A 72,089-nucleotide genomic window follows, 5' to 3' on the forward strand; every position below is an offset into this window, starting at 1 on the left:
AAGTTCCTCAGGAGAAAATAGACTGGATTTTAGTGATGTCTGAAGTACTTCAACATTAGGTGCTTAATAGAGGCACTCAAAACTACCATCTTCATGAATCAATGGAATCTCTTACCTCTGTCAGGTTCCCAGAGAGATTCAAGGATAAATTTATGGAACACCCATAGATACTAGTGCAAGACCACATATATATCTACAACCCACTATTTTAGGAGAAGCCTCTTATTCCACCAACCAGTAAAGGCAAAAAGGCAGCTCTCTCCTTGAAAATTATGTTCAATTCCAGACTATCTTTTCAAAGTGTTGGTATTTCTACCAGTCAGGATGTGGTAAAGGATGGGACCTCCCAGTTTAGCCAAGTCCACCAATTAGCTGTGCTCCGGGAAAGAAAGTTTGACACATTGTCCTGGACTCAATTGAGGGGAGGCCACATTAGACCTTCCATCACAAGATCTCTTACTGAGACTCCCAACTCCAGCTCATGCTTAAGTTTAGTCCTTGACCAACATCTCATCTGCAGTAGCTCTGGTCTCCTGCCCCAACCACATACCTCCCACATACATAATTTTCTGAGAGAAATAGATCACAACAGATTTCATATCAATTTTTAATTTCTCATCACCATGTAACAAATGAAAAGACCCTTGGCCAATGTGGTTGAATGGAGTCTCTTATTGTCTTTCAGACTGGGGTCCAGGTCCTTCTCATTCCATTTATTCCTCTGCATATGCCACATGGATTTCTTTCACACAAGTCCTTAGGATGTCACTTCCCTATTTGAGTCTCATTCTGTCTCTGGAAAATTTTCCTTGGTTATAATTGCTCAGTGTTAGCTGAAAATAACAATATGCATCATAATTATGTAGAAAAGCTAAGAACTAAAATTCTTTCTCATAACCTTCCATATTCAGATATAGATACATGCTCTAAGCCAAGATCCCCAATAGGCAGCCCTCATCCATATATCGCCTGCACTGTGCTTCGTTTGACCCACACATTTGTTTATAAGTTGACTTGGTAGCCCATATTTGGATCAGAAGATTTTTATCCAAATATCCAACCTTTCATGAAAAATCAGAAGATCTGGCAAAGCTTGGCCCATATTCTGACATTCCCACATGACACATCCAGAGCTAAGTGGCAATGCCTCCTTTAGATGCTGCTTCCTGTCTCCAATTCAATCCAATAATAACCACTTTCCATTTTCTCTCTAACTCACAAACCCAGTGTGAACTGCCATTTATCATTTATACTTGTGCTGCTGATTTTCTTAGAATACAGAAATATGTCTTTGCATTCATGCCTACATCAAAGGTAGAAAAATGAAACATAGGATTCCTCATAGATTTTGTAAAAAATGAGATAAGAGTATATACTTTGGTGGAAGTAAAAAATCATCCCTACGGGTTTATTCTCTCTCTCTCTCCCTCTTTCTCTCTCTCTCTGTCTTTTAATGTTTATTTTTGAGAGAAAGAGAGAGAGTGAGAGAGAGAGAGAGAGAGCAAGTGGGGGAGGGGTAGAGAGAACACAGAATCCGAAGCAGGCTCCAGGCTCTGAGCTGTCAGCACAGAGCCCAATGTGGAGCTCGACGCCACAAACTGGGAGATCATGACCGGAGCTGAAGTTGGACGCTTAACCAACTAAGCCACCCAGGCATCCCTATCTCTATAGGTTTAATATAAAGCATGTTTTAAGTTGAAGGCATTCAACTTAAGACATTATTAGAAAACAAACCTCTATACGAACTATGACATCTACAAGGAAAAATCAAGTGTGATGAAATAGAAATAAATAATAATAAAAGGAACTGAGGTTTCAGGGTTTGTTTGGGGTTATAATAATGCTGCTATGATATACATTTACAAAGCGGACTGTCTTCATTCGTATACCTCATCATACAGCTCCCTACACCCTAAACTCCCACCTTTATTCCCATCCTACCACACTGACTTTTCAGTTTGTGACTTCTTCTCTAAAAGAATAAACCTAGAGGCACCTGGGTGGCTCAGTCAGTTAAGCATCCAACTCTTGATTTCATCTCAGGTCATGATCTCACAGTCCTGAGTTCTGTGCTCCGCTCAGAGTTGGGCTCTATACTGACAGTGTGGATCCTGCTTGGGATTCTTCCCCTCTCTCTGCCCCTCCCCCACTTGCAGTGTCTCTCTCTCTCTCTCTCTCTCTTTCAAAATAAATAAATAAAATCTTTAAATTAATTGATCAACTGATCTATAAAATGAAGTGACACCCAACTACCTCCTATCAACCCCATGGACCCACCATACTTCTCATCTAAAGATACCATAACAACGTGGTATTTTTCAGGTTACTAATGATTACAAATCATGGAGAAGTCACATGTGTATATTTTCAGATGCCTGGAAAAGCTCAGTGACTTAATGGTGAAGGAAAACCTGAGGCATTTATACAACTGGATACTTCAAATAGGTTGGTGGTGAATTTTATCTCCTGTCTTAGACAAGTGAAGAACCATATGGAAATAAGGACTGAAATATGCTTCAAACAAATTTCAGACTTGATACAGAGTATAGACAAAGGCTGGTTGATATGGCAGCAACACATTTCTAACATTTGGGCTAATGATAGGGAAATAAATCCTTTAAGCACTGATTAGGCAATAAGGAGGAGGAGGAAGAGGCAGTGGCAGTGTAGGCGGCCTGGGAGAAAGTCAAAAAATGTTTTGGGCAGATCAGCATGTAGTCACACACAGTGTTGGGATGCCAGCAGGTCATGCTCAGAACAGTCTGCCCTGGAATCAACTATGAGCCGGGGCTGCCGAAATCCTGGCAGGCCCAAGGAGTGCTGTAATCAAAAGCAGCCCTTCCCAGGACGGAGAGAACAGGTGGTCTGGAGCAAAGTTCAAGCAGGTAGAGTACTAACTCCTTCTGGCTAGCATCATTCAGATAAAGAACATAGTGAAGAACATGGACATTGTTATGTAGATTTATTTATTTATTTATTTATTTATTTATTTATTATTTATTTATTTATGCTGTTAGATGTAATGAAGACATAAGAGATAGAGGCTTAAGGAGAGATACTTCACCTAGCAACAAAATCATTAAAAGTTCACTTTGGTGTTATAGTACCACCTCATAATTGTATGACTTGTCTGTTGCAAGTTTCCAAACCCGGTTTCTCCTATTCTTGGAAACCCGAGAAGTTCATCATCAAGCCGATGTGACAGAAGTTGCTAGAGCAGTCTGACAAAACCAGGACAGCTCTGGTTAAATCTTAGGGCATAATAAATCACCCCAAAATGTAGCAGCTTAAAACAACCATTTATTGGTTGCAATGTGAGGTGTCAGTAATTCAAGCAGGGCTCAGTTGAGTAGTTCTCCTTAGAGACCCTCACACAGTTGAGGTCCAGATATTGGCTGGACTACAATTATTTGAAGGTTCGGCTGGATGGGATGTCCAAGACAGCCAGCAGTTTGCTCTGGCCATCCACTGAGAGTTCAGCTGTAGCTGTGGACTCAAGCACCTCCATCCTGTCTCTCAGTGTGGTTGGGTCTTCTCAACGCATAGCCTCTGGTTTTGAAGAGTCAGTACCTGAAGAGGAAGAGTCCGAAGGGTGCGAAGAGCAAACAGTCCAACAGACCAAAGAAGAAGCTATAAGGCTTCTGACTTCTGAACGCTGAAAGTCATTCAGTGTCATTGGCACTGAACTCTGTTGGTCAAGGAAATCACTAAGACTAGTCTGGACTCAATGAATCCCATCATTCTATGAAAGGAGTATCAAAGACTTTGGCACCATCTTTAACCCACCATAAATGCCTTCCCATCATGCTTCTGTAAATCTTCCATAATTGCTTTTTCTACCTTTCTTATGTTATCCATTCCCATTTAAATTTGGAAATGGATATCCTTTACATTAAAGTCATGGCCTTTAATTGAAACCCTTCCTACTAGTCAAGCCTGAAGATACAGAAAACATGTTCTCTATGTTTTGTTTCCAACATTCAATTTGCTGTGTTAAAATACCAAAATTTTTAGAAGCAACATTTCCCATCCACAGTTTGTGACAGGAATGTTATTTTTGAGTTAAATTTAATGTCTAGAATTTCAGTTAATCTCCCGTGAAGAAATAATACAAACCGAAGTTGCTTAAGCTTGGGAATCAGGAAAGACAGGCAGTAGACTTGTCTTTGTTACATGTTGTTCTAGTACACTTGGTGTTATGTAGTCTGTTCCTCGTTCATCTCAAATTACCTTTATACAATAAAAGCTTATCGTATCACTTTTAATCAAATTCTTTGTCTTTTGTTCTCATGTAAAAAGATGTTTCTGATCTCCAAAACCTTAAAAAGAGAAAAAGGATGTTCTTATCTTCCCCCAAATGATGAAACTGCTGTATCTTCTTTCCTCATGGCTAATAAAGCACTCAAAATCCACACCACAAATCAGATGCCTTATTGAAAGGAATTAGAGCTTAACATGGAAATGGAGACTTCCTTTCAAATATGTCTTGGGGGCCCCTGACCTAGACTGTGAAACAAAAAATGTTTTTCATCATGTATGATCTGGTTGTCTTTTTTCATCCTTTTTTGTTTGTTTTTGGTCTTGGGGTGGTGATTTTTTTTTTTTTTTTTTTTTTTTGGAATCAGTCAGTGGCTGTTTCTTAAGTTTCTTCAGTATAATTTCTTTTCTACGTTACTGTCATATCCCTCCACCTCCTCCCCCTTCCTCCTCCTCCTCCTCTTCCTCCTCCTCCTCCATATGCTTCTCACATTTTCTTTTCCCTTTTTTTCATATCCTGTATCCTTGAATTGGATTTCTATTAAAGGTAAATCAAAATAAAAGAGGAAAAACAAAACGTGAAGCTTTGTATATCTTTCACTGTAAGGATTTGTGGAATCAAATGTATGGTTCTTCACTAAACCTTAAATTAGGAGAGTTTCAGCTTAGTAGACAGTCATTTAAATTAAACTAAAAAGACTACTTAGAGCAAAGAGAGAGGATTTTAAAAGGTTAGCAGAGTATTAAGCCAAAAGAGATTTAAAATATGTAGTAGGCAATAGGCAAAGCTATAGTGACAGAAAATAGATCAGTGGTTGTCAGGGACTGGGGGAGGGACAATGGAGAATGACTGTTAATGGCTCAGCATTTCTTTTTTGAGTGATGAAAATGTTCTGGTAACAAAGTTCAACTCTTCATCTATTGTTTTCCCTAATACTCCCATGGACCGTAGGACTTGTTCTAATTTGACAAAATCCTAAATTTCTATCATCAATCTTAAATAGGTTGTGTTACACCATCCTGGTGGGTTTGTGAACGGCAAGTAGGAAAGAAGTGTCTGAGGAACAAAGAGCCAAAAATAATCCCAAACTGAAAGTGCTCATTTTGTTTAGTCATATAAAATTCAAACTGTGTATAATTTTCATGCAAACCTTTTCCCTGTGTCCTATGTAAATAAAGAGAAGACACTGCTGGAATTATTTCCCTTTGTAAAGAAAATTTGGTTCTTTAACCGTCTTCTCTTTGAGCTTGTTTCAAGACATTGTGCTTTATTTTGTCCTGCGGGCAGGGGGATGAGGTTGAGGGAGTATTGCTTGTTTTCTATGGTTAACTTCTATAACCTCTTTACAACTAGAGCATTTCTGAAGCTCTAACAGATTGATTAGTGTCCTAGTCTAGACAAAGCTGTTTCCTTCCTCAGAGTCCTCAGAGGACTCTGGTCCTCCTCAGAGTCCCAGAAGTCTCAAAGAAGCCTGCCTGTTGGATTTACATCAATTCAAAGTCAAAACCATCTCCATTTCTGTCTCCTTTTTACTTTCTCCTCCCTAGGAAGTTTTTGACTACCCCCTGCAAGACATTTGCTACCTAACACCTTTCTTGGCCATCTCTGTCCCATCTTGGTCCCTCTGGGATGGCCTCACAAAGCCAAGCAGATTTGTTCTGTCCTTCCTTGTGTAGCCATGTCATTACCATATGAGTGATAGTTTGGTGAACTTTGCACTTACTATTTCTTCTGCAGGGAAATGTCCTTCCTCAGATTTCCACATGGATGCCTCCACGTAACAGACTGGGTTCTCCAAGAAGCTTACTCTGAAACAGCGTTCTGCACACAGGGTGCTTAGGAGGGAATATGTTTGGAATCAACTGTGGAAAGGAGGGAAAGGAAGCTATGTAGGCTTAAACTGCCCCAGGGGGAGACTCTGAAACTAAAACAGCCCATCAGGTAGGTCTTGTTTGGGTTTTTATTTTGAGGCTTTTATACCCCCACACCTTGATCAGTCATTAAACATGGGCCATCCACAGGAAGGATGTGCCCTTGAAAAAGTGGCTTTTTGCAGCTGAAGCAATCCCTGAAAGTTCTGATATTAAAGGCTGTCTGTTGAAAGCTCACTAACAACGGAGGTAGAAATCCTTCCTTGAAGGGGAATCTGGGTGACACATCTCCGCATCCACACATCCCCCGCTTCATGTAGACTCTGTGTGTACCTTAACCTTACCTCCTCCTAGAGGCTTTTCTGCCCATCCTTTGTAAAATATCCCCATTCCTAGCCCCTAAACACAACCCCAGACTTCTTTTCCCCTTGCCCTGCTTTATTTCCAGTTAACATATTATACATTTAAGTATATATTATCTACACATCACACACACACACACACACACACACACACCACATGCAAGTCTGAACTTTGTTTAATTCAAATTGTTAGGATCCCAGTACCTATAACTTACAACAATTCTTGGCACAGAGTAGGCAGCCAAGAAATATTTACTGAGCAAATAAATCAATCTGGCTGCCACCTAGATCCATTATTTGAGGGAAATGCCCACTGAGACAATATAGTAATTTAGTTGTTTAAGGCTAGGATTCTTAGGTACTATCCAAAAAGACTTAGTGACCAGAGTAAAACAAGAACATTAATGTAACTTCAGTATTGTCTAAAATTTGACTTCATGAAGATGCCCTCTCCTGCTGGTAGAAGAAATGCAAGCAAACTTACTCTAATGTAGGAGGGACCTACCCTGAGAGACCTTTAAAGAAAACACAATGTATTCAGTTTCCAGGGCTTTTGCAACAAAGTACCACAGACTGGTGGCTTAAACAACAGAAACTTCTTTGCTCACAGTTCTGAAGGCTAGAAGGGTGTATGGTGTGGATTTCTTCTGAGGCCTTTCCTTGGCTTGTAGATGCCTGTCTTCTCCCTGTCTTCACATGGTCTTCTGATATGTCTGTGCCCAAATTTCCTCTTATAAGGGCACCAGTCCTATTGGCTGAGGGCCCACCCTAATGACCTCATTTTAACTTAATTACCCCTTGAAAGACTTTATATCCAAATACAGTCACATTCTGAGGTACTAGGGGTTCCAGCTTCAACATGAACTTGGGAGGAGCGCAGGAAACAATGCAATCCTTAACATACAACCAAGTTTCTACAAATCAAGTAGGATAAATAACAAAATAGATGTTAAATTAATTCATATACCATACACCGATCCTAAAATAAATGAGCATCAACCACATAGAAAATCCCAGAGGACTGCCCACATATGAAAGCTAATTGACAGCATATAAATAAAGGAACTAGAGAACCAAAGGGCCTCTGGGTGGCTCAGTCGGTTAAGTGCGACTTCAGCTCATGTCATGATCTCACGGTTCACGGGTTCAAGTCCCGTGTCAGGCTCTGTGCTGACAGCTCAGAGCCAAGAGGCTGCCTCAGATTCTGCATCTCCCTCTCTGCCCCTCCCTGCTCGCACTCTGTCTCTCTCTAAAAAAAAAATAAACATTAAAAAAAAGTTTTTAGGGGGGCCTGGGTGGCTCAGTCTGTTAAGCATCTGACTTTGGCTCATGTCATGATCTCACAGTTCATGAGTTCAAGTCCTGCACTGGGTTCTGTGCTTACAGCTCAGAGCCTGGACACTGCTTCGGATTCTGTGTCTCCCTCTCTCTCTGCCCCTCCTCCACTTGCACTCTGTCTCTCTCTCTCAAAAAAAAATAAACATTAAAAATTTTTTTTAATTTTTTTTAAGTATTTCAAAGGAACTAGAGAGCGTTTCTGGACTGCTTTCAGTTATTTGGCAAATGGACAAGCTTAATTTAGCTTCAAATTAGTACTGCAAACCTGAATTCTACACCAAGGCATATACTAAAGGATGATTTACTAATACATCATACTATAGAAGGACTTGGCCAAAGGTGAATAACTTTTGGACCAGTTGTGTCAGTAATACCTGCTATTATTGTTGAAAAAAAAAAAAAATAACAGGCTCCTTACAAAAGAAATGCTGAAGTGGTTTCAGTATGTTAGAGCTAAAGTAGAAGTAAAGTGCTAAGTTAATGCACAAGAATATGTGAGCACCCTGCTTCTCCTTATCTGCCTTGCCAATCAGGCCTTCAGGATCTGAAGGAAATTGTGAATTTCATCCACTTCTTTTTACTTATAAAAAGATACTATTGGTATTTTAAAATCTTGTTTCTTAAAATGTAACCTTCTTCGGCAAAATCAGAATCTCTTGGGGTCTTATTATTAGCAGACAGTGTGGCTCTCCAGACCCATAGAAGGTGATTCCCTAGGGATAGGACCCAGTAATCTGCTTTTGTAATAAGTTCTCAAGATTCTTATGTATAAGAAAACTTCAGGAACATTGTTTTTAGAAGGTGACCAAGATCTCATACCCAAAATACTTACTTTTTATTACAGGGTCGTTTGGTTTTTGTCCCAGATGGACCAAAGAATTGGAGACCCGAGACCAGAATGGAGAGAGAGAATTTACTGAATAGAAAAGTATAGAACACTTCCAAGAGAGAAAGCAGGCCACTGCCAGAGCAAGAGTGGCAATGATACCCAGAAGTTCTAGCTGCGTCCTTTTAAGCTTGCTTTCTATCATGCAAATTTAGATTTGATTGACATTTTTGATTGACAGCTGGTGATTATAACACTTTGGCTCCTGAGCATGCGCCTACGTGATGCATTCTGTTACAATTGTATGTATTTATGTATGGTATATTTACGAGTTTTCAATGAGCTTTTGCTGTGACCTTAAAGGCAACTTGCACCTTTTGTGCACATGCTCAACTCTTCCAAGTCCCCTTGTGGCTTTTGAGCCAGAGCCTTTCTACGGCTAAGCCTTTCTTGTTCTGTTAGCCCTTAGAGGTGGCTCTGAACGTGTGACTGTTTTTTTTGTTTGTTTTGTTTTGTTTTTTTATTTATTTTTGGGACAGAGAGAGACAGAGCATGAACGGGGGAGGGGCAGAGAGAGAGGGAGACACAGAATCAGAAACAGGCTCCAGGCTCAGAGCCATCAGCCCAGAGCCTGACGCGGGGCTCGAACTCACGGACCGCGAGATCGTGACCTGGCTGAAGTCGGACGCTTAACCGACTGCGCCACCCAGGCGCCCCTGAACGTGTGACTGTTAACCCTGGGTGGGGTGGGGTGGGGCGGGGCTGGGGCTGGGGGGGGGGGGGGATAGGCGGGCGGTGCTGGGGCTCTGAGGGTGTGGCCAGCTTCTGCTTTATCCCTCCTCCCTCATGACTAATTAACTGCCTAACATTCCCCCTTCAAGTGATTGGACGCCAAATCCAGACCGCTTTGGCTTCTTCAAGGTGTTAGAGGGCGTTGTGAAGATTCTGGGAGTCCATCATTTGATGACTATCAAGGAGGGTGGTGGTTGCCAGTATCCATTCAAGGGACTTCCAAAAGGGAAAAAGTTGTAGGTATCTAAAGGTTGATATCCTTCCTGAGGATCAATTGGAAATTGATGGCTTGTACCCAGGAGAAGCCAAAGGATACCAACATATTGATTAGTTGTAGTCCAAGAAGTACCATTAAAAGAGTCCCTAGAACAAGGGGAATAAAGGGAGTAAGGGTGTAATTGTAAGTAGTTACAAACAGATTACCCAGGAAGACAGGTGTTACCTGGTATTAAAATTTTTTAATTTTAATTAAAGGGTTTGTAGAAGGGAAGTGAAGGGTTTGTAGGAGAAATGATTCCATAGTGGGGGAAGGAGACAACTGAGTTGTAAAAAAGGAAAAAAATGGCTATAGCAAGGCTTATTCCTAATGGAATGTTTCAGAAAAAGATGGAAGACCTATCTGTAATGAGGGATATTTCTGAAGAGTAACTTTAGGCTTTTGAGGGGTTCACAGGAGTAGGCATCTGTGATGTCTGCTGGGGTTGATTCCAGGGTTTGACTCTGGAGTGATGGATCCAGCCAGGGATATCTGGTACCTAGATGGCTGTAGAAGGAGACAAAAGAACCAGGAAAGGCACTTTCCAAGTCTGTTCTAGTTAGGACTTAGGGGAACTGTCTTTCCAGACTTTGATTAGAACCTGGTCATCAGGTTCACATAGACGAGGTGACTCCTGTTTGGTAGTGGAAACCGTTAGGCCGTATTTCTTTAAAGCCCGTTGAAATTTGGATAGAGAGAGAATGTGAGTTTGTATTCCTAGAGTCTCTAAATCTAGCAAGAAGTCTGTAGTTAGGAGGGGTCACCCATGGGGGACCTCGAAAGGATTTAAACCCAGGGCTTCCTTAGGAGCAGCATAACTACAGAGAAGGACAATTGGCAAGGCTTTTTTCCAGTTTAACGATGTTTCTTATGTGAGTTTTTTAAATACCTTTTAGGTATCAGTTGGCCCTTTCCACCTTCCTGGAGGACTGTGGCCTCCAAGCACAATGGAGGTGGTATTTGACATCCAGTGCTTAGGGGACAGTTTGAACTATAGTGGCCACCAAGGGTGGGGGGTGGGGGGGTCCATTGTCAGTCTGAAGTGAGTTTGGAAGGCCAAATTGGGAGATGACTTCATATAGAAGTTTGTTGACTATTGCAATTGCCCTTTCAGTCCCTGTGGGGTATGCCTCTATCCATCCTGTAAGGGTGTCAACAAGCTCGAGGAGGTATTTGTATCCTCCTCAGGGTGTCCTCTGAGTAAAATCCATCTGCCAGTCTTTCCCAGGGTAGGATCCATGCCTCGGTATTGGTTGGATTAATTGAGGCCAACAGATGCCCTGGGGGTTGATATATGTGCAGGTGGGGCAAGAGAGGGTTATTTGTTGAACCACTTGAGAAAGCCTTTTACTTTTGAATGTTCTGGAAATGAGAGTTTGTAAGGCATCTCATCCTAAATGAGTGGAGTTATAAAGGGCCTTGCCTAGTTTCCATAGAAGATTTTAAGGAATGGCCAACTCTTGAGTAGGGGAGCAAATGAGCAAATTGCCCACATATTGGAGGATAGTCCCCCCCTCAATTAGTAAGTTTTGCAAATCCTTAGAAAGTGCTTGGCCAAACAGATGGAGGTTATTCTGAATCCCTATGGGAGTACTGTCCAGGTAAGCTGTTGGGAACTGTCGAATATAAACAGAACACAAACAGAAATTGGGATTGTTGAGCCAATGGAATGCAGAAGAAAGTATCTTTAAGGTCCAGGACCATAAAGCAGAGGCTCTTTGGAGATATGGTACCCAGTATGACATATGGATTTGGTACAGTTGGGTGTAGAGGTATAACAGCCTCATCTTATTTATAAAGACCAAGCTCATTGGTCTTATTTTATTTATTTATTTATTTATTTACAAGACTTATTTATTTATTTATTTATTTATTCACAAGACTTATTTATTTACAAGACCAAGCTCATTGGTCTTGTACTAGGTGATAGCTGTTGTCCTTTTTCTTAACTGCTAGGATGGGAGTGCTGTAGGGTGGAGTTGTGGGAACAAGAAGCCCATGTTTTAAAACTCGGTGATTATGGGCTATAGTCCCTGTCTAGCGTCAGGTCTGAGAGGGTATTTTTGTGAAGGTAGTAATAGGGGTCCTTAAGTTGAATTATAATGGGTGTGGTTTATTGCCCTTCCAAGGATTTCTTGATCCCAGACACCTGGGATGAGATGACTAGGGAATCCCAGTCTTTTAGTACTTTTGTGGATAGATGGGGGTGGGGGAGGGATGCTCCATAGGATAGCAGGAAAAGAAATATTAACAGCAATAGTTTTGTTTTGAACACAGTTGTACATAGGGAACACATTAACTCAAATGTCATCAGGAAGGCTGTTACTAAAGTCTATCACATGACTAAGGGCTCTCATACAAAGTGAAAATCACGGGAAAGAGTGGGAACTTATCTTTCAGGTAAGGTACTCCTGGTCAAGATTCTAAGATAAGGGCGAAAGTCCTACCTGTCAAGCCACCAAGCAGATCCTGAACACCTGCCACAACTGCAACTGCTAGATCAATTTGCCAAACTTCCTTAGATTCTTCCAGTAGGGAGGCAATGAGACCAAATGGATCTGTACAGTTTAGTACACGTGGCACAGAAGACTGCATGAGCTCCATGTTCACTTTGGTTGCTCTTGCACCCCAAATTCCATGGCAGCCATGCAGAGATAGGCCCAGGTAGACACTGCACATGCAATGGGTTTGTGTCATAGTAAGGAAACTTGAGCTTAGAAAAACCCCCGTCTATTCAAGGAACTACTGATAAACCTGTCCATCCATCCCTGCAAAGAGAGACATTATCTTTATTATTCTGATCAGGAAACAAATCTGCCTACTGACTCAGAGGGAGATATTATCCTTATCACCCTGGACTATCTCCAGGGAGGGTGGGAAACGAGCTTCATTAGCCTGGAGAATAAGCAAACCTGCTCCCTGCCTGGAGCAACTTTGCAAATATCCTTGAACAAAGTTGTCAGTGCTCTTTGCTCCAAAAGCCATCCAGAAGTGCCAGAATTATCTCTCAACACTACCTTTTAATATGTCTTGCCTTGATGACTCAAATTTAGCCTGAATGTTAGAACAACTCAAGCCAGTCTTCGTTCATTGACTTCAGAAGATAAATCTTTCTGTTTAATACTTCGCACAGTCATGAACTCAGGCTTCAAACTTTTTTAGTGGTGTATCCTAATCTCAAGCAGGTTCTTTCATACAGCTTCAATATATAAAACAGATCAAAACAGAACTGCTCCCTCTGAGGGGATGAGGTGATGCTGTCATGAGCTGGGACTTCTCCAAAGCTCCCTTGCCTTCACCTTCCCTGCATTAGATTCTGTCCCCCTCCCCCTTGGCCTCTAAGCATCCTCAAAACCTCATCCTCCATAAAAAAAAAAAAAAAAAAAAAAAAAAAAAACAGGTGAAAACCATCACTGTACTGTACATCACAGTGATTGATGTTTTATAATTACCAGCCCCCCCCATCAGGCAATGATAGAAGGGATCATACAGGTATGAATAAATAAAAAATAGTTCTTCCTGGCATTAGTGGAGACAGAGGAAAACTGGTATTTTTAATTAGTCACTAAGGTGTGGAGGCAAATTGCATTGTTTCTGTTAATAGGAAATATGTCTAAGGGTGGCCTTAGAAGATAGTATTCACCTCTGTACCCATTTACCTACTTACTCATTTATTTAATTCAGCAGGAATAATTTTTTTAAATTTTTTTTTCAATATTTATTTTTGAGAGACAGAGAGAGACAGAGTGTGAGTTGGGAAGGGGCAGAAAGACAGGGAGACACAGAATTCAAAGCAGGCTCCAGGCTCTGAGCTGTCAGCACAGAGCCCAATGCAAGGCTCAAACCCACGAACATGAGATCCTGACCTGGGCCAAAGTTGGACGCCCAACTGACTGAGTCACCCAGGCGCCCCTCAGCAAGAATATTAATATTGATAATCATTATTAGTACACAAAAGTTAATAAGACATGATCCCAAAGAAGGGATAAATGGAAGCAAGTATTACCTAAGTAAAAATATTTTATTATTTTTATAATTACAAAACTTACACACATGTGCCCTAAGAGGGTATGATGTGTTTCTATGATGTTTTCTGCTAGTTGACTTTTTCTGCCTAAGATGGTCACCAAGAATATGCACAATTATTCATGTTGGAGAAAATAGAAAGGCTTGAGGGACACTTTTTTTTTAATCTACCGGCGTTGAACGCACTGAATCTTATGAACTCTAAATACTCTTATTATCCTTAAATTTTCCCAGCAGCTAACTAAACTGTGCTATAGGAAGGATTATCCATATTAATAATATCCAGCTGCTTTTCTAACAAGATAAACTGATAATTATAAATAACCTAAGCAGAAAATAATTTCTTCTTAGGGAAGGGTCTAGAAGCTTGCTTTTGATTATATTCACCTATTGTCAAAAATGATAAGATCTACTAAGTTCTCTAGATATAGTATATCATTTAGCTTAATTTTCAGAACTACTTGATGAGTTAAGTACTATCCTACTACTGCAAGTGAAAAAAGGGAGGGTCAGAGGTGCTGGGTACTTGCCCAACATGCTACAGGAAGTAGGAAGCAGAATTGAAGTCTGTCCAGTTCCATTCCCGGGCTACTCAAAACTGTTCCATGCTTGATGAGCAAGAGGCCATTGCCAGCACCTCTTTACTCAATCATCCTTTGAGCGTTCACCATAAAAGGAAATTCATCTGTTTCCAGCTTCTCTGGACAATAAGCTCCTTGCATCTTTCTTTTCTCAATAATGTCAAAAGAAATATGAGAATATAAGTGAATTGAGACATGAATTTCCCTTTTTCTTATTCAAAAAGACTCTTGTGCAATAAAGAAAGCAAATAAATTGATAGAAATTCAGAGTATTAAATCTTGACAAAACTTTGAACAGATGAAATCATTTTTGTTTTCATTAATGACAAAAACCTTTTAAGAACTCTCTTGGAGATGAATTCTCTTTCAATTTTGAACTAAAAGAAGATAGCAGGGGAGAGAGGGAAGATGGCGGCGTAGGAGGATGCTGGGCTCACCGCGCGTCCTGCTGATCACTTAGATTCCACCTACACCTGCCTAAAGAACCCAGAAAACCGCCAGAGGATTAGCAGAACGGAGTCTCCGGAGCCAAGCGCAGACGAGAGGCCCACGGAAGAGGGTAGGAAGGGCGGCGAGGCGGTGCGCGCTCCACGGACTGGCGGGAGGGAGCCGGGGCGGAGGGGCGGCTCGCCGGCCAAGCGGAGCCGCCGAGTCGGGCTGGCAAAAGCGGAGGGGCCGGACGGACTGTGTTCCGACAGCAAGCGCGACTTAGCGTCTGGGAGGTCATAAGTTAACAGCTATGCTCAGAAAGCGGGAAGGATGGAGGACAAAGGGAGGGAGAGCTGCTGAGCCCCCGGTCGACAGAGCTCAGTTTGGTGGGGAACAGAGGTGCTCGCCAGCGCCATCTCCCCCACCCATCCCCCAGCCAAAATCCCAAAGGGAACCAGTTCCTGCCAGGGAACTTGCTCGCTCCGCGCAAACACCCAACTCTGTGCTTCTGCGGAGCCAAACCTCCGGCAGCGATCTGACTCCCTCCCGCTGCCATAGGGCCCCTCCTGAAGTGGATCACCTAAGGAGAAGCGAGCTAAGCCTGCCCCTCCTGCCTCCGTGCACCTTGCCTACCCACCCCAGCTAATACTCCAGATCCCCAGCACCACAAGCCTGGCAGTGTGCAAGTAGCCAAGACGGGCCACCCCACCCCACAGTGAATCCCACCCCTAGGAGAGGGGAAGAGAAGGTACACACCAGTCTGACTGTGGCCCCAGCGGTGGGCTGGGGACAGACATCAGGTCGGACTGCGGCCCTGCCCACCAACTCCAGTTATACACCACAGCACAGGGGAAGTGCCCTGCAGGTCCTCACCACTCCAGGGACTCTCCAAAATGACCAAACGGAAGAATTCCCCTCAGAAGAATCTCCAGGAAATAACAACAGCTAATGAACTGATCAAAGAGGATTTAAATAATATAACAGAAAGTGAATTTAGAATAATAGTCATAAAATTAATCGCTGGGCTTGAAAACAGTATAGAGGACAGCAGAGAATCTCTTGCTACAGAGATCAAGGGACTAAGGAACAGTCACGAGGAGCTGAAAAGCTCTTTAAACGAAATGCAAAACAAAATGGAAACGATGACAGCTCGGATTGAAGAGGCAGAGGAGAGAATAGGTGAACTAGAAAATAAAGTTATGGAAAAAGAGGAAGCTGAGAGAAAGAGAGATAAAAAAATCCAGGAGTATGAGGGGAAAATTAGAGAACTAAGTGATACACTAAAAAGAAATAATATACACATAATTGGTATCCCAGAGGAGGAAGAGAGAGGGAAAGGTGCTGAAGGGGTACTTGAAGAAATAATAGCTGAGAACTTCCCTGAACTGGGGAAGGAAAAAGGCATTGAAATCCAAGAGGCACAGAGAACTCCCTTCAGACATAACTTGAATCGATCTTCTGCATGACATATCATAGTGAAACTGGCAAAATACAAGGATAAGGAGAAAACTGTGAAAGCAGCAAGGGATAAACGTGCCCTCACATATAAAGGGAGACCTATAAGACTCGTGACTGATCTCTCTTTTGAAACTTGGCAGGCCAGAAAGGATTGGCACGATATCTTCAGTGTGCTAAACAGAAAAAATATGCAGCCGAGAATCCTTTATCCAGCAAGTCTGTCATTTAGAATAGAAGGAGAGATAAAGGTCTTCCCAAACAAACAAAAACTGAAGGAATTTGTCACCACGAAACCAGCCCTACAAGAGATCCTAAGGGGGATCCTGTGAGACAAATTACCAGAGACATCACTACAAGCATAAAACATACAGACATCACAATGACTCTAAACCCGTATCTTTCTATAATAACACTGAATGTAAATGGATTAAATGCGCCAACCAAAAGACATAGGGTATCAGAATGGATAAAAAAACAAGACCCATCTATTTGCTGTCTATAAGAGACTCATTTTAGATCTGAAGACACCTTTAGATTGAGAGTGAGGGGATGGAGAACTATTTATCATGCTACTGGAAGCCAAAAGAAAGCTGGAGTAGCCATACTTATATCAGACAAACTAGACTTTAAATTAAAGGCTGTAACAAGAGATGAAGAAGGGCATTATATAATAATTACAGAGTCTATCTATCAGGAAGAGCTAACAATTATAAATGTCTATGCGCCGAATACCGAAGCCCCCAAATATATAAAACAATTACTCATAAACATAAGCAACCTCATTGATAATAATGTGGTCATTGCAGGGGACTTTAACACCCCACTTACAGAAATGTATAGATCATCTAGACACACGGTCAATAAAGAAACAAGGGCCCTGAATGATACATTGGATCAGATGGACTTGACAGATATATTTAGAACTCTGCATCCCAAAGCAACAGAATATACTTTCTTCTCGAGTGCACATGGAACATTCTCCAAGATAGATCATATACTGGGTCACAAAACAGCCCTTCATAAGTTTACAAGAATTGAAATTACACCATGCATACTTTCAGACCACAATGCTATGAAGCTTGAAATCAACCACAGGAAAAAGTCTGGAAAACATCCAAAAGCATGGAGGTTAAAGAACACCCTACTAACGAATGAGTGGGTCAACCAGGCATTAGAGAAGAAATTAAAAAATATATGGAAACAAACGAAAATGAAAATACAACAATCCAAACGCTTTGGGACGCAGCGAAGGCAGTCCTGAGAGGAAAATACATTGCAATCCAGGCCTATCTCAAGAAACAAGAAAAATCCCCCAAATCCCCCAAATCTAACAGCACACCTAAAGGAAATAGAAGCAGAACAGCAAAGGCAGCCTAAACCCAGCAGAAGAAGAGAAATCATAAAGATCAGAGCAGAAATAAACAATATAGAATCTAAAAAAATGGTAGAGCAGATCAACGAAACCAAGAGTTGGTTTTTTGAAAAAATAAACAAAATTGACAAACCTCTAGCCAGGCTTCTCAAAAAGAAAAGGGAGATGACCCAAAGAGATAAAATCATGAATGAAAATGGAATTATTACAACCAATCCCTCAGAGATACAAACAATTATCAGGGAATACTATGAAAAATTATATGCCAACAAATTGGACAACCTGGAAGAAATGGACAAATTCCTAAACACCCACACTCTTCCAAAACTCAATCAGGAGGAAATAGAAAGCTTGCACAGACCCATAACCAGCGAAGAAATTGAATCGGTTATCAAAAATCTCCCAACAAATAAGAGTCCAGGACCAGATGGCTTCCCAGGGGAGTTCTACCAGACGTTTAAAGCAGAGATAATACCTATCCTTCTCAAACTATTCCAAGAAATAGAAAGGGAAGGAAAACTTCCAGACTCATTCTATTAAGCCAGTATTACTTTGATTCCTAAACCAGACCGAGACCCAGTAAAAAAAGAGAACTACAGGCCAATATCCCTGATGAATATGGATGCAAAAATTCTCAATAAGATACTAGCAAATCGAATTCAACGGCATATAAAAATAATTATTCACCATGATCAAGTGGGATTCATTCCTGGGATGCAGGGCTGGTTCAACATTCGCAAATCAATCAACGTGATACATCACATTAACAAAAAAAAAGAGAAGAACCATATGATCCTGTCAATCGATGCAGAAAAGGCCTTTGATGAAATCCAGCACCCTTTCTTAATAAAAACCCTTGAGAAAGTCGGGATAGAAGGAACATACTTAAACATCATAAAAGCCATTTATGAAAAGCCCACAGCTAACATCATCCTCAACGGGGAAAAACTGAGAGCTTTCACCCTGAGATCAGGAACACGACAGGGATGCCCACTCTCACCGCTGTTGTTTAACATCGTGCTGGAAGTTCTAGCTTCAGCAATCAGACAACAAAAGGAAATCAAAGGCATCAAAATTGGCAAAGATGAAGTCAAGCTTTCGCTTTTTGCAGATGACATGATATTATACATGGAAAATCCGATAGACTCCACCAAAAGTCTGCTAGAACTGATACATGAATTCAGCAAAGTTGCAGGATACAAAATCAATGTACAGAAATCAGTTGCATTCTTATACACTAACAATGAAGCAACAGAAAGACAAATAAAGAAACTGATCCCATTCACAATTGCACCAAGAAGCATAAAATACCTAGGAATAAATCTAACCAAAGATGTAAAAGATCTGTATGCTGAAAACTATAGAAATCTTATGAAGGTAATTGAAGAAGATTTAAAGAAATGGAAAGACATTCCCTGCTCATGGATTGAAAGAATAAATATTGTCAAAATGTCAATACTACCCAAAGCTATCTACACATTCAATGCAATCCCAATCAAAATTGCACCAGCATTCTTCTCGAAACTAGAACAAGCAATCCTAAAATTCATATGGAACCACAAAAGGCCCCGAATAGCCAAAGTAATTTTGAAGAAGAAGACCAAAGCAGGAGGCATCACAATCCCAGACTTTAGCCTCTACTACAAAGCTGTCATCATCAAGACAGCATGGTATTGGCACAAAAACAGACACATAGACCAATGGAATAGAATAGAAACCCCAGAACTAGACCCACAAACGTATGGCCAACTCATCTTTGACTAAGCAGGAAAGAACATCCAATGGAAAAAAGACAGTATAACAAATGGTGCTGGGAGAACTGGACAGCAACATGCAGAAGGTTGAAACTAGACCACTTTCTCACACCATTCACAAAAATAGACTCAAAATGGATAAAGGACCTGAATGTGAGACAGGAAACCATCAAAACCTTAGAGGAGAAAGCAGGAAAAGACCTCTCTGACCTCAGCCGTAGCAATCTCTGACTCGACACATCCCCAAAGGCAAGGGAATTAAAAGCAAAAGTGAATTACTGGGACCTTATGAAGATAAAAAGCTTCTGCACAGCAAAGGAAACAACCAACAAAACTAAAAGGCAACCAACGGAATGGGAAAAGATATTTGCAAATGACATATCGGACAAAGGGCTAGTATCCAAAATCTATAAAGAGCTCACCAAACTCCACACCCGAAAAACAAATAATCCAGTGAAGAAATGGGCAGAAAACATGAATAGACACTTCTCTAAAGAAGACATCCGGATAGCCAACAGGACATGAAAAGATGTTCAACGTCGCTCCTTATCAGGGAAATACAAATCAAAACCACACTCAGATATCACCTCATGCCAGTCAGAGTGGCCAAAATGAACAAATCAGGACACTATAGATGCTGGAGAGGATATGGAGAAACGGGAACCCTCTTGCACTGTTGGTGGGAATGCAAATTGGTGCAGCCGCTCTGGAAAGCAGTGTGGAGGTTCCTCAGAAAATTAAAAATAGACCTACCCTATGACCCAGCAATAGCACTGCTAGGAATTTATCCAAGGGATACAGGAGTACTGATGCATAGGGGCACTTGTACCCCAATGTTTATAGCAGCACTCTCAACAGTAGCCAAATTATGGGAAGAGCCTACATGTCCATCAACTGATGAATGGATAAAGAAATTGTGGTTTATATACACAATGGAATACTACGTGGCAGTGAGAAAGAATGAAATATGGCCTTTTGTAGCAACGTGGATGGAACTGGAGAGTGTGATGCTAAGTGAAATAAGCCATACAGAGAAAGACAGATACCATATGGTTTCACTCTTATGTGGATCCTGAGAAACTTAACAGAAACCCATGGGGGAGGGGAAGGAAAAAAAAAAAAAAAAAGAGGTTAGAGTGGGAGAGAGCCAAAGCATAAGAGACTGTTAAAAACTGAGAACAAACTGAGGGTTGATGGGGGGTGGGAGGGAGGGGAGGGTGGGTGATGGGTATTGAGGAGGGCACCTTTTGGGATGAGCACTGGGTGTTATATGGAAACCAATTTGACAATAAATTTCATATATTAAAAAAAAAAAGAAGATAGCAAATAAATGTAACAGATACTAGAGTAGGTAATATTATTTTTAATTTTTTGCTAAGAGTCATTAAAATAATGTTGACATACTACTCAACAAAAATGCATGTCTTTGAATCATTTTTAAAATACAGGTTTTACAGGGGTGCCTGGGTGGCTCAGTCGGTTAAGCGTCCGACTTCAGCTCAGGTCATGATCTCACAGTTTGTGAGTTGGAGCCCGGCATCAGGCTCTGTGTTGACAGCTGGGAGCCTGGAGCCTGCTTCAGATTCTGTGTCTCCCACTCTCTCTGCCCTTCCCCCGCTCGTACTCTGTCTCTGTATCTCTCAAAAAACAAATAAACGTTAAAAAATAAAATAAAATACAGGTTTCCCACAGTATTTGAAAATAGAGCATGCCTAATGAACGCTTTTGTAGGCTGAAATGCATAAACTGAAGAAACAATCACCATTAATTTATATGGAATTTTTTTCCAAGTGTTCCCAGACACAAAAAAAATAATCTCTGAGGTTTTTCTGAAACCTTGGGACATGTCTTGCTAGTAGATAAGCACAGTAAGTCGAGATAGAATGTGGATGCTCACAGACAGAGTTCAGAGCTATGGTGGCTTGATGCAAAGATGCTGGGTGTCGTTCCAGGGAAAGAGTTTAGCAAGGCCACTCTCGCTGTTGGGGTTCGCGCTGCCTCTATAACCATTCACCGCAAAACAAACGCTGAAAGCAATTTTTGCTTTGCACCCTTTTTTTTTTTAAAGTGAAAATCCTCTTTAGATTTCTTACAGTTAACAAAAACAGGTACCGATGTAGATCTTTCGTGAAAGTGAAGTGGCATAAGGCAAACTTTAAAAAAGCAGAGCGTGGACATCTGAATAACAAAGTCAGTAATGAAAATGGATTATAAAAACAATTCATAGAATAGTTTAATCCAAATGAGTATCTTGCGCTACAAAATTAATTTTTCATAGAACGTATTCAATAGTTACATTCTGCTTGAAGGCGTGAGAGCTTTGGAGCACCTGGCTGGCTCAGCCAGTGGAGCGTGAGATTCTTGCGTAGTGAGTTCGAGCCCCATGTTAGGTATAGAGATTCCTTAAAAATAAAAAAATATAATCTTTAAAAAAAAGACAAGAACTTTATTTACCATATTTACACAATTTAAGATTCTGCTACAAGTATGTCTAACTAGCCAGGAATTAGCATTTCTCTTTAATTCAAAAACTAAGCCTATATTTTACTTTTAAAATATAAAAATAATCAAGAAAATACCACCTGACCTACAGTCCCTTTTATTGTTGCACTAGCCACTGGGTTTCACCTCAGTGGAAAACCTTGATATGACCCTTTGTTGCATATGCTCTGTTAACATAGGAAAATACTCCAACACATGTGCAGAAGGTTCGACCAAAAGTAAAATACATGATGTGAAGTTTTCACACAGCTACCTGAAGAGTATATGGCCTGTCTCACTTGCGGTTAGACAGCAAGTAGTACCTTTTCCGCATCTGCTTTCACCAGTAATCTGTGTAAGGTTGACGGTGGGCAGTCGGAGGAAAGTTAAGAAGGGGCAATTTCTAAATAAAAATGTAGGATACCCACCTCCACAACAGACCATCTCCTAGAGAGAGGTTGCTGGCAGATGTTGAGATAAGGTATATAATCATAGGATTTCCAGTCAAGAAGCGATATAGGGAAAGAAAATTCTTCCATCCAGTTATTAAGCCTAACCTTTAACTATACCCCAATCAGAGTCAGGAACTTTGTCACATGGCAGAGGGGCCCTTCCTCCTCTCTGACATTAACATGCCAGCGGAGTGCCCCTGGCTGGAAGCTGAGAGAGCTCAGAATTCTAGGCCTGGACATTTCAGGGCTGAGCACTGCAAAGTCAGCCGTCCGGTTCCAGCAATTCCTACCAAAAGTGGGAGACACTAGATCTTTTCCTGAAAACACATCAACACTGAATTCTAAAAGAGGCCCAAAAGTGACCAATAAATTCCTTCAGAACCCTCTCAAACCCTCCACTGAAAAATGAATTTGAGGACTATCTCCTCTTTTTCAACCAAATCTAGGCCAATTATTATTCAATCTGAATGGGCAGAAGACATAAAAGAGGAGCTAACCTGCTTTTTACCTCATTGTGAATAATCCGAAACCTCCTGAGCATGGTACGAGAACGCCTTTCCAATTGCAGTAGATGTGTCCCTGATAAATGGCCTTTACCATGAGTTTCTGAATTTACTCCCAGTATAGGTCCTGTTCCATGTCAACTCCAAGTTAGTGTCTAACGCTTTAACATCATTTCACTACATTTTCCTCCCTCTTCATTCCAACCTCACCTTCTCTCCCCTGAACAAGTGTGTTCAAACTACCCAAAATAGCTGTTGAGTGGATGTGGGCCTGTGTCTAACTTCCCTAAAGCAGGACACACCTATCTCTGCACTGAGTACAGAGGCGAGTGAGTTCAAAGTGATCTCAATAAACGCATCGCCAGCCAGTCCCTCCTTTCAAGCAGCTGTTATATGGGCTTATGCTACACTTAATTTATTAGCCTAAGACAAGTTAATTGCATAGTTTCCACAAAATAGAACATGTTGTTCATAGTAACTACATGCTAATTCCTTTGAAAACGTCAGTAATTATACAGTGACTTTGCATCTCCCAACAATTGTGTGATTAACTGGTGTTACATGTTTGAAGCTATTAGCAAGCTCAGCACCGAGGCAGACAGAGTTCTGACAGGGTTTGTGCGTTAAAAGGACATTTTACTATCCTAGCTTTGTTCCCCAAGAACTTTGCTTTTTTATTAACGCTAGTGGGTTTGCACACAGCCCTGCTGAGGCAGGAGGGCTCTTGCAGCACCAACAGCCTTGACATTTAAGACAACCACACAGAGGCAGCACACCTTTTCCAGGCAGAACAGCGTGTACTCACAGAAGACAATATCAATGGTTGCCCAGTAAATACACATCTATAAAAAGTTCAGTAAACACACAGGTTTAGTGACTTGAGTTTTATGTCTAAATACAGCTTTAAGATCACACTTCAGGCCGACTACTTGTGAGAAATGATTGTGGTTTTAAAGGTGTTTGAAGGTATGTGGCCTTAGGATTCTGTCTCGTAAAGCCAAGAAAGAAGTGTCATTTTTGCCTGACGTGCTGATTTGGCTTTGAACCTCACGTTTTACCGAATATTCTGCTTTGGGTTACGTTTATGATGCACTCTTAATTTCTCCAATGTCTTCTGGGCTTCTCTTTCTTCTCCCAAACTCCTTTTCAGCCTCTCCAGGTTTGATGAGAAAATTTTTGTCATCACATTATTTTTTTTTCCAAATATCCGCTTTGGTTGGTGGCTTCAACAGAAATGAGTCTTAGGAAAATGAGGTCACAAAGACTCCCCATGAGTTTAAGTAAAAAAGTGTTTCCATTATAAAACTAAGGGGAAGTAAAGGAAATGCAAAAGTGTAGAAAGCGATGATTTTACAGAATATAGATTTCTTACCCAACTTTAATAAAATGCAATCAGCAGTCTGATTCAGCTACAAAACCCTTTTTCCCCGCCTCTTTTTCACAACCCTTCACAGTGGATGGGAGAAATATTCTTTAGATTTCAACCCTGGTCGTTTGGGGTTGGCAGCTCTATAGCACCCTCCCGGTTTTCAGTCTAGTAACTTGGCTTCTGGTATTTAATCCAAGTGTGGAAGCGTTCAGGCCATGCCCTGGGACACTAAATCATTCTGTGCATCCAATCTCAGGTCTCTCTTGAGGAAGGCAACTCCTGCCCAGAGAGGGAGACTCCACCCTTGACCTTGCCTGTATGACATGAACCCCTCAGCCATCTCTTCCTGCCCTCTGTTTCTTGTAAAGCAAAATCATGAGCCTGCTGGCCTGACATGCCTGAGCTTCATGAATGATCATTCTTTCTGATTCAAATATCAGTTCTTTGATGATTCATTTTCAAATGGCCCCTGGGAATGATATCTGAAGTTCTATAAACTGTGGCTTTATAAAACCGAAATTGCTTTTCAGAGGCAGATTGAATTTCCAATGATGGAAAAGTTGAGCCATTACATTTCAGCCTCCCTTGGAGTAGGGAGAGTGAAGGAATCATCTCCATGTTTCCTTGGATCCCTATATTTACCCCCAAAGCAGCAGCCTATAGCAATTTATCATTATCAATTCTATGCATTCACTAAAACTCAATGTAAAATTTGTAGTGTAAGCAGAATATATATATGAAAGCAATAGGGGAGTAAAACAATCATAAAAATGAAGAGAAATAGTAGAACATATCAAGAACATATGTTTCTATGGTTCAAATTTCTGATTTTAATTATAGATCCACATTTGAAGTTATTTGAGGATTGGCATCCCACCAATTACTGAAAGGCCCATCATCTAATTTCTAAAAAGAAATAGTATTGGAGAAATTTTAAATCTTCTGCTCTACTTCTTCTTTTTTTTTTTTTTTTTATGGGGAGGAGTAGATGGAGAGAGGCAGAGGGGGAGAGAGGGGGGAAGAGAGAGAGGGAGAGAGAGAGAGACAGAGAGAGAATCCCAAGCCGACTCCATGCTTAGCACAGAGCCTGACAGCAGGGTTCAATCCCATGACCCTGGGTTCGTGACCTGACCCAAAATGAAGAGTTGGATGTTCAACCGAATGAGCCACCCAGGCACCCCACAAAGTTTATTGTTTGATAAGTAGGTTCCAGGCCCAGCATGGAGTCCAATGTGAGGCTTGAACACATGACCCTGAGATGAAGACCTGAGCTGAGATCTAGAGTTGGAGGCTTAACCAACTGAGCCACCCTGGCACCCCTCTTCTGCTCTGCTTCTATAGAAAACCTGTGTTATAGGCAAAAACTTTTACCTTGCTTTATCTTTTTAAATGTTATACAGTCTAATAAGTTAGTTTATTATTTCACTTAGAGTCTGGTAACAAACACTTGACATTCCATTGTATTTGTTAATATCAGTAGAACAATGATCTGAAACAAGATACTTGCGAAGAGAACAATGTCTACTGGTTTCAATATCAATAATTCCTATATTTACTAGTTTTCTTCTTATTTTAGTAAATATTAAAAGGGCATTTTAAGCTTTTGAGGGTGAAGGTAGAGTTTGCATGGTTGATAACCTATATAATAACAAAATGAATTCATTGTCTACTATTTTACAAAGCACTGTACTAGGCACCATGTGAACTATACCGAATTTTCACTTATTGCAAGTTCTATAAAAAACAGTTATGAGTATAGCTTGTGTTTATCAAGCACTTACAAATACCAGGCTTGGCATTAAGAATTTATATGGATTATATCATTCAATCTTCATATCAACCCACATCAACATTTTATCCCCATTTCATAGAGAGGAAATCAGGTTCAGAGAAACTGGGCTACTTTCCCAACATCTCACAGTTAGCAAGGAGCAGAGCAGAGCCCCTGGAGCTTATGCACTAACAACTCTGGTGTAGATCTTCTCCCTCTTGTCAAGGGTACTTCAGTGTGAGAGGATTAATATAAGGATCAAAGGGAAAATCAAATAAATACTGCATACACCTGAGAACATGCATGTAAATTATTAAGCCAATAAAGGATTGCATGGATATTTGCAAAGTAGGAAACACAAAGTAGGTAATGTTTTGTGACTGCCCTTATATTCATTTTATGGCTATTTGACACATATTGTTGTTTGGCATTTTACATGTATATGAATCCTCCCTCAGCTAGATTCTGACCTTACCAATGAAGGACCATGTTTTCTATTTTAGGAATCTGCCATAGCACTTAGTACAATGACATTCACATAGTAAGTGCTTTACAAATATTTGTGGAAGGAAGGAAGGAAGGAATAATAGGCAAATAAGACAATTTTGCATATGGTTGTGTGGAGTGGCTATATGCAAGGGATAGCAACAGCTTAAAGTGAGATAGCAAAAGCCTGGATAAGGCAGATTAGAAAAAATGGATAGAGTCAGGAAGTGGGTTATAAAATAAGCAACCTTTATGAAACACTTACTATTTGAAGTGCTTTTGAGGTAATAAACCATTTACTCTTTACAATAACAATCCTGTGAGGTAGGTACTATCCTTATTCCCACTTTATAGATGAAACACACAAGGATAAGTAATTTAACATCACCCAGGCAGGAAGTGGTTGCATAAAGAACCCATGCAGTTTTGTTCTGCCCTTGGCCAAATAGAGGATCTGAGAGTACTTTGAGCATCCACATGGATGCTAAGACTCAAGGAGAACAATGATTCAAAGGTTACAACAAAAATTCAGGGCTGGAATGTCAGAAAGTTATATAGTATTACCTAACACTGAGCGAAAGTTGGAATGGGAAAAGCAAAAAGGGAAAATGAGCAGGCGTGCCATTTTTTTCACATTCAGCTTAAGTAATGTTCAGAACATTCCCTGGAAGCCATCTTAGGAAAGGAGCCTGACCTGGAAGAAAGGGTCGGGAGCTTAACAATAAGAAGAACCACAACAACAGACCTTTGCATAGCCCTTTATATTTTGTGGGAATTGTGTTTAGTGAGGTAATTAACATACATTCTAAATTCAGTAACTGAACTCATATACAAGGTTATTTGACAAATTATTTCATTGTTCTTCACAGTTTTATAAAAGTCATTATGTTTCTTGGTTTGGAGAAGAAAAAACTGAGACTCAGAGTTTTAGGGACTTGCCAGTGGTTTCTCCCCTAAATAGACCCGCAAGCAGGTCAAAGCCTGATCTGGCTCACTGTCATGCAGATTTCAGTTAACAGGAAACCCAGTCTGAGCAGCCGCCCCTACCTGGCAGCACAAACTAAAGCCACCCCCACTCAAACCCCATCGCTCTTTATCTCATCTTTTATGGTCTTGGGCAACACAGCATTCATCCTTCCCATGGCTTACCGCTACATTGTGTTTACTTTCTATTTGCTCCCCCTGGAATATAAACTCTATGAAAGCAGGGTCGGGGTCAGTCTCATTCTACAATCTTTACCTATAAAATGTCCGGCAAGCAGTAGGCCTTCACTCAAGGTTTTTTGCAGAAGTGAACGAAGCCCAAATCCCCAAGCCTGTAGTCTCATCACTGGCAGAGGACGTTGGCTGAAACCGGGCAGGACAGCGGAGCAATGCATTCCTGCGGTTTCTCCCCCTCCCACTGTTCCAGCTCTGAGATAACTGCTCATTTACAAGAGGTAATGTGGGCAGGGAATGAAAGAAAACAGGAATTAATTGGGGGACTTTATGGGAAACTCTTCCCAACAATGAAAAGTGGTTTTGGATTGAGTAATGCTGGGAAGATTGTAGGGTAACCGAGACGTACGGAGAAAGCAAACGGGATAGAAGCAGTATACCAAAAGGTCATTCGGGACTTATCTGGTTTACACTGAGTTTACGTTAATTCATTACGTAATTTATTATCAGGTCCTACCTAAAACACACACTTTATCAAAATTTTCACATTAAATATAACATCCTTAGAGTTTCTTTCCCATATCCTATATTCTTCTAGGATTTTTTTTTTTTTTTAACGTGTAAGAGTCAGGTGAATCTCCTTTGTGCACATATTGTTTCTGGTTTTTGTTTTGTTTTGTTTTGTTTTGTTTTGTTTTTCTTGCCACATCCAAAGATAAATAAGTTCTGGTTTAGGGCGCCTAGGTGGCTCAGTCAGTTAAGCATCTGACTTCAGCTCAGGTCATGATCTCACGGTTAGTGGGTTCAAACCCCACATCAGGCTGTGCTGACAGCTCAGAGCCTGGAGCCTTCTTCGGATTCTGTGTTTCCCTCTCTCTCTGCCCCTCCCTCACTTGTGCTCTCTCTGCCTCTCTCTGTCTCTCTCTCTGTCTGTCTCTCTCTCTGTCTGTCTGTCTCTCTCTCTCTCTCAAAAGTAAATATACTTAAAAATAAAATAAAATAAAAAAATAGAGACCTAAAGAGTGAGAAGGAACCAGATGAGCAAAGAGTAGAAAGAATATCTCTCCATGCAGAACAACATTCTTCCTTTCTTCTTTCCAATTTTGTGTTTTGGTAATCAGCGCACATAAAATCCCTTTATGTAGGGATTGTTGATTCCCTGGAACCTTCCTCCTAAAACCAATCATGGTAATGCTATGCCCCTTCACCAGTGATTGGTTTCAGGGCGGGTGTGAAACTATATTCTGGCAAGTGGATATGATAGAAGGCTTCTGTAAGAGTTTTACTTCTTTTTAAAGCAGAAAACTCGAAAGGAGAGCTTACTGTCACTGCCCCTTCCCTCTTCTCGCCTTCAGTGTAGAAGTGATGCCTGGAGTTGTGGCAGCTATTTTAAGACTATGAAGCAACAAGCAAACATGCTATGTGTTGCTGAATAAAAAAATGCAAACAAGATGTATCCTTGATGAACTTATTGGGTCATTGGACAGCCCTGAAATCTGCTGCCTGCCAGACTTTGTCTCATGTGAGGAAAAAAAAGCACTATTTTTAAGTAACTTTAGATTTTTCTATTATTTTCAGCTGAAAACATTCCTGATGTAGCAAAGTAGTCGTGTGATCATATTTTAAAGACCTTTTCTTTTTTTTGGGGGGGAGGGGAGGGTAGAGGGAGAGAGAATCCCAATCAGGTTCCATGCTGAGTCCCTGGTTCTATCTCACTGTTAGGGGGGTGGGGTGCTCTATCTCATCACTGTGACATTGGGAAGTGAGCCAAAATCAAGAGTCCAATGAGGCTTAATGAATTGAGCCACCCAGGCACTCCTTAAAGAAAGTCATTCTTAAGGAAGATCCTGCTGTTTGAGAGACCTTTTAAGGAAGCTCTCTATACAATATGGAAAATTGACCACTAACTAGACGTTACTATAAATTTTCTGTGCTGAGTACAGTTCATGTGACAAATTCATAATCACACAGACATCAGATAAAGGGAGATTTATCACTGTAAGATGAGAACAAAGACTTTAGAATGTTTTCTCCTTAGATAGAGGTGTCTTTTGAAGAAGGCTTTTCTGAGAAAAAGCAGAGTTAAGTCTAGGTGGAATTGTCACATCAGACTCCATTCAGTCTTTTCTTTACGCTAACTGGTTACCTGTTAGGGCAATAATTCTCAAAGTCCTTCTGTAATAAAAAGATTATGGTATTTGATATTCTATGGCTCATTCTATTCTATTTTACATAATTTCTGTGAGGATGAAATTCAGATACAGGATACAAATAAGCTTTCGTTGCCATTGCCAAAAAAAAGCACATGGAAAACAAAGAAAGGTAATAAAATACATTAAGTCTGTTGATAAAGAGGATTATACCTGATGACCCTTAACAATAATGATACAGATGGAATGTGACAGGCAATCAGGCCTCCACATTTTTTTTAATATGATACATCAAGAGATTCTTCCCTCATAAAATCATCAATGCTGCTGACCATTTCAAAGGGAAAAAGAAATAAATCCTGAACTCTGGATCCTATTAAATCCCATCTAACTAAACTCACTATTCAATTCTCACTTCTAGGAGGCTTTGAGTCAAATCAAGTTCCATTGCTTTGAAATTTTATACCTCTATACCTAATGATACAGAGCTACCTAAAAAAATGTGTGTGGGATTTAAATAAAGAGGAATGAGTGGTAATGAGGAAATCACTCCAGCTAGAATGCCTTATGCTTTAATCTGTCAATGGCAATCAATCAATCAATGTCAGATATTTTTTAAAACCTATTGTCATCTATTTCATATTTTTGCCATGAGATAATTGTTGAAATGTATTTCCTGGTTTTTGTTCAATATTGCATATCTTTCCACTCTGTTTTTTTTCTCTATGAAATTGTTATATTATTAATAAGTATTTTCTAAAAGCTTTTAAAAATTGTTTAAATAATTAATTATAAATAATTAAGTATTACTTCTGGCTATAGTCCCATATTACTTATCTTATAGCAATAAATTCAACTTTTCTTTAACCTGCCTAATTGATAAGGTACACTTTCTGAATGAGTCAGAGTCCTATAGATGCAAACAACAGAAATAGGCTCCAGTTGATTTACACAAAGAAAACACTGAAAGATATCAGCCCTCATTATCAGACAGTAAGGCTAAAGAACCAGACCCAAGGTATCCCTATTAGTCCAGGATCTGGGGATGACAGGAATAGTGTCATGGTGACAAAAATCTAGACTCTCACTCCTGGATTAGATGAATTCCTACCATATTCTGTCTTTAATCTTCCTCCAAGATTTAAGTTCCAGGCAATAAGTGTTTCATTAACCTATTTTCAATCATATACTCAAATATTGGTTAAGAAACTGTAGGCATCCTGGAGTACAATCCTACCAGGCTAAACTAATAATAATAGTAATAATAATTATAATTATAATTCCTCTAAAAGGAATGTGGTGTCAAGAAGGGGAAATGAGGGTCACCTTGATGGCTCATTCAGTTCAGTGTCTGACTCTTGATTTCGGCCCAGGTCATGATGAGATTAAGCCCCATGTTGGAGTCTGTGCTGACAGCTCAGAGCCTGCTTGGGATTCTCTCTCCCTCTCTCTCTGCCCCTCCCTCCCACTCATGCATGTGCACATGCGTGTGCACTTTCTTTTTCTCTCTCTCAAAATAAATAAACAAACATTTAAAAAATAAGAAGGGGAAGTGAATGGTTGGCAGTCACAGATTTAAGATGCCCAACACACCATTCTTAACCATTTTCTGTAAACTGCCTTTCCTATTTTCAACTCATGGCTAAATGAAATAATTTTTTGCAGCCATTCTGAAAAATCAGAAAGCTCCTTATCATTTGCTTGATGGCTTCAGTCACTGAAGTACGGGAGGAGCTAAGTGGCTTTTATTCAAGCTGGAGTTCTGATCATGGAAAGCTCTAGGGTTCATGATACAGTCAGTTCACTAATGGAGTTTTCTCCCCATTGCTGAGTGGCGACACAACCAGTTGATTTGATGAAGTGTCTTGTTGTGCATCATGTTGAGTGTGAAAGGTATGAATGATGTCACCCAAAACAATATGATCAGCTATGCTTCATTCCTCTTTCATATCGCCATCTGACCAGTCGTCACCGTGGACATGGCCTTCCTTCTCTTCTTTGCTTTCCTGTATTAATTCAGAATGTCCAGTTCATCCCACATTTTGATTCCCTCTGTTGCTTCCTTGTTCCTGCTGGTAGCTTGCTTTCTCCACTTTGTTAATATCTACTCTTTCTCCTTCCTCTCCTCCTCTTCCTTCTTCTTCTTTAAGTAGGCTCCACACCCAACATAGGGCTTGAACTCATGACCCTGAGATCAAGAGTCACATGCTCTATGGACTGAGCCAGCTATGTGCCCCTTAACTATCTTTTTAGTAAGGAAATCCTGCCATCCTTTATTTTTATAGGGGGAACAGAAAACCTTAGAAAAGAGATGTGTGTGCCAAACACTAAACTCAGGAGAACGCTGGCCAGTTGTTTAACGGTTTCAGACTCATCAAGGAGCAGAATAGGAGAAATACTTTAAAAGGTAATTACATTCTTTGCTTAGGTTTTTGGCAGAGTTGACAGTATTGAGAAATAGTCAAATTCAACCTGTGGAATAGTTTTAAGAAAAAAATAAAAATTTTGATTACATATTGATTTTTCTTAGGATAAGGAGAATGAGGTAGCCTCTTGTTTTGTGGATGAGCCAATTTTCTTATCCAGTCTGTTCATTGATACGATTCTATTGCTGATTGATAACCCAATTATTTCATAAATGGTTAAGTTAGATTTTCAGAGGAGTATACTTGAAAGTTATCAGAAATAATCTGGACAAGCTTCTCTTCATTTTCTTTCTCAGTTCAAGTGCTAAGAAATAGTCCTAACAATAGTTTGAGGCATCATTAGATATGTATCTTTGTTTGGGCAGAGCATGTATGATTTGGTCTGGGAGTCTGAATTGCCCACAAATACTTCACTGAACTTTTCAGAGAGGTTAGCTCCCCTCAAAGCTGAAGCAAAAGTTCATGTCATACTACCTTTATTAGTATCCCTGCAATCCCAGAAAGAGAAAACAGAAGAATGAGGACAGAAAGATGGGAGAGCCAGTCCAAGGATGACCTACCAGGACAACCTTCCAGTTTTGCTTCTTCCAAGACCCTGAAAAGCAGCCAAGCCATTCCCACCAGCCCCAGAGTCAATGTATACCTACAACTCAGTACACTTTTCTCTCTCCATACTAGTCAATGACCATTTGTACTGTTCATGACACTGCCTACAGGGAGAATTTCCTTTCAAGCCTGTCCTTCCATCCCTGGGTGGGGCTGTAATGAGTAATCTATTTTTCTGCTGGCACTAATGTATGGTGAGAATTCATGTGTAAACTGGCCCTGTCATCTCTTCTTCTCTCACTTGGTCACAGGGGATCACTCCTTCTCTCTCACACCTCATGAGGCCCCAGATGTGAGTTGAGGGAAGTCCATTGATACAGCAGTGGCAGGTGCCATGAGAGTTTGAAATACATGGATGTGTAATTTATTTGTGCCTTCTGGGCATGTTCAGGCTGGACCCCAATTTTTCATTTCTATCATAAGTCTGCTGATACAGCTACCAAACTTATCACTCATTGTGTCTGATAATAGCATAACAGCAGTTCTAGTTGTTTAGTCACCTGATGTTCCGTGATCGGGCACACAGTTTCGACCAGCATCTAGTAAAACATCCAAAACCAACTTAATACCATTTGAGACCACTGTTGTTATCTCCTCTTCCTGAACCTCCTAAGTTGTATTGGCTGTGCCCATTTCAAAGCCTGATTCTCCAGCCTTTCTCCTAAACAATGAGTACCTGAATCCTTCTAGCAAATTCCTTTTATTTAAATTAAGCAGTCTGCTTTTGTTTCTTGCAACCAAAAATCTCTGACATATGAAAATTGTGTACTGATCAGGCAGGTTAGGTAGTTATGTAGTGGTTAGTTCCTTTGTTCTGAATTATGTATTTTCACATTAGCATATGTTATCATCATGACATTATTTATTGATCTGCTACAGCAAAACATAAGAAAACTGAGTTCCCATTGTGCCAAAGAGAAAAAGCAACTTGGGTCTCGTGCCTCTACAATAAAGCAAAGTAAAACAACAACACTGTTTACATCTAATTTGATCCTAGGCTTCCTTCTGTGGTTATTTCACATCCAATTCACACAACATTCAATGCTATGCATTTAACTAACCTAAGTGTGAAACTACATATCCACTCCTGAAAATCTGTTAATTTCATATAAAAGAATCAATTACAGGGGCACCTGGGTGGCTCACTCATTTGAGCAACTGACTCTTGATTTCAGCTTAAGTCATTATCTCATGATTAGTGAGTTCAAGCCCCACATTGGGCTCCACCACTGACAATGCAGAGCCTGCTTGGGATTCTCTTTCTCTCTCACTCTCTCTCTCTGCCTCTCCCCTGCTTTTGTGTGTGTGCACTCTATCTCTCTCTCTCTCCCTCTCTCAAAATAAATAAATAAACTTTAAAAAAAAAAAAAGAATCAATTACAGGGATTTTTTATGCTTTAGTGAGAATTCTATTTTTTGTAGCTACTTAGATTAGGACATTAAAACTGAAAAAATATCAATATCATTCTTAAACTCCTTTTTCCTCAAAACACCTTCCTGTAAACTAGTCAAAGAGATAGCTAGGTTGCTGGAGAACAGAAGTGAGAGGAGCACTTTTCAATGCATTCCTTTGAGGCTTTAAAATTTGCCATTATGTTGGGGCACCTGGCTGGCTCAGTCGGTTAACTCACAGTTTGTGAGTTTGAGCCCCGTATTGGGCTCTGTGCTGACTGCTCAGAGTGTGGAGCCTGCTTCAGATTCTGTGTCTCCCTCTCTTCTGACCCTCTCCCATTCATGCTCTGTCTGTCTCTCTGTCTCAAAAATAAATACACATTAAAAAAATTATAATAAAATAAAAATAAATAAAATTTGGCATTATGTTAACAGATGCCAATTCAAAACATAAAATAAAACCATCAGCTTTCAGAAAAGCAAGTAAATAATGCAATAAACTGTGTTGATGTATCTTTGTATGAAAGAATAATAAATATTTGGTAAAAATTATGTTTTTAGGCAACACTAAATGATAACATTTAGGGATGTACACTGGGTGGTAAAAATACAAACAAAAATAAAGAAATTATTACCATAAAAGTCATTGGGGCAATAAAATTTCAGCAGCAGTAGAGAAGGTTATGTTGAGGTAGAGAGAGGTGGCTGAGAGAGGTGGTTCCTACAAGAGTGCTTACCTTACACTAATTGATTCTTTTATACAGTTTTCTGTATCTGTGTTATATTTCACAATATAAAACATTCTCAAGAAAACTCTTGTTTTTTGAAGGATTTTTTAATGGGTTGGGAAAATGCTCACAATATAAAATTCAGTGGAAAAAGGGCAGGTACACAATTCTGTAGATTCCAGGTATGCACATGCACAGTGGATATTTGCAGAAATAGACATTACAATAACTATACCAAACGTGAATTGTATTTCGTTTTTTTCTTATTTCATATAGCTGCTCTCTTGGCTTAAATGTACAACGTCATAATTTGTAAGATAATATTACAGAGATGAGGTGATAAATCTAACTTGCCAGGTAAGCACTGTGTTAACCCTTCTCCTTCTTCAGTGCCTATCAAGGTAGGCATTTAATAGGTTATAATCATAACATTTTAGAGCTAGAGAAAAATCATGAGATCATCTCACATACCTCTATTTCTCAGAGGTAGAAACCAAACAGCAGATAGGCTAACTGAACTTGGCCACGGTCCAAGATTAGGTAGTCTTGGACCTGGGACAGGGCCCAGTTTCTCTCCTCCCTCTCACACTGATGTATGCATTACATGGAGGGTGAACACAAAGCCCTGCTCTTTAAGAAAAGTTTTACTGACTTTTCCCAGAACGTGAGTATTATGAGAATTATCATTGAGCAATATTACCAATAAAATGTAAATTTGTAATGCAACAGCAAATGCTGAAAATTAACATTGGAGAGATTTTATTTTTGAATTTTTTAAAGAAAGCAAGAACAATAACACATTCTGTGACTTCTAGAAGGCCTGCTTGAATTCACTTATCTAACATGGTAATGGTAGCTTGTGACTGCAATAAAGTCCATCATTACTGCTTTTATTGCTATAAAAATGATAAAGCTTACACGGCAACTGCTTTCGATCATGCTTGTTTGGACAGGCTGCTTCTGACTTCCACCTCATTCGTACTTTAGCCCCACTTCTGTGCCATGTAGACCCAAGCAGTTTGCACAAACACCACATGACCTCAACTGTACCTCCCAGAGAGAAGAAAAAAATAAATAAATAAAAGAGACAAACTACTAATTAATAGATAAATAAATAAATAAAAAAGACAAATGCTAATTGTGACTCTTTCACCTATTCTTCATTTTTTAAATTTGTTTTCAAAACGCTTCAAGTTTTAGTTCCTTAATATATAATATTCTAACTTTCCTCCCCACATTTTATTACTTTCTGAGAGATAATCTGTAACCTCTAACCTTCACTGAGCACCTACTACATGCCAGACACCATCCTCAGGGGTAGGAATATAGAAATAAATAAACGTCTCTTCCCTCAAGAAGCTCGTTATCTAGTGAAGAAGCAGCTACACAAATAAGCTGATGATGGCAACAAGATGTGGGTGGTACTATGTGGAAACCAGGGAATGTTCTGCTGATACTTAACACAAGTGGCTGGCTCCACATTTCTATCCCTCTGTATGACATCTTAGAGCCACAGGATGAAACCAAGTGAAGCCCTACGGGTCCCAATCCCCAGTTCCTGTCAAGCTTATATAAGCAAACAGCTTTTCTGTCTGAATGTAGAAAACAAACACTAAACTATACAAAAAAACACCTAATAAATCCCTCAGATAGAATTTCAAAGACTAGAGTGTAAAAAATATACATGTTTTATCTCTACCTTTCCACGAAGTGGACAGAGAACTAATTCCATAAAGAAGGGGACTGTGGAAGACATTGTAATACACTAACCATCATCCAGGTCATTCCTTATGAACAGATTCTCAATTTTATTTGGGGCAATAACGTGTACAGCCCATAGTACTTTGTAAGATAATTACTATTCCAGACCCTATTTCTGTTAAACATACCAATGTGGCACAGTTCTGCCAATGAGATTTCATGGAAATCTGTCAGGAGGCTTCTGAGACTTTTTCAATGCTTGTAAAAACAGCAATAGGAGAAGAACTTCCTTTTACTACTTCTTTCTGATTTGAAATCAGATGAGATGTTTGGAGCTGTGGCAACCACGGAGCAATGAGGTGGCAAGAATAAAGACAAAAGCCAGCATGCTAAGGACACAGAGAAGAAAGAATCTGTATCCTTGGTAACATTTTAGGGGGGTTGGATTGTGGACTGCCTGCCCTCAATTTCTGTTAGGTAAACATTACATGTGTCTATGAGTTTAGCCATTTTAAAATGTTTATTATGTTACTTGCTGCTGAAAGCATTGCTAATACAGATGAATATCTAACTTGTTCATCTCTCTAACTTTAGTACTGAGAACAGCGGCTGACATGTAGTAAGTGGTCAAAAAATAGTTATTGAAAGACTAAAGAATGAATGGATTTTAGATCAGGTACCAAGCACCATACCTAAACTTGTGGGTGATAAAGATATTGTACTTATTTTATATTGAATTTCTATCTTGAGTATAATTTCTCTAAAAATAAAATGTGCAATGCAAATTTTGTTTGCCTTACACTGCTTTATCCTTGCTAACAAAAGCTCAAATTTTTTTATCCTTCAGCACATTATCCAAGGGAGGACAGACCCTTCTTTGGTCCCAGGAAAATCAGTCTTGTTTGATTCAAGCCAATTGTGCTAGTCTCATATCCTTTGCCTATGCCTGGGCGTCGGAGACACCTGGAGCCAATGGGGCTGTTGAGTTTGTGCTGAAAAATCAGCTGATAGCCTTATGGGGTTTCCCTTGTGCATAACAGTTGATTTTCTCTTGCTGCTCTTAAGCTGTCTTTATCTGGAATCTTTGACATTTTAATTATATGTATCTTGGTGTGGACCTCCTTGGGTTTGGGGTTTTTTGGGGGGTTTCCTTGTTTTTTCTTTTTATAGTATTTCTGCACTACCTGGACCTGGATTTGGTTTACTTCCCCAGGTTAGGGAAGTTTTTAGCTATTATTTCTTCAAATGATTTCTGCTACTTTCTCTCTCTCTTCTCTCTCTCTTCCTTCTGGAACCCCTATAAGGACAATGTTAGTAGACTTGATCTTGTCCCAGAGATCTTTTAATCTATCTTCATTTTCTTAATTCTTTTCTCTTCTCGTTGTTTAGCTTGGTTGCTTTCCAATACCCTGTCTTTCAGATCACTGGTCCATTCTTCTGCATCTTCTAATCTGCTGTTGATTCCGTCTCGTGTATTTTCCATTTCAATTATTGTATTCTTCAACCCTGAGTATCTTTATGATCATTATTTTGAAGCTTTTCTCGGGTAGATTGTTTATCTTCATTTTGTTGAGTTCTTTTTCTGGACTTTTGTTTTGTTCTTTCATTTGGAGCACAGTCTTCTTATTTTGATTGACTTTCTGTGTTTGTTTCTATGAATTAAATGGAAAAGCACTTTTTCCTGTCTCAAAGGAATGGCTTTGTTAGGCCTTTCCTTGGGTAGACTGCATATTCCTGGCTTTGGCTGGCTAGCTCGAGCTATAGCAGGCACAGGCTAAGGATCACAGGGCACTCTACACAGAGATGCCCTGGCAAGACAGATGAAGCTGAAGCAGGTACAGGCTAGAGCAAGGGGAGATCTCAGGGTATTCCATGCAGAGGGCTCCCTGGCAGGATGACTGAAACTGAAATAGGTGCAGACTGGATGGTCCTGGGGTGCTCCAAAGAGGGTTATCCTAGCAGGACACCTGGAGCTGAGATATAGGGGCATGGGGGTATGAGATACAGAGGGTATAGGGAGACTGGTAGGATAGCTAGAGCTGCAGTGGGCGGGTGATAGGAGGTTGCAGGGCACTCCATACAGAGGGTGCCCTGGTGGAGCTGAAGCAGATGTGGGCTAGGTATGTCTCAGGGTGCTTTGCACCTGTTGCCTTGGCCAGACAACTGGAGCTCCAGGGGTACTGTCCAGGGGTGTTCTGGTATGCACCATGCTAGGACCACCTTAGTGTTATGGCTGGAGCTTGGGCAGGTGTGTGGCCCTGGGGCACCAGCTGGGGTGATATGGGCTAGGGGCCCAGGACTCACTGAAGTGACAGGCTGGCTAGGATGCCCGGGCCCTGGTTCTGTCTATGCTATCAAGGTGGAGAAGTAGCATAAACAATGGTGCTCACCAGTCCCTCTGACTCTCAAGAGCAGTCCTCATGTCCCCTGCCATTTTAGACACTCAAGGGCTGGTGAGACCTTTAAATCATGGCTCTTTTTCTGTGCCCCAAGGAAGATGAATCTGCAAAGAGATTCCTCCATTACCATCTTGGACCCAAATTTTGTTTCTTCATACTGAAATGTCTTTTCTGCAAATTGTCACAGCAGTGGAAATGTCACTTTACTTCTAGGTAAACCACTGAATCATTAATCTTGTCCTTAGTCACTCAGTATCCCTAGTATTGTTGTAACTAATTAAGTGAAGAACTTCGGTTGAATAATATATATAATATAATATAATATAATATAATATAATATAATATAATATAATATAATATATATAATTTATTTTAATAGTATTCTTGAGAAGATTGATCTTAGACACTTGATCTTAGACAAAAGGCCGAGGAGCGATGAGAGAAGTATTGATAAATGTGTAGAGATTCTGTAAAATGTTGAAAAGTTTAAGCAACAAAGTAACATTAAGTTGTGACATTTATAAAACATGGTATTTACTTGTTTGTTGATGTATTCATTCACATGCAGATGCTCTCGCTAGAAAAGCAGAAGAATAGGCAGACATAAGAAAGATTAAAAACCCTCACAAACTAGGCAGAGACAAGAAGCTGAATAAAACTGGAGCCAAAAAACAAAACAAAACAAAATAAAACAAAACAAAACAAAACAAAAAACTATGAAATTGAAGGAAGGAAGAGAACCTTAGTTCATAATATGTTGTATGATTTAGATTTTTACTCAAGTGAGATATTAGAGAATCACAGGTTAACCACCTAAATGCGATAATTTTCAAATAACTTAGAAAAAGTATGGTTTGATTTATTCTAAGAATTGCTATCATTAACTTAAAATTTTATCTTTGAAGAATAAATCATAATAATACTGTTTTTTCATACAGTAAATATTCCTTCTATTTATTCTTATTGATCCTATTGGAAACCTTGTTTTTTATTGCCTTGTTTAAAATCTAAACCATCAATAAGATAGCAAAGCATATTTTAATGACACTTAAACCTTTTGCAACCTTGAACAAGTAGAAGACTGGCAATAAGACTTTAATCTGTCAGCTCGGCAATTTTCTAAACCTGTCACTAAATTCTGTGAATCCACTTACCCAAAAGGTCAGCAGAAGTAAAGTCTTCATTGCACAAGTTGATACCAGTACTATGTCGTTTGCCAAGAACACTTAGAAAAATAAAGAATTCCATTGTTTCAATAGGTTGACCTAGCAACTTAGTCAGAAAGGTGGGTTTTTTTGGTTTTTGGTTTTAAGTCTATGTATTTATTTTGAGAGAGAGAGAGAGAGAGAGAGAGAGAAACCCAAGCAGGCTCCACGCTACCAGCACAGAGCCTCACATGGGACTCAAAACCATGAACTGTGAGATCATGACCTGAGCCAAAATCAAGAGTTGAATGCTTAACCGACTGAGCCACAGGTGCCCCAGAAAGGTTTTCTTTATACTAATTTAGATGAAGAGACAGAATAAAGTCAAATAACTGTTTTAAGGTAGAGGTACTCCAAAGTAGTGCTTAAGGGCTCTGAAGTTTGATAGATCTGGGTTTGAATCTTGGCTGTACCAGCTGTGAGATCTTAGTTTACTTTCTCTATGATTCAGTGTCTCCATTTGTGAGACGGGGATAATAATAGTTCAAATGCAACAGATACTGCTGTCTCTCAATATCCATTCTCCCCTTCTTCCTCAGCAACAGAATCTTAATTTTTTAGCTAGACACATAAATGATTGAAAAAAAAATCTTTTACAACTAGGTGTGGTCTAAGTTCTGGGATATATGTGGAAATGGTATGTGCTACTTCTGGGAAGTGTCTTTAAAGAAAGAGGGTGTGACCTCTTGCACCCTTCCTTTTTCCAACAGCTGGAAAATGACGTGATGGCAGGGCTATAACAGCCTGCTTTGTCCTTGAGGTAGCCTTGTGAATGAAAGCTACGTATGCCAGAAGTATAAAACAAAGATTGAATCCCTGCCACTACGTCATATCATCCCTGGACTGTTTCTGGAATACTGGAACAGGAAAGTGAAATAAACCATCTACTTAAGCCATTGTTTAGTGGTATATAATTCTTCTCTCTCTGTCAACCTTAATCCTAATTGATAATACTACCACAAAGAAAGGTTTTGAGAATTAAATAAGATCATGTGTGAGCTATATAGTAGGTGCCCAATAAATGATGCCTATTATCGTTATCATTATTAGTAATATTCAAAGATAATATTATGGACTAAAAACACATAAGAACAAAATATATCCATAAAAACATACCTTTCAGACCAGTGGCATTAAGGAATTATAAAGACACTTATCAAAGAGTAAACTCTATCCTGGGAAGCAACTTTTGATGTCATAAAATAAATTACCTGCAGTAAAGAAAAGAGGTCAAATACCTAGAATAGCTCCAAATCTCCATGGTAACCATATGATTTCTTATACCAAGTGTCATCCAATGTTCCCAGTCTGAAAGACCTTGAATATTAATGAGTGTAATTGAAAATGGAGTATGTACATGTGGTTTGCTGTAAAGCAAAACCTTCTGACTGGTGATGGATCTCCTAATGGTAACCTCACCTGTCAACAAAAGCACTATGCAAGAAAAGAAACAATTTTCAAAAGATAAACATTAAAAACTCAAAACAAGGACCATTAGTAGGAAAAATATATATATATAATAAATAAATAATTTAAATACATATTTGATTTCTGCACCATAATTTGTCTTGAATCCTTTGAAGTTACATACTATGCATCAGAGATATTGATGGAAAATTTGAAGATTCCAGAGCAGCCTCCCTCCACCCCTAATCAGAAATTATGTCCAAAATAATGTCATAAAAGATTTTTTATTAATGCAACCCAATAATTTTTCAAAGTATCTGTTGTCATGATTTTTACCTCTTTCCCATAATTCTGCTGCCAGAGCACACCTTAGATGACTAGCTTGTTTTCCCTAATAATTCCAATGTCAATTCTGTTTATTTACTTTTCTAGTTTTTTATACCTAAACTAGGTATCTTGAAGCCCCAGCAGAAAAGGCAGGAGTAAATTTTACAGCTGCTATGCATGCATACAATTAGCATTTTTAAGCATCCTCATTGCAAAGAACTAGCAATGGAATCTAACTATGGTAAAGGCTAAGGACCGTACTCCACCTCACCAGGATTCATATTTTGAGACTGAGACCAAAAAAAAAGAGGGTGGGAGGGAATGTAGGTATCAGCATCAAAATTTTGCAAGTAAACAAAGGTAATGCTCAGAGGTATTAGATAACTTGACCAAGATCCCACACCTTGTTTGTGTATAGCCCAAACAAGATCTGATTTTAAATCTCTTTAACGCTATAGCTTGGGCTTTTTTCAGCAAGCCATTTGGCCTCCACCACAGAGAGGATAAAAGCAAGATTTTGCCTTTAACACTTGGAATAGTAATGCAATAATCATGAACGTACTTGGGAAGTTGCAGAAAAGATTTTTTGCAAAAGGGTGACTCAACATTGAGAAATAGTCATTAAGAGATTTCAGATCAAAGAAAAGATATTCTTGAGGCCCTATATGTTTTGGAATTCAGATTTTAGAAAGAAAAAAAAGGTACATATGTCATATATTATGACACATTCCAGCAGGATCTAGATAGCACCCCTTTATCAAACACATTAATATTTCTGTAGTAAACCATATGAGAAGCTATACAAGTAACATGTCAGTTCAGTAGTTTTTACTGCTAAATGAGTTCAGGTCAGATCAGGTTTTGCATTTCTAAAACACTTCGTCTTTTCAGAGCTTTTTGGATCTCATAATTACAGGTAAAGGACATGGACCTATACTATGTCCTGTCTCACCAGGTGAGGGAAATGCTTATGATAAACTGACTGATTATCAGAACTGACTTTCCACTAACAGAGTGAAGACATCACATATGCCAAGTCTGTCCCATATAGTTGGCACAAGCTTGTTTCCTGTTTTGTGACTCAATTACAGTCCATTATGTGACTCAATTGAATTTAAAAGTAGGCCATGAAAATGAAATACAGGTCAGTGTACTAAAATCCAGGTAAGCTATTAAGTAATTCATGTGTGACTGTTCTAATTCAATGTTAAAGCTATACTTAACTTCCAAGTTTTACATTTAACTTGCAAATAAACAATTGAGAAAATTAGGAACTACTGTAAATAGATTATTAGTCCCTGAAATTCAATCATTAATGTCTCATTAAGATCCATCCTGTTCAGATTAAAGGCATTTGTTACCATTCTTTACTTTGACAAATAGATTTGAAGTAAACATTCAGCACATTAAAATCCAACAAACGGGTGTCTGACTGGCTCAGTTGGTAGAGCATGCAACACTTGATCTGGGGGTTGTAAATTTAAGCCCCATGTTGGGGTGTAGAGATTACTTAAAAATAAAATCTCAAAAAAGTAAAAATAAAATAGCTGATATAATAAAATAAAATAAAATTTAGCAAATAACTTTTTCTACCCTGTAACTGTATAAACCTGTGGGGTGATTTAATGTGTTATCATTTGTCATTTGCTGAGAAGCCTCTATATCTGGATCCAACAAATTCTAAAACTACAGATAAATTTGCAAGTAAGCTTATACTCATCAAAAAAATTAACCGCTAAATCTCCCTCATCATTTTACTCTAGGATTGCATTGATATTTTTATCTCTTCTTCTAAGTCTCCTTTTATGTTCAGTCTTCCTAGATTCTACAACTGAAACTATTTTCCCATTATTTTCAAATGTTGAAATATGTTGGCCTTGATCTTCAGGAGATTTATCAATCAATATTGATAAGAACTAGGAAAAATAGTAAAACAATGAAAATGTACATAGACATCTGAACAGCGATTTTGGCATAATTATTTTTCTTAATAAACTTGTGACCTGTGCTAATGGCAGCATTGTCAATGTGACAATGGCTACTGCTGTTTTTGATTTTTTGCCTTGTAAATAGATAGTAAAGAGACCACTTAATTAGACCATGTGCTGTAGAGAACATGCTGCATGAACAACCCATTTTGAAACAAAATAAGAAAATAAAATAATAAAATAAAAAATAACTGATCAAGAAAAGAAAAAACCAAAGTAATTTTTAATTATTGCCTAGAAAATAATTTCTGGCTTTGTCATATCCTAGCATAAAATCATTTTTTTTAATCAGCTCTCAATTCAATTTTTTCCCCCAATCTTATTCTACCAGAAGCTCATGTAGTATGACAAAAAGACAACCACCCTCCTGTGTAGAAATGCACAAACGTAGCTAATTACATCAAAACCAGAAAAGATACAAACACCACCCGTAAAAAAGGCTAAATGACAGATGGCTAAATGCCATAACTAAGTTTTATAAATATTATCATTAATCACCAAAATTATTTCTTTCCTAAGGGAACAAAGTTCAGAAACAAGTAGCATATATTTTAGAAAGTGTCCCTTGACCTGTACAAATTGAAAGATAAGCAGCAAAATAAGTGCCTACTATTTCACTGCCTCCCCTGAAGTAACTCATTAACAGTTTCAATTATGTCCTCCCACTTTCTAGCTCCACCAAGCACTTTGTTGCTTTTTCCAGTATCCATATGCAGAACAAATTCCAAATAATCTTCACCAAATAAGTAACTCTAAAATTTTCCTACGTGGGTCTTACGTGGAGTACTTAGAGACCAATGGAAATCTTTTTTTTTTTTTTTTAATTAATTTATTTATTTATTTATTTTTTAATATATGAAATTTACTGTCAAATTGGTTTCCATACAACACCCAGTGCTCATCCCAAAAGGTGCCCTCCTCAATACCCATCACCCACCCTGCCCTCCCTCCCACCCCCCATCAACCCTCAGTTTGTTCTCAGTTTTTAACAGTCTCTTATGCTTTGGCTCTCTCCCACTCTAACCTCTTTTTTTTTTTTTTTCCCTTCCCCTCCCCCATGGGTTTCTGTTACGTTTCTCAGGATCCACATAAGAGTGAAACCATATGGTATCTGTCTTTCTCTGTATGGCTTATTTCACTTAGCATCACACTCTCCAGTTCCATCCACGTTGCTACAAAAGGCCATATTTCATTCTTTCTCATTGCCACGTAGTATTCCATTGTGTATATAAACCACAATTTCTTTATCCATTCATCAGTTGATGGACATTTAGGCTCTTTCCATAATTTGGCGATTGTTGAGAGTGCTGCTATAAACATTGGAAATCTTATAATAAAATATATTGACCCAGGGGCCCTGAGTGACTCAGTTAAGCATCCGACTCTTGATTTCAGCTCAGGTTATGATCTCAAGGGTCATGAGATGGAGGCTCACCTCAGACTCTGCACTGACAGCATGGAGTCTGCTTGGGATTCTCTCTCTCCCTCTCTCTCTCTGCCCCTCTTCTGCTCGTGCTCTCTCTCTCTCTCTTTCAAATTAAAGCAAAATGTGCTAATCTAATTCTCTGATTATTTAGATGAAATAAGTGGTGGCTGAAGAGTATTAATTTGTTCAAGGGCACATACTCGTTGAGCAGCAGAGCCCAGACTAGAACTCAAGTCATCCAACTCCCTCTCCAGCGGTCTTTCCCACAGTCTCCCTCAGATCATGTTTCACATACTGGATCACAACATTTGGGTAGAACCTTTTGTTAAAGAAGTAGTGAAGTCTGTCTTCCACACTGGGCTCTTCAATTTCTTCATCTCAATGCAACATTTTTGCTTTTTTGATGTTATGGGGTTTTATATCATATTTTCTCCAAAGCATTTCAAGAGCTGTACTGCAAATTTAAACTATTGTTTCTGTTATTTATTTGAACTTAGCTGAATAATTTGCATAATTATGAGGAGGATAAGAGGTCCAGAAACCATATTCATGATATAAGTGGAATCATCACAGGATTCCAGTTATTTCCCTGATTGTAAAGGGGTATGTGCTCTTTGAAAAAAAAAAGTCATACCCTACAAGCTATACAAAGTAAAATGCAAGCTCCCATAAAAAAAAATTTTTTTTAAGTGGAATCATCACCACCTATCTGCTAAAAAAAAAATTTTCATTGAAGAACAGTTGACACGTATAGTAGTTTCAGGTGTATAGATTACTGAGTCAACATTTATATGCATTATTAAATGATCACTACAATAAGTCTAGTTATCATCTGTAACCATACAAACTTGTTATAATATTATTGGCTATATTCCCTATGCTGTATTTTACATCTCCATGACTTATTTATTTTAAAACTGGAAGTTGTACCTCTTAATTCCATTCACCTATTTTGCCCATTCCCCCCTCCTCCCTTCCCTCTGGAAACCACCAGTTTGTTCTCTGTATTTATAAGTCTATTTCTGTTTTGTTTGTTCATTTGCTTTGTTGTCTTTTCTTTTATTTGTTTTGTTTTGTTTTGTTTTTTACAATCCACATGTAAGCAAAATCATACAGTATTTGTCTTTCTCTGTCTGACTTATTTCACCCAGCATAATACCTTCTAGGTCTATGCATAGTGTTGCAAGTGGCAAGATTTCATTCCTTTTTATGACTGAGTAATAATATGTCATTGTGTTTATACATCACATCTTCCTTACCCATTCATCTTTTGATGGGCACTTAGGTTGCTACCATATCTTAGCAATCATAAATAGTCCTGCCAGTGAGAGGAAAAAATGATAAACAACAAATAAATAATCCTTAGAGTGGATCATTCTCACTAGAGATCCTAGTTACAACTCATATGAAATAGGCTGAGGTGTTGTCAAATGCCAGAGTTCTTTGTCACTCTCACCAAGACTGTTTCCATGACAAGCTTTTGATAAGCAAAGAGAACAGTGGGAAGTGCTTTCTCTTTGAGATAGAAAAAGACTCTGTAAGTTGAATATACCCCTAAATTATATCATTTGTATTAGTTAAAAGAACACAATAGCACTATAAAGTAAAATAGTGTAATAGCCAAAAAACAAGCATTTGTTCATACATATATTCAGAGTTGCTATTCCTTGGACAGTGGGGGCGATATCGTAATACCGTTTGCTATAGTAGAAAATGCAGTGCAATGGGTCTGCTTGAGTTGCCACAGAAGGGGGTTTAGACATAACGGTAGTTACATGATCTCCTTTAGGAGAGGATCAACTTTGAGAACCATCAAGAAACAACCATAATATAAGGATCCAGGGTATTTACTTTATCTCACTGTTGATTATATGCTTTCTCAGATATTAGACACAACAAGTTTATAAATGAGATCCCATATCAATCAGCAGTAAGCCCCCTGAAAACAAGGCCAAGATATCTTATTTACCTGGAGTATTCTTTGTCTGAATTTTTAGGGATCGTCTATATCTAGCATAAAAGTATTTTGTTGTCATTCCCAAGTTGCCAGGTTAGATTATAAAAATAGTAAAAATAAATTAAATGTAGAAAAGGTAGAATTTTACTAAATAGGTTTTAAATTTGGTTTATAGAGTGCACAGAGGCCTGGGGGACATATTTACATTCATGTGAAAAATTATTTCTTATTCAAGCCTGGTACCTTCTCAAAACTGCCACAGATGTTGCATTTCCTCTAAAAGGACATCAATTTTGGCTTTTGTTTCACCTTGAATTAATCAAGGGGGAACTTTAACTTTTCACTTTTAATAAGTAAAAGTATTTGGAAGAAAACGTAACAGGTATAATTTTTATTACACTTATTTATTTGTGTCCAGCCCATCTCAAGAAAAAAAATAGGTGAGGTAACTCATAACTTTAAAAAGTATAAAAACAAGGTGATCAAGCAGAAGCCTTGGAAACAATTATACTAAATGACTCTGAGATTCCTGGCAGCCAAAGCAAAAGAGAAATTCAAAGTGTTATTTTCTTTCTTTCCTTTTGCCTGATAAGAGAATGTATACAAATTCATATGAAAAGATATATTTATCTTTTCCTGGTATTTAATCAAGGGAAGAATTATATATAAATGCCAAAATAATAGATGTCAAATATTATAATGCACAAAACTCTCAAATGCAGTTGTTACTTACAGATGCTACAGAGGCACTTTCCATATTAACATTTCTTCAAGTGGAAACAGATAAGAAAGCAAAACCCATTTATGAGTGTAATCATCTCAGAGAACTAAATTAGTAGAATTTAACATTTCACAATCTCTTGTCCTAACTTGATTCAAGGATTTAGCTCAGAAAAAGTAGAGCAGCACTTCTAAAAGTGTGACTTGAAGATTCCCTACATCAGATTATCCCAGGTTCTTCTTCAAACGTGGAGATTTCTGGCCCACACTCTAAAGCTACAGAATCAGAATTTCAGGTGTGGACCTTAGGAATCTCAATTGTAAGTAAGTATTCCTTTTGAATTGTGTGCTTGTAGTGTTTGGTTATTAAACACCATCAGGATCAAACCCACTCGTCTATATTTGGCTTCGTGATGCTGAAGCGGAGTCTCTGTAACCAAATCTCTTCTTTGCCACCTGGCTCACTGTTCACTTCTGCCAATAGGGGGCACTTAGAGGGAGCATGGAAGCTAGGTGCAAGGAGGTGGACCATGCTCCTGGTTTGCTTGCTGTTCCTTTCAGTGTCACCCAGCTATAGCCTTCACCCTGGTAGGTCTCACTGTTTCCAGTAGCACTTGGTTCCATTTTCCATTTCATTTCCATCTTACAAAAGCAAGGCCCATGGTGCTCATTTGGAGCACCCAGCATCTTCTGAAGTCTGGGTTCCAGCTCTACCAGGCTCTCCTCTGAGGTCCTGAGACACCAGCACCATCCAGGCAGCTTCCTCACCTCAGAAGTCTGGATTCCTTCTCCAAGCTTCTAGGTTCTAGCAACCCAACCTTTTCCCCTTGCTCTCCTCCCAGGCCTAGCGGTGGCAACTGCTTCCTGCAATTACTCTGTGTGAGATTGGTTCCTTTTTTCCCTTTCAGTCTCCAGTACCTATATAACCAATTCCCTATATACATTCTCTCTTAAAATAACTGGCAGGGTTTGTTTCCCTGAGTTGCCCCTGATGATACAAATGTTAAGATTTGAGTTCTACCCTGCCACCCAATAATTGCACTACCAGCTATTTACCCAAAGGTTAAAAAGTGCTGATTCAAAGGAACAAATGCACCCCAATGTTTATAGCAGCACTATCAACAATAGCCAAATTATGAAAATAGCTCAAACGTCCATCAACAGATGAATGCACAAAGAAGATACATATATATGTATGTACTTTTATTACTCAGTACTTTATATTACTCAGCCATCAAAAGGAATGAAGTCTTGGGGCGCCTGGGTGGCGCAGTCGGTTAAGCGTCCGACTTCAGCCAGGTCACGATCTCGCGGTCCGTGAGTTCGAGCCCCGCGTCAGGCTCTGGGCTGATGGCTCGGAGCCTGGAGCCTGTTTCCGATTCTGTGTCTCCCTCTCTCTCTGCCCCTCCCCCGTTCATGCTCTGTCTCTCTCTGTCCCAAAAATAAAATAAAAAATGTTGAAAAAAAAAAAAATTAAAAAAAAAAAAGGAATGAAGTCTTGCCATTGGCAATGATGTGAATGGAGCTAAGAGTGTATGATGCTGAGTGGAATAAGCCAGTCAGAGAAAGACAAATACCATATGATTTCACTCATATGTGGAATTTAAGAAACAAAACAGATGAACGTAGGGAAAGGAAAAAAAGAGAGAGAGGCAAGCCTTAAGAGACTCTTAACTATAGAGAACAGAGAGTTGCTGGAGGGGAGGTGGGTTGGAAGATGTGTTAGATGGGTGATGGGCATTAAAGAGGGCACTTGTTGTGATGAGCACTGGGTGTTGTATGTAAATAATGAATCACTAAATTCTACTCCTGAAACCAATATTACACTATATGTTAAGTAACTAGAATTCAAATTAAAATTTGAAACAAAATAAAAATTGAGTTCTAATGACTTGAAGGATTAAGGAGGTGACAACGTATCTCTTAGCCAAGGGCCCTCTCACTTATCAATTATTTAAACTCCTATTTTGGTAGCAGTATATAAAAGCCTGGTACTGAAAGCTTCAACTACGACATATTATTGCCTTAAGAAACTTCCAAAAGCTTTGAGTTCCAGATAAGCACATAAGAAAGTTGAAATTCTGTTATTGAAAATGAAAATTTCTCACATAGTCTTTCCCAGACTCAGAGCTAACCAGTTTTATCTAGGAGTAGCCCACTTATCAGTCTGGGAGCAGAACAAAAATTTTTATCAAAAAAGATATTTATTCTTCCTAAGGGCTTTCATAGGAAGCATTACTTGCATTATCTGCAAGACAAAGTCCAAACCTTGGCCTTATATTTAAAAGCCACCCATGAAGTTATACCTACAAAATTTTTCAAACTCATTTCAATCATCTTTATTAGGATGCTGCTTCCTCCTGGGCTAGTTGTTCCCTGGCACATCTTACATATGGATTCCTGCCTCCCCACGTTGGCTCAGGCAGTTTTCTCTGCCTAGGAGTCCTCACTGAATATATATATCTAGAGTAGTGCACATAATGGGAACTCAACACATGTTAGAACCGGTTTTCATTGCCTTCTTTCTACATTAAGCCTTCCTCAGGGTTATTCTGTTTTGAACTGCCATGCAGCAAAGGTTATCTTCCGAATTGCTTGTAGACACTTCCAATCTATAAATTCTTTAAGAACAAGCCATAGATCATACATCTGTGTATTCTCACAGTGCCCCCACAGACCTCACATAGAATAGTGACTGCTAAAATTTGTTGAGTGAATAAATGACCTATGAAGAGTCATCTACTTTTTTTAGGACTCCGTCATTTCTCCTGTACTCTATTGCAGATATCTCAAATTCTTCTACAAATGTAGAAGATATGAATAATATCCAATATGTCTTATACTATGTCCACAGTGTTATAAAATAAATTTTTTCGTTTGTCTAAATCTACAGAATACTTTCCATACATTAACTGTTTAAACTTTGGTGCCAAGTCTGTGGAACTATTTCCCACTTTGATCAAGGAAACTAAGGCTCTGAGAACTTAAGTGACCTTGTCCGAGGTCACATAATGAGACAGTGATGTTCTTGGAACTTGGCAAGGGTTCTTTTCACACACATTACATGGTCTCTCGGGAAGTTGGTGCTTAGACAATCATGATGACAGTGATGAGCTCACCTGACAGATTGCTTGCTCTTCTTCCTCTGCAGAGACTCGCTTCAACACCAGGAACAACTCAAAAGGAATGACTCACAATTCCCAGCAGCAGTGCCAGTTCATGTGCTAGGATTCTGACCACAAGTGTAATGATCAGGCCAGGGAGTCAGATTTCTGCTGGATTTAGAAAAGCATCTATGTGTTTATGAAAGGAACCCAATGAGCTGGTGATAGTACAGCAGCCCTTGGAGGATCCCCATCCACCTCTTCACCCCAGCCAGGAGCATGGCTATGGGAGGAGGAAGGCAGGCAGCAGAGAGGTAAGTGTGGCTTCCCATGTCCTCCTCCTTCCCATCTTAAGTTAGAGTGGTCGCTGGGTAACCCAGTCCTATGTGCTGTTTCATAAAGTCTAGTGAGCCACTGGAATTCTTACTTGTCCACAAAATTTCAAACACACTAACAACATAGAGGGACATAGTGCATATAGTGCACACTGAATATTTTCCTCTCCTGTTGAACTGTCTGAAAAATAGGGTTAATATACACCTTTGGGGCTATTCTCAACAGACTTGTAGTAAAGAACATGTTTTATGAAAATATCTGTTAATAATTTCACAGAGTTTTCAGATAATTTCAAAAGGTAGTCAGCTTCTTTTGAGTCCTAAGAAAAACATTATAATTAGTGTCTACTTTTCTTCTATAATATATTTGATACATAAGATGGCCTTATTGCAAGGCAAATGTTAGATTAGAACAAACATCAAACCTGGTAAAACTTAACTTCCTGCATCATCAGATCAAGTAGATAATGTCTCTCAAAATTATAAGTGTAAGTTGCCCAGATGGCCTCACCTTTCTCACTCCTGCCCCTCCTTCAGCCACTCTTGCCTCTCCTACCTCTTTTCCTAACCTCCTGGTCTTTCCCTTCTACTTCTCACCCTTCTGATTCTCCCCACTTTCTTTCATTTTCAGAATAGAGACTTAACCTTGAGGAAACTGCTTTGTTTGCTGCACTTTCTATAAAGCCTGGTCTAAGCAGCCAATCTTGTTTGCAGAAAATAAAAGTTAGAAAGCTAGGTTTTGTGAACCAAGGGTGGAGGGTAGAGTTTTGAATGTTAGCACACAGTCCATCGTCCCCGAGTTCATGCCATCTGCAGAGAACTAGGTACGGTTTTTCTGAATAATCTCTCATCCACACATATCCTCTGTTGGTGAAATATGTGCTTGAGAGGAGCAAGCAGGAACTATCAGAGGACTAAAAATTATAAGTTAGGTGTAAAAATATGTTCGCAATTACCAACAAGTTAGTATTTCCATTACTAGAGAAATATTATATTTTGCCATTATAAATAATTATGTACTTTGGCTTTTCACCATTATTTAGATGCCTTTATAAGATTATGAGCAATATTTCATTTTCTGACAAAAAGAAAATTAGAATCATGAAGATTAACTGTTGCCAGAGATTGGGCAAGGATAATAACAGTATAGATTCCTGAAAATGAGTAGATAGAAAATCAATCCAAACAAACTGGCAGAAGGAAGTCAAATTGGAACCATGCGAAATGAGGAACGATGAAATGCAATCATTAAAATAGCCGTGAGGTTAATTTACTTAACACTCCTTTTCATCCATGGGAGTCAGCAGATTATCCCAAGGTGAAGAAAAGATATAGGTGTAACCTTGTAAGAGGAGAGCTGTGGGACACAGCTACAGACAAAGCCAGCCTGAGGAAAAGGGCACAAAGGCTAAATATTGAATTTATATAGTGTTACTGGAAGGCAGCCAGGAAAGGTTTGCCCTGACTTTTATTACCAAGCCTATGGTTTAAATGGATGGCCCAAGAAGATACTATAGGTTACCTTGAAGACAGGCACCCAGACATAGGATTGCTTCATATGGGTACGTGGGCTATTCACTGTACAACGACAGGGAGTGCCATTCACATAGACTACAGTGTGAAAGGAGACCCCTATATCTGTGGAGGGCCTTCTGTGGTAACTTGCTGGAGTCATATAGAAAAAGAGAAAAAGCAGGATATCAAATCATATATAAAATCTGATAGTGATTTTTTTTTCTAATAAAACATATACATAGAAAAATGACCAGAAGCTATGTCAAAATAATAAAATTTCTGGAAGTATGCATGAATTCCCTTTTTATTTTTCCTAATTTTCTGTATTTTCACATTGACTAAATTAGCTTTTTAATCAATTAACAGCATTTAATAAATTAGTAGCTTAAAATACCCAAATTGATACTATTGATAGCTTCAATGTTTTAAAGTGTCAAAGATGTAAGGATTAGAATGGTTTCTACCACAGATGTAAAATCCTTTAGAAAAGTTGGGCACTATTTTTCTACATGTGTTTACATTTTAACTAGCTTGGAATTTTAAACTATTCAATAAAATTTAAGGATTAGCTTTGCTTTTGAAAGTTCTGATTTTAAATACTAAAGAGCTGGAATACTGCACATCCAAAAGTAAAAGATTTCAACTACAGTTTCCTCAACTCCAGTGCTCTCTCAATGCTGCTTACCTCTTGGGTTGGCTTCAGTTTAGACCTCAGACCTCCCCCAGCAACTGAGACGACATGATTCCTGGTTCACAGCCAATGGAAAGAAAGACTGTCCATAAACCAATGACAACCAAGAGGAAGGGATTGGCTTAGATTAATCAGGATTTATCCTGGACCAGAGATGGTTACATCACTGCTACAGAGGGAAACAGGTGGAATCAAGGACAAATACAGGTTTTGTGAGGGCTGGAATTTATACAATCCAGGTGTTCTCTTTTAGTAAAACAATTTTTAAAAATACAAATTCATTATGAAAATGAACTTTTAGAATAAAAAAAATGTATATTTTTGAAAATGCAACGTGCTGTGGGCATCATGAAATCTAGAAAAGAGAATATAATATTTTCATTAACTTCCTGACACATTTCCATCACATCCCTTTTACAATTTTTTTGGCCTCATACTCTTTGCCTCTTCCTATGAAAATTGTGTAATCGTTCATAAAGAAAAAATATAAACAGATTTTAATATTTCCTCTAGCAAAAAATAATTTGAGTTTTTTGTATTGATAATTTCAGTAACTTTCTTTTAGCATCACAATTAGTTATCAGTGATGTTGTACACATTTTCAGGAACGTTATCAAATTTGGGTAGGTTTCTATTAAGTTGTCTTTTTTTTTTTAACATATGGCTATGTGGCTATTGGAAAAATCTTTCTTCACCATTTAGCTTCTGGATCAATAGTTCTCAAATTTTAAATCTCCTCTACTGTCCACACATTCCCAACACCAGGCACTACAGGACCTGCTCATGGTTCCATACATCCCACGCCTTGGTTGGTACAGCACAATGAATGATTTCTGGAAGCCATTTTTACACCAAGGCAGCTGACTATACGTGGGAGTAACTGCAAACCAGGTTAAATATGATCCATTAAACCCAAACAAAAATATTCTATATTCACCATTCCCTCAGTTGGATCTCAAAAATTCCCTATACCACTGCACATCACCCAACTGAAGGGCAAGTGTGATGGAGAGGAAGTTGGAGAGTGAATGAAAAATCAGTCCTAACCAATGAGAGTTAACATGACCATGTTAAATCAGGATCTAGGTCCCATGACAATGCAATCCATTTGAGAAGTGATCAAAATTATTGTCTAGAAAGAAAAAAAAAGTACACAATATAGTTTTTGTTATAATGATTAATTTACATGTGCTTCTTCGTTAACTAGTTAATAAGTGGTTAATGTATCACATTCCTGGTGTGATCCCACATCCAATGGCATGAGGCAGGAGGGGATAGATATAGAAATATATCACCAGACCTTAATTTTGAAGAACTAATGACCTGATATGGGCATCAAAATTTATAGGCATTCATTTTCTGCTTTAAAATACTTGGCAGATTAAAAAGTAAACAATAAAGTAAATATAGGTTGGCATTGTGAACATCTTAATTTTGTATTATACATGTTAATTGCATGAAAAAATAAAGGCTACGCTAAAACTATTTGAAAATGAGTTTGGTTGGTTGCATACTGATGTTGTGCAAGGAATAGTGCCTACCCAACTTTAGTGTGCATTGTTTCATCTTGGATTCAAAGCTATTTAACATTTTCATCACTTGTGTGGTTGATGGACTAGAGCGCACGATGATTAAATTTACAGATAATAGCAAATTGGAATAAGTGGTTATTACTTTGGAGGACAGGATTAGAATTCTAAATGACCTTGCAAAGCTGGAAAAAGAGTCATATAAATAGACTGATGAGCAATTGTGTTGAGAAATGTGTGAGGAAGTACACTTAGGATTTTTTTTTAACTACACAAACAAAATGTACCAATTTCTTGAACAAACATTTTTTAAACGCAGAAACCACCATCCATCACAAATTGAATACACATCAGTAAGTATAGCCATTACATTTTTAAAATGCTTCATTTTGGAGGTGGTTTAACAACAGTGTAATTGGAAGGAAACAGAAAATAATATATTTTCTCACTATGTCTGGTTCCATGCAATCTCTCATGGATCAGGTTTACTTTAACTCAGGAGAAAATGATTTTCTCAAGGCATTTGACTACAGAGCTTCTGCATCTGTTAGATTTCTCCATGGGCTGGAAGGAATGTCAGAGTAGTGTCAAAGGGGCCTAAAATTGGGGTCTGTTCAACCAGTACTTGTAAAACATTTATATATAACTTTGTATCAAGTACTACAGCCAATAAGCTACAAAGGGCATGCTCTCTGTGGGCAAAAGAAGTTTTGAAAGGATTAAAAACACAGTAATAGGGGCACCAGGGTAGCTCAGTTGGTTAAGTGTCTGACTCTTGATTTCACCTCAGGTCATGATCTCACAGTTCCTGAGATGGATCCCTGCCTTGGGCTCTGTGCTGACAGCATGGAGCCTGCTTGGGATTTTCTCTCTCCTCTCTCTCCATCCCCACCTCACCCTCTCTCTCTCTCAAAATAAATAAATAAACTTTAAAAACCCAGTAATAATATGCATTTTCTTCCTTATTAAATAGAAAATAAATTTCACTTATTCCATAACTAAAACTGGTGACATTTGTCAATTATACCTGTCAATACGATTTTCTCCAAGGTTAATATTATAAGTTGAATGTTAATACAAATAAATATAGAAATATTTATAAAAATAAGTGTGATACCCAGAGCAATATCACAAACACACTGAGAGTAACTTTGATGAATTAGTTACAAGGACTATGCCCCACACATATCAAAGGATCAGAAAGCTGACAGCCTTCCAAAACATTGGGCTAGTTAAAAATCAATACATGTTTATTTTTGGCACAAGTCATTTTATTACTATGCTTTGCTGGTATTTGAAAGCCCAGGCATAAAAGTTTAAAGATGTCTCATTAGCTTTGCTGAGAGAGTAAAATACACAAAAAATTTTGGTTTAAAATAGAGGAATTAGAAAACATCTGAACCCAGAAACCCCATAGGAAACAAATCACTGTTTATATTTTATCCACATCATTTTATCCATTTTTAAACTATGAATGATTTACAATGTCTCCCCAATGTAACATACATGTTTACTGTGTTTATTCTTACATATAACAAATGCTCTAAAGCAATTTTCTGCTCTATACAAAATAAGTATCAAGAAAACCAACTACAAAAAAAAAAAAAAAAGCAACTGTGGGGCTCTTAGGTAGCTCAGTGAGTTAAGCACCAACTCTTGATTTTGGCTCAGGTCATGATCTCACTGTTCATGAGTTCGAGCCCCACATCGGTCTTTGCGTTGACAGTGTGGAATCTGCTTGGGATTCTCTTTCCCCCTCTCTCTGCCCCACCTACTCACGCTCTCTCATCTCTCAAAATAAATAAATTAACCTAAAGGAAAAAAAAGAAACTGTAATTTTTATTATATTATTTATATACCTTTTTAAATTAATAATAATGAATTTAAAGTTTGGGGGTGTACAGTTTTTACCAGTCAGCAAATAGTACACTTCTCTAACTTGAAGTGCCCCCTAAAGCACTCTAGATTTTAAATTCTCCTCTGAGCAAATTCTGTGACTGTAACTCTCAGGATTGGTGTTACTACTTCAAGCAGGATTTTTAAAGATTGTATTTCTACATTATTACAAAAGGGCACATATCAGTGACAGAGAGGGTATGTCTTTGGTAGAGGAGGAAGGAATGGGAGTAAGAATTGCAAATTAAGGTAAAAAGTTTTTTAAAAAACTAAAATGAGAAGAGCTTTCATGGACTGATGATAAATGGAAGGAAGTAAGGAGAATAATGTTCTTAATTATTCTTAAGTTTAAAAAGTATCTTTTAAAGGGAGGGTGGTAACATTTCATGGCGGGGGGACAAAAGTCACCTGACAGTGGTATTCAACTTTTCACTAGAACAGTGGTTCCTAAAATGTAGTCCTTGGACCAGCAGAATCAGCATCCCCTGGAAACTTGTTAGAATTGCAAATTATCGAGGCGCTTGTGTGGCTCAGTTGGTTAAGCGTCAGACTTTGGATCAGGTCATGATCTCATAGTTGGTGAGTTGCAGTCCAGCGTTGGGCTCTGTGCTGACAGCTCAGAGCTTAGAGCCTGCTTCAGATTCTGTCCCCCTCTTTCTCTCTGCACCTCCCCTGCTTGTGCTCTATCTCTCAAAACTAAACATTAAAAAAAAATTTAGAATTGCAAATTACAGAGCCCCATCCCAGACCTACTGAACCAGCCACTAAGGGGTGGGACCCGGTAATCAAGTTTTAACAAAGCTCTACAGGTAATTCTATGCATGATAAAGGTGGAGAACCATATTAGTAACTCCTGAGAGCTTTTAGAACTACCAATGCTCAGGCCCCATCTCAGACCAATTATATCAGAATTTTTAGGGATGGGGCCTTGCTATCAATATGGTTTTCAACACTCCCCAGGTGCTTCAAATGTTGGGTAGAGAATCAGTCTTGGGTTTTCTTCACCCCCAGAGAAAGGAGCCAACTGGCTGAGCTCCAAAACTAATCCTCTTAAAACAGGATTAGTTGAATCTTGAACCCGTTTACTTCTTTTTCAATGATAGATGTTCCTAAAAGAGATTTGAAAACCACAGGCTGAGCACAGCCAGGATTGATTCATTCTACATAAATCCATTAACACCTTTATCAGTAGATCCTAACCCTGAGGTAATAAGGACTCTACAGGTTCATTTGATGAAAGGAAGAGGGGAAGATGACCATCCTGACCCAAGGGGCACAGTGAGGACACCTCAACTGAGAATCTGGAGAAAGGGCCACAGCCCTAGTGGAGGGGAATGAGGGAGAGTCCTACCATAAGAGTACAGGCAGGCCCAGACAGGGATTTAAAAGAATAAAAAGCGGATATGGTGTCACAGACAAATCTCTTCTGCATCATGCAGAGTTTACCTGAGGCTAGCCTTGTACAGCCAAGTGGAGATTAGTCAGATACAAAGATAAATTATCTCTGAAATTATTTTGCAGATAGTGGGGAAACTTTTAAAAATGTGCTGACATTAGATGTACATGCAAATTCCAGGCACTACCTCAGCAGAACTGTGCCCTATCATCCCCATTAAAGGTTCCTCAGAATAGGAGCTGGGGTGTTTACTAGCAAAATGATAGGTTGTTGAAGAGATAGTGTTTCCTGGGTTTCTGGTTGGAAGCTGGCATCAAGGGAAAGAAACAGAAACTCCCAGAGCTGATCTATTAGTTTCTCTATCACCCAGATTTCAAGAAATTGTACTGAAAGTTTAACAAGCATTGTTGGATCTCCGTTCTTCATAAAAAAGAAAAGACATACAAACACTGAGACAATAACTTACCGATTCAATTATAAAAGATGTGTGTCGACTATTCTGAGTTAAAAGAGATTAGATAGAAATTAAATTGGCTTAACGTTCAGTTGAGGACACTTGGTGATGAAGTTACATGTCCCAGTCTTTAAGCGGTGGCATTACAGAAGCAATAAATGATTTAAAAGTTTTGAAATATGGACCAGGCATATAAAATCCTGCAGGTACCAAGATATGGCATTCAAAAAAGAAAAAAAGAAAAAGAATAGCTGGGGGTTTCAAGAGGAAAATTTCTTATTTTTAAGATAACATCAAAATGCGCTTTAGTTTCTCCCTACAACAATAATTCAAAAACTTTAACTGCTGAAGAATCATCTGGGAGCCTTGATAAAACAGAATGCTGGGCCTCACCTCCAAGAGTTTCTGAGTCCAGAGTTCTGCAGTGCAGGTCAATTTTGCATTTCTGAGTTCTCTGGTCATGCTGTACTGCTGTCGAGACCACACTTTGAGAATTACTGATTTAAAATACTGATTAAACTCTAGCATGTACGATTTGTTTAAAATGACATAACACATAAGATTTACAAGGACATAAAGAGTAAGTCAATACATATCCTTGAACCACCACCTACTCTAAGAAATTAAACATTACAATGCCATTGAGTTTCTCCTATATATCTTTTCTGGATTCTATTCCTCTTCCAACTTACCTAGGGATAATCATTATCCTCCATGTTTAATTGTGATCTTTTTTTTCATTTTTGAGGGGGAGGGAAGAGAAGGGCAGAGGGAGAGAGAAAGAGACAGATAATTTTAAGTAGGCTCCATGCTCAGCACAGAGCCCAACGTGGGGCTTGATTCCATGACCCTGGGATCATGGAATCAAGAGTCAAACGCACAACCAACTGAGCCACCCAGGCACCCCTAATCGTGATTCTTTATGGTTTGCAAAGAACTACAAATTGACAAGAAACAGGAAAGTTTTTTTTTTAAAGGCAAAGAATCTAAATAGTCTATTTTCAGAAGAAATTCAAAAGATGATCCACAAACATATAATGTTCAAACTTATTAATAATTAGAGGAATACAGAATTTTTAAAAACTATGAAATAACACTTTACATCCATTTAATGGTCAAGAATTAGGAAGCTGGGGGTGCCTGGGTGGCTCAGTTGGTTGAGCATCTGACCTCGGCTCGGGTCATGGTCTCATGGTTCGTGGGTTCGAGCCCCACGTCAGGCTCTGTGCTGATAGCTCAGAGCCTGGAGCCTTCTTCAGATTCTGTGTCTCCGTCTCTCTCTGTCCCTCCCCCTGCTCACACTCTGTCTGTCTGTCTCTCTCTCTCCTCTCTCTCTCTCAGAAAGAAAGAAAGAATTAGGAAGCTGGCTAGTGCCAAGTGCTGGAGGGTTTGAGATACAGAGGGAGACAGGAGTGTCTATGTCTACTGGTGGAAGAGTATATTGATGTAACCTTCTAGAAAACAATCCAGTTTCTTGGTCAAATCAATATAGGTATACACTGTGCCCCCTGCAATTTAGCTCCTGACTATCCTTCCCTAAGAAAAAAGGAGACCTGTTTAAAGATTGTGATGAAAGTCAGAGGCAATCTAGTATCCATGACTGGGGAGCGGATAAACACAATGTGGTAGAAGCAATTACTCCTTGAAATACCATCATGCGTTCAGAAGAAACAGAAGACTAGATGTACACATAGAAACATAGTTCTTAAAATCTAGTCTTGGTTTTGAAAAAAAGTTAGACACAAAATGAGATTTCTGTCACAATACTATATGCATGTATACATATCATTTTATTCTCTAAACTACAAGTAAACTGCAAACATGATGCCCTTAACCTCTTATTGTACTAAAACCCCAGAGTCCTGAAAACGAGAATGAGAACATTCTCTTACTTACTTGCAGTGCAATAATCAAGATCAGGAAACTAGCCCTGATACAATAATATTAGCTAACTCACAGACATTCATATTTTTCCAATAGTTCCAATAACATTTATAGCAAAAGATGATCCTGGATCGTAGACTGTATTCAGTTGTCATGTCATGTTTGCTTTAATCTTGACAGTGCTTCAGTTATTACTAATCTTTCATGACCTTGGTTTTTCTAATAGGTACTATCTCTAGTTCCCACTTACCCACAATTTCACTTGCTGAATTTTCAGTGTCCCACGTTCAACTGAGTTCCAGAAGATGATCCTCCTTCTGATGTATTGTCACAAGGACCATCATAGCCACATCACAATGCCTACATCATTCACTTCAGTTCATCTCATCACATAGGCATTTTATCATCTCACATTATCACAAGAAAAGTGCGTACAGTATAATAAGATATTTTGAGAGACCATATTCACATAACTTTTATTACATGATGGTATTATAATTCTCCTATTTTATTATTAATTATTGTTGCTAATTTCTTACTGTGCCTAATTTATAAAGGAAAAACATTGTACACAAGGTTGAGTACTATCTGCAGTTTCATGCATCAACTAAGGGGCTTGGATGATATCCCCCACAGATAAGTGGGGACTACTGTATAAGCAGTTGTTTTTAGGACATGCCTCAGTTTGGGTTTGTCTAATGTTTTCCTATGATTAGATTTGGGTTATGCATATTTGGCAAGAATACCCCTGAAGTGACATTGTTTTTTTTTCTTTGTGCTCGGGAGGCACTTGTGAGCTTTTCCCATTATTGATGATACTAATCTTGCTCATTTTGTCAAGGGAAGTTTCCCTCGCTAAAGTAACTACTTTTTCCTTTGGAATTAATAAGTGTCTCCAGCAGGATACTTTGAGACTATATACCCTATACACATCAAACATTCACTCACTAGATTTAGCATTGGTGATTATTTTCTGAATTATTACCATGATAGTTGCCAAATGATGATTTGCTAATTCCACTTCTTCCACATATACTAATTGGCGTTGTACAATAAGGAAGATCTTTCTCTTCACCCTCAAATGTGTATTTCAATATGGACACATGGATTCTCATTTTATTCAATGGTTTATAATAGATTACTATCCTTACTTATTTTGATACCAAATTATCCCAGATTTGGCCAGTAGGACCCCATTCAAGCTGGTTTCTAACTCCTTTACATAGGTTTCCTTTAATCTCTGAGCACTTTTTAAATTTCTAGCTCAAGTTGTTCTAGACTCATTTTGTATTTTCCCAGACTCAGCCCAGGAACCATTCATTTCTCCAAAGAGGTTTGTTTTCCTTTAGAGAAGAATGCTTTTCAGAAACCAAAATCTGGACATTAGGTGTGTTCAAAACCCAATCCAATGTCCCAGCCTTCCCATTTTCCACATTTGTAACTCCCCTTTTCTGGGAGTGAAAAACCTGATTCCATTATGCAAAATACATTTACTTACTTTCTTAATTCAAGAAATTCAGAAAGTAGTTTCAGAGTTCTGAAATAATCAAGGCTTCAGTATTTTAGAGGTTTTTTGTTTTTTTTTTTTTGTCTTTGAGAGCGTTCTTGAATAAGGAATGACACAAAGATAGTAGGCTCCCTGAACCAGAAGGTGGTCTCATATCACCCTATTTCCCCTTCTGTCACAAGATCCATACACCTAATTGACTCTTGATAATGATTTATTTAATGAGCAAGTAAGTGATCTCAATAGGTTTTTAAGACTCATAAGCATTATGGATTGAAATAAAGAGTTATTAAAGAGAGATTATTCAAAAAGATGTTGCCAGAAATAAGGGTTTTTTTTGTTTTGTTTTTTAAATGTTTCTTTTTGAGAGAGAGCAAGTGACCTGGGGAGGGGCAGAGAGAGAGGAGGACAGAGGATCCAAAGCAGGCTCTGCGCTGACAGCAGTGAGCTGGATGCGGGGTTCTAATTCATGAACCATGAGATCATGACCTGAGCCAAAGTCAGACGCTCAACCGACTGAGCCACCCAGGTGCCCTGCCAGAAACAAGGGCTTTTAGAAGTTTTGGTTTAAAATGGTAATAGTTGACCTTCACTTATTTTCTGTCAAAAATTTTTATTTGAGGGACCTGCTTGGTATTCTCTCCCTCTCCCTCTGCCCCACCCCTACTCAACACTTGTGCTCTCTCTCTCTCTCAACAAATAAATAAACTTAAAAAAAAAAAAAACCTTTTATTTGAGAACTGTCCTTTCATATACATCATTGAGTATAGTTGACACACAATGACATTAGTTTCAGGTGTACAACACAGTGATTCAACTTCTCTATACATTCTACTGTGCTCACCACAAGTACATCACAAGTATAACTACATATCTTCATACAACTCTATTATAATATCATTTTCTATACTCCCTATGCTGTATCTTTTACTCCCGTGACTTATTTCTGGGCCAGTTATGAAACTGGTAACCTGTATGTCCCATTCCCTTTCACCCATTTTGCCCATACCTTGACACACACACCCCCTTCCCTCGGGCAACCAGAGACAAATGTTGACAAGATTTGAAGGATTAAAAAAACTTATTGGGAAGTAGGAACCACACAGCAAGCATATAACCCACAGTGTTTGCTTTTTGAATCTATATAATAAATTCAAAACAAAGAGCTCTGTGTGCCTCTTCAAGCAGAGCTATCAACAGAGGTGTGAAAATAAGTTCCTTAGAGATAATTTAATCAACTGAGGAGGAAAAGTTTGCCCACTCCTTCAGGATTATAAAAGGAGTTGGAAGAGGCTTGGGTGATCCACCTGGAGAGCTGAGAGAAAAGCCACAAAGTGTGGAACTTTCTCCTGATAACCGACTGAACCGACCCCAAGAGAACACTTTAGAGACAAGGTGAGTGGACCCACACCAACTGGTGTGTTAAGAGGGCCCCAAAGTCAAGCTCCTCAGCCTTTAGAACAGCAGTTCTCTCTAAGAAGTAGATCTGTGGGTTGGGGGTTTGTTTCTAAGCATCTCTAATCGTGTTTGATTTGTAGAACTGTGTACATGATTACTTTTTCTATCAAAAAAAGTTTCAATTTATAAAGAAGTAATCTAATCTCCAGATTACACGTGTTCAATCATATTTTACGGCCCAAATATAAGGCCAGTCAGTAAGACAAATATGTGACATCAGAACTATCCCAGATAATTGGAGAAACTATGGTCACAAAATTTATATTTTGATTAACCTAAGATTATCAAACTTTGAAACCAGGTCCAGTAAGAGCTGTGCTATGTAATAATGTAATATCTCATCACTGGAAGTTTAAAAATCAGTATTTTTTATAATTTAAAAAAATCAATCAATCTGATAACTGAAAAGTGAACCACAATTTATTTTTTATAACCTGAAATTAATTTTTCTTTGGAAATCTAATTGAACATACTTGACCATAATTACCTAGACCTTTAAAAAAATGTTGATAGTGTTCTTGTTATATATAAAAACAATATAAGCCACTGTAGGTAATTTGAAAGATAAAGAAAAATAGAAAATAGAAAATAAAATGTCCATAATTTATTCAACTTCAGAAATAGTCACTATATACATTTTCATGTATCTCTTTCCAGACGCTTTTTTTTTCTATGTTTATACAAATATTTTGTTTCAAAAGCAGGATTATGTGACATAAATAGTTGTATAGAACTTTTCATACAAATTTACCAGATTGTATTTAACACTGGTCTGCAAAGTTTAAAGTAGTAAAGAAAAGATGTATATCTTAGAATATTGACTAAACTCAAACCATCTTTTCCTTAAAGTATTCTATTCAACTTTAAACTACATATTTTGCCTAATCAAATAGGTCCCCAATAATCGTGTGCTATGACTTTACTGAATGCAACCTCTTGATATCAAAGTTCCGTTTTAAAAGGTAGTTTGTTATTCAAATTGAATAGAACCTGCTGTAATAACTGAATGGTTTGCACACACAGTTTTGGTCTCCATGCTCCATAGTGAAAACCAAATGTCAATGTGCTTCCTCCTTATAAATAACCAATTACATGGGTAACCTAAAAATAGAGTTCTTGTTGGCTAAGATGGGTTAATGACAGCCAGCTTGGAATCCTGTCATGTAGTACAGCTATTTTAGTGTCACAGTGTAGCTAGATTTGTCAATCTTCTCTGGCCTTTAGTACATATTTTAGATCTAGATGCCCCAATGAGGAGTCACAGCTAAGGAATGTATAGTTTACTGGTGAAGAATTGATTGCATTATTTCTAATTAGATCAGAAGGGAATCTGAATTCAGTGCTTTTGTGTGAAGGAGCAAGAAAAGGCAAAGCATGATCTAAAATTCACAAAGGGCGGGGCACCTAGGTGGCTCTGTTGGTTGTCTGACTCTTGATTTCAGCTCAGGTCATGATCTCACAGTTTGTGGGTCTGAGTTCCATGTCCAGGCTCTGCCCTGACAGCACAGAGCCTGCTTGGGATTCTCTCTCTCCCTTGCACTCTGCCCCCACCCCTCAAATATAAATAAATAAATATTTTCTAAAAGTAAAATAAAAATCACAAGGGATAGTAGGACAAGGGAAAGGAAGAAGAAATTATGGTGTGAATAGTTAAACAAAACTATTGTCCAGTTTGGGAGTGTAATTGCAATGGGATAAAAGTAACTTATTTGATTCAAGATATTTAGAAGATAATGGTTATAGTTGTTTGAAGCAGAAAATAAGAATAATAGCAAGCTATCAAAGTTAATGATGTCATATTCCTTGGCCTTGTTTTAAGAAACTTATAAGCACAGCTGGAAATTTCTAGTTATCAATCTAGAAACTTCCACAGACAATCCTTTTTTGGCAGGAGGGATAATTTAGTGATTTAATTTTTTTAAGATTTTATTTTTAAGTAATCTCTACATCCAATGTGGGGTTCAAACTTACAACCCTGAAATTAAGAGTCACATGCTCTACCAACTGAGCCAGACAGGCACCTCTAATTTTTTTTTTTTTTTAAACAGAATACTGGAAGCACAAATTTTCAGATTAACAGATGGCAGACTTCTCGCAGCAGAGGCAATAAAAAGACTACAATTCTTCTCACCAGAAATGTATTTAGTTATAATTCAGTCTTGCAGTCTTTTTTTTAATCCAAGTACATTTCATTATAGTAGAATTTTTCTCTATCCTTGTCAAGTTTCTGATCCCTGTGGAAAATCTCAACACATATGAAAACCATTTATGTTCTTTTTATCCAATTACCATAATACTGGGAGCATGTGGTTCAAAACTTGGGACCAGAAATTCTCATACTCTTTCTTCTAGACTCCAGTCCCTCTTTAGGAATACTGTCCTGACTTCACTTCTACTCCGCATTCCAACCCTCCAGGCAGAACTAGGCATAACTCTGCAGAGTTCCCATAGCACATGACAGAAAACATCCATTATACCTTTTATTGCACAGTATTGTAGCTGTTTACATAATGGGTAGCTTTTGAGGACAGCATCCTTATCATGGTTGCACACTCACCTCTTAGACCAGTGCATAGAAAATGTCAACAGAAATTATTGTCAGGATCTTATAAGGAGAAAAATGTTTTTAGGGGCAGTCTGGGCAGTTCTGTAACACACAGTATGGTTTCTGCTAAAGATGTTAACTTGTGGTTGATATTGGAGCAGAGCTAAGCAAGACAGCAATGATTCCATGTATTCCTAGGAAACTCGTACCTCCATTTCTTTTCATCTCTTCACTCCCAGAACAACTGCTGTTTATTTCTAGTAATAGACATAGTGCTGACTGTTCCTCCCTTCTTCCAAGGAGAACATAGTTGGCTCAGCAAAGGAAACAGGCTCAAAAGAAACTTTAGAGGCTGTCAAAATAGGTGGAGGTACGGGTATGACTCACCACGGCAACCTTCTCCATCACTAAAGGATTGAGTCAGATTTTTTCAGAGTACAGACAAGGACCTTGAAAGAGTTCCCTGGAAATCAGAGTATTTAAGAATTGGGTTTTCTTGGGGCACCTGGGTGGCTCAGTAGGGTAAGTGTTGGGACTTCCGCTCAGGTCACGATCTTGCAGGTTGTGAGTTCAAGCCCCACATCAGGCTCTGTGCTGACAGCTCTGAGCTGGAGCTTGCTTCAGATTCTATGTTTCCCTCTCTCTCTCTGCCCCTCCCCCACTTGTGCTCTGTCTGTCTGTCTCTCTCTCTCTCAAAAATAAACATTAAAAAAAAAAAAAGAATTGGGTTTTCTTGTCAACACTCATTTGATATAGACCTAAAGGAGGTAAAATCTTTGAAATCACTGTCAGCTCCTCTCCTGTGTCTTCAGATACACATTTGTAGAAATAGCATGGGGTCTGGGATACCAGAATTATTACTGTTACTGCTGTAGCTGCTAATGCGATCATAATTCTTAGAACCACAAGGAAGCTTCTGTGCCCCACTGTACTAGAAATGGATGATTTTGTCTTCCTGAGTAACATACCTACCTTGTATGACCAAAGGTGTGCTTGGACTCTGCCAAGTAATGATGAGCTTACAGCAGCCAGCACCCTCAGCTTTTAAGATTCAGGCTTCGGGGCGCCTGGGTGGCTCAGTCGGTTGAGTGTCTGACTTCCGATCGGTTGTGATCTCGCGGTTCCTGGGTTCGGGCCCCACATCGGGCTCCATGCGGACAGCTAGGAGCCTGGACCTTTCTTCGGATTCTGTGTCTCCCTCTCTCTCTGCCCCTCCCCCACACGCGCTCTGTCTCTCTCTGCCAATCAAAAAGAAAGAGAAAACTAATAAAAAAATTTTTTTAGAGATTCACAGACCTCATCTTGTAAATAATCAGAATCAGCCGCAGTACCTCTAAAGGGTTAAGGAGCCAGGGCATCAGAGAAGATTTGAGCATTATTTAAGGGACACGTGGATCCTGAAATTATGGAAAGAATAATGAGTCTGGGAGCAGTTTTCAATTTTGACTGGTTCCTTTATTTACTAAGTGTGTTGTTTTAATCTCTCCTTATATAAGGTGGGATAGCCAATTCTCCTCCCAATGCCTTGCTAGAGTAGGTAAGAGATGTGATCAGATAATACAAAGGAAATTATCTGAGGAGTCAAATTGCATGGAAATGCAAAGTACATTCCTGTTAGGAGGACTTCCCCTTGGCTCTGAGATGACTGCCACTTTCGGTGAGCACTTGGATGAGTCACTTATCCTCTCCAGAGGTCTGTTCTCTGAGGCATAATTGGATTAACTTCCGGGCCTTTCCAGTTCTATCTTTACATGGCTCAAAATTGGTTTCATCCTCTTACATTTGGAAAAACTCCATCCTCCAACCCCTTGCTGCATTTCCTGACTTTCAGCATTCCAACAGCTCAGAATCTCAGTGCTTCCAACACAGCATGCAGATATAAACACTTCAAATTTCCCCTTACAGTGACCATGGCAGGCAGAGAGAGAGGCTGAACCATGTGGTTAGAGTGCTTTGAAAAGATAAAAGCCCCTTAAAAATGAAAGATTATTGGGGCGTCTGGGTGGCTCATTCAGTTAAGCATCTGACTTCAGCTCAGGTCATGATCTCACAGTTTGTGGGTTTGAGCCCCGCATCTGAACTGTCAGCTCAGAGCCTAGAGCCTGCTTTGGACTCTGTGTCTCCCTCTCTCTCTGCTGCTCTGTCTCTCTCTCTCTCTCTCTCTCTCTTTCTCTCTCTCTCTCTCAAATATAAGTAAACATTAAAAAAATGTTTTAAATGAAAGAGTGTTATGTAGAAGCCAAGGGTCCAAGAATAAAAAGCAACTAAGAGCCATGAAGGGCCATTTTTAATGATTTCCATAATACAGATTTTGTACATGGTTGCAGGATAAAACTCTAGATAGAATGCAAATACCCCAAGATATCTGCCATCTTAAATTAATCCCTCTATGTACAGTAGTCACCAGCCAGGATTTTCCCTTCTCAAAATAGATTAATTGAAGGAAAACTATTAAAAATGTTGTGAAATCTGGGGATGCCTGGCTGCCTCAGTCAGTAGAGCATGTGACTCTTGATCTCAGGGTTGTGAGTTTGAGCCCCATGTTGGGTGTAGGGATTAGAAAAATAAAGCAAAATAGAGTGGCTGAGATTTTTTTTTAATTTTTAAAAATTAAAAAATTAAAACATTGTAAAATGTGTTCTTAAATAGCCATCCCTATCACTTATTGGTCAGCAATTTCAGTGTATGTAAAGATTACCCAACAGCCAAATGAACATGTGCCACATTCTGCCCAATTAAATTTTAATGTTAATTAGCATTTCTTTAGTACAACAAACAAAATAAAGACAAAGGAAATGTTTCCCTTAAATTTCCAAAAGTTGGTCCACTCATCCATTTCACATTTTTTCTAATCTAAAAGTTTAATCACATTAAAACAATATGACACTTTAAAAAAATATTACAATAAACTTGCTTTAGGTTTGCCATGTTAAATAATTTCTCAAGGCATGGTTTCTGTCTTCCTTATAGTGCACAAATTAGAGGATGATACTAAAGGGGAAGTTAAGTCTAGAATTCTCTGTTCAAAGCCTCTGCCAAAGAGATCAGCATGTCACTATCACTTTGGGTGAATCTGTACAAGATCAATAATTTATTCCTGAGTCACTGATACTATTTGTCAGTTCTTTTGTCTTGTTATTCATTTCAAGGAGTAAAAAGTAAGACTATCCTAAACATTAATGTAAAAGTGAATTATAGTCTTTTAGGAGAAGTTCTCAAACACAGAAAAAATAAAAATAAAAAGCTAGTAAACAATCTGTCCTCTTGGATGATACCATCCAAGATAAGCCAGCCTGTTATCATCATCACTTCCTTGATTTCACCTTCTAATCTCATTGTCTGCTGCCAGATCCTATTTCTCAGGGTTTCTCTGCCTACCAAACACTAGTATTGTCCTCCAAACATCCTTAAATCAAGCACAAAACAATAATAGCACAAAATACACTAGCTGCTCATTAAATACCTCCCATGTCCCAAGTACCGTGTTAGGCACAGGCACTCCTCTGCCTTGGAGAGTTTCATAATATATAAAGGAGACAGATGGAGTTTACAAAAATGATTACCATAATGCCATAAATACTGCCAATAGAGGTATGTGCAAGTTACTATGAAAGCACAGGGAATGGAGTATCCATGCTGATGGAAAGGTCAAGAAGACTTCACAAAAGAATTAATTTTGAGGTTTTAGGGGAAGTAGAAACAGAATTTTCCAGGTAAAAGGAGTTGCAGACATGAAGGTGTGAGAAAGCACAGCATGCATTTTGGAAATCACAATGGGTTTCAAAGGCTAGAAGAGTAACAGCAGAGCAGAAGGTAGGGCAGGTAAGGCAAAGACATGATTTTGGAGGGTCTCAAATGTCTTGCTAAAATGTTTAGAAATTCTCCAAAACTTAATTGAAGGCCACTGGAGGATTTTTAAGATCAGGACCTGAGCCGAACTCGGACACTTAACCGACTGAGCCACCCAGGCGCCCCCTGGCTCTAGTTTTTAACTGTGAAGTTTAATAATTCCTTGACTTCTTGGAGCCATTTTTCTTGAGTTGCTCCCTTTTTAAAAGGACACTGGAGATTTTTCTGGTCAATGATGTCTATCTATTCTGGAGAAATCTGTAGAAGTTCTTAGAAGCATTCACAAGGTGACACCTGGCTCAAGCTTCATATTTCAAAATGCTGTTACAGAAAATGTTATAAGGATCCTCAAAGTATTTTTGGTTTTTTTCTTTCTACATTTTTATTTAAATTCAGTTAGTTAACATATCCATCACATCTTTTAAAATAGTGAGTTTAGTTTACACAATGAATATTAAATAAAAGGAAAAAAGCTTAAATAGCAACAAAAAGTAATATAATCATTGGTCTGTAAGTTTGTTATAGACATAATTTTCCTCACTGTCATCTGTTGTCAATAATATTTTCAGTTCCCTTTTGAACTCTATGGAAGTGTGCTATGGTAACTCTAAATTGTCCTGACAGATGCACACTAATGTAGCAACACAAATATGTTCATATATTTGTAAAACCACAACCATAGTTCTTATTTAAAGCTTACTGAAGGAAGCTGAGAAACAGTATAGTTTCTTTCTTCCTGATGACAGAAACCCAGGATGGACAGACCAAGAATAAATAATATTGTAAAAGATCATGGAGTAGGCTCATTCACAAAAGACTAAAGAAAGTACTCACAGTAATGCTTTTTATAATCATTTTCTTCTTTTTTTTAAGTTTATTTATTTATTTTTGAGAGAGAGAGTCTGCAAATGGGAGAGGGGCAGGGAGAGAGGGAGGGAGAGAGAATCCCAAGCAGGCTCAGCACTGTCAGCATGGAGCCCAATGCCGGGCTCAAACCCACAAACCATGAGATCATGACCTGAGCCAAAGTTGGGCACTTAACCAACTGAGCCACCCAGGTGCCCCTATAACTAATTAATTTCTATAGTATTCATTTGTTACAGCAGTGTTTCTTAATAAAACAATGACTAGAAAATGAAAAATTTTAAATACTTAAAAATACAAATCTAATTTTAAAAATTAAATTTGATAGGCATAAAATTACCCTATCAATTGCTATACAAGTTTCTAAATGCTCGCTCTCAACTTCTATACTTGTCTCTTCGACACCTGGCACCAGTTCACAAACTACACTTTGAGTAGCACTACCTACAAGGCAATTTCCTTTGAAATATTCATGAGAACAAGAGATGGGTTTTCAGTAATTTACTACATAATCATATTTTATGATTCACTCTTAATCAACTCATCAAAAGATGACATATAAACCCAGAATGCAAGTTCATTTGCAATGGGATAATTCCTTCTAGAATTAGAATATGTGGGAATCCAAATGACAGTTAAAAGTTTGTTGAGGGGCACCTGGCTGGCTCAGTTGGAAGAACATGCAACTCTTGATCTTGGCGTCACGAGTTCGAGCCCCACATTGGATATAGAAATTACTAAAAATAAATAAATAAAAGTAAAAGTTGGTTGAGCAAAGAACCAGAGCATAAAAAAGTAAATAACCTTAAAGGGATATTTCAAGACAAGGAGAGCAGCTTGGCAGAGTGGCGGAGGCAGGGACTCTTGCACTCAAGGCACTGGGATTTAAATCCCAATTGCATCATATGATACTTGCATGACCTTAACCTTTGTGAGGCTCTATGTCCTGATTTTTATAATGGCGATAATATCAATGTAGACAGATTTACAAAAGGATTGAAACAGTGCTTAATGCAGTACCCAGTGCATAGTAAGCATTCAATAAATGTCAGTTGATGTTATTAATACCATCCTATAATAATACATA

At 38.7% G+C, this 72,089-nt stretch overlaps 1 long non-coding RNA gene across 1 annotated transcript; it reads left to right on the top strand.

Moving 5' to 3' along the window:
* Positions 1-27,713: 27,713 nt before the first annotated feature.
* LOC131514397 (uncharacterized) lies at positions 27,714-41,047 on the top strand. The gene is made up of 3 exons (XR_009263058.1): positions 27,714-27,824; positions 31,979-32,100; positions 40,861-41,047. It is a non-coding gene; the product is annotated as an uncharacterized LOC131514397 (long non-coding RNA).
* Positions 41,048-72,089: the final 31,042 nt, after the last annotated feature.

The sequence above is a fragment of the Neofelis nebulosa genome, chromosome 6 (assembly GCF_028018385.1).
Source record: "Neofelis nebulosa isolate mNeoNeb1 chromosome 6, mNeoNeb1.pri, whole genome shotgun sequence".
Taxonomy (NCBI): Eukaryota; Metazoa; Chordata; class Mammalia; order Carnivora; family Felidae; genus Neofelis; species Neofelis nebulosa.